Here is a 72,089-nt window from a genome sequence, read left to right as displayed (position 1 = left end):
GAGTGGGTTGCCATTTCCTTCTCCAATGCGTGAAAGTGAAAAGGGAAAGTGAAGTCGCTCAGTCGTGCCCAACTTCGTGACCCCATGGACTGTAGCCCACCAGGCTCCTCCGTCCATGGGATTTTCCAGGCAAGAGTACTGGAGTGGGGTGCCATTGCCTTCTCCATGGATGGGCCTAGAGATTATCAAACTAAGTGAAGTAAGTTAAGACAGAGAAAGACAAATATCATACCATATTGCTTACATACAGAATCTAAAAAACATGATACAAATAAACTTATCTACAAAACAAAAACAGTCACACACACAGAGAACAGACTTGTGTTTGGGAGTCTGGGGTCAGCATGTGCAAGCCACGATCTATTGAATGGACAGACAGCGAGGCTCCACTGCAGCACAGGGGCCTATATTTAATATCCTGGAGAGACCGCAATGGAAAAGAGTATAAAGAGGAATGTACACAGACGTGCAACAGCCGCTTGGCTGTACAGCAGAAATTAACACAACATTGCAAGGCAACTGTACTTCAATAAAATAGCTTGGGGCCCACTGTCTCATTCTTGCCTCAAAGGAAGGAAACACTGTTCTCATATCTGCTCAAGATGCTAAGAAACTCACTGAGACACACAGCTAGGACTCAAGGCCAGTCCTGACACGAGGCTTCTTTCTGCATCTCCAGGCTGCCCTGCGGTCCCTCAGCCCCTCTAACGCACTGACCCTGAGTTCCTCTGTATTTTAAAAGAAGACTTTCGGCAACTGTGAACATGCTTTGGCTCACAAGCAGAAGCATCCTCTTCTGCAGATAGAACTGACGACCCTTCTAAGACAATATCATTGCTATTAAAATGCGGAGACCATTTTGGATCACTCAAGATCAGAGGAAATATATGTATGCTTTTAGTGGAAGTAATTCAGATCTCAAGTTTCTGATGATTTCTAATAAACGGGAAAAAGAAAACAGAGAACCCATTAGAAGACACTTAAGAGGATTTCAGGCCTTGGGATCTCGCTTTGGAAATGACAGGAAATCTAGTTTGTGCCCGGGTGAGACCAGCTCGCCTGCTGTGAGTCAGGAGTAATGTCCTAATGGCTTAAGTGGCCCCTGGGTGGAGCAGGCAGGGCCACCCCGGAAATGGGGCAGGAGCCCAGCGACCTGAAGCGCACACGTACCACGTCTATTTCATCTAAAGTCGCTCCTGCTTTGATTTGGCTTTAGTCAATTACTTTTCCCTTTTAAAAACTCAGTAAGTCTAAAGAAGCTTACGTGATTTTAGGTTTATCAAAACAGAGTATTGAGTTTGAAAACACGGGCAGAAGCTGAATAGACTCTACGTGCTTTAGCCTGTTATCTTTTACACGTTTTGTTAAATCCCACGCGACCAGCACCCCGGCTCTAATGCAGTTACGTCTAACTCGACTCAAGGTTTATACAAATGCTGAATGTTCACTAGCATAGGCCAGTCCCAATCTTTTGTTAAGTTTATCTAAAAATACGGGCTTCCCTGGGGCTCAGTGGTAAATAATCTGCCTGCCCTGCAGAAGATCCAGGTTCAAATTCTGGGCCAGGAAGGTCCTTGGAAAAGGGAATAGCAACCCACTCCAGTGTTCTTGCCTGGAGAATCCCATGGACAGAGGAGCCTGGCGGGCTATACAATTTAGCGACTGACCAACAACAGCTATCTAAAGATATACGTAATCTAATTACTGTGGATGGAAAAATAACAGATTTCAAAAGCACAGAGTGACCTCTCATTTGTAAAATGCGGCTGGAAGATTTGATAATTTGTAAGATTCCTTCTCTCTACAACTAAGCTTTAGTCATCAGAAAGTCAGGGAAATCAGCCTTTAAATTTATATAAATACTTAAGTTAGTTAATAATTATTTCATAGGCTTTAAACACATAAGATTGAGGTTATTTCTACAACATTACCACTTTTAAACAGAAGAGAAACAATGTACTTTCTATGGAAATAGTAACAACAATGTAACTAACACTTTAATAACCTGGCTAACTTTGCAAGTTTAACCTTGGAACTCAGTGATGGAAGAACTGAAGGCCTGCCCGCAGGAACTCTGCTAGGCAGATGGCTCACGTAGAGTACACAATGGCACCTCTCTACAGCCTTCCCCAAACAGACATCATTTTTACATGGTCTATCATTAGATAGACCTCATTTTCTGATGTGCTATGATTCATTTCTGGGGAAAGGAAAGGTATACTCATAATAACCTATAAATGGAGACTTACTATGTGCTAAGTGGCTTCCCAGGTGACGCAGTGGTAGAGAACCTGCCGGCCATGCAGGAGACTCAGATTTGAAGGAAATGGCAGCCCGTTCCAATATTTGCATCTAGGAAATCCCATGGACAGAGGAGCCTGGCAGGCTACAGTCTGTGGGGTCACAAAGAGTCAGACGCGACTGAGTGACTGAGCGGGCACACGTGGGGTAAATAACGAGCATGCGTTGCTGCCTTTAACCCTCACGGCAAGGCGCGTGTGCACACTCGCGGCTCGGGCCTGTCTGACTCTTTGCAACCCAGAGTGTAACTCACAGGCCCCTCTGTCCGTGGACTTCTCCAGGCAAGAATACTGGAGCAGACTGCCATTTCATTCTCCAGGGTATCTTTTCGACCCAGGGATGGAACCCACGGCTCCTGCATCAATAGGCGGATTCTTTACCTCTGAGCCATCAGGGAAGCCCACAGCCAGGCAGGTGCATCTTAATATTGATTGTACAGAGATAGAGTGAGGCACACAGATGCTGGCCTAAGGTCACTAGTCTGTGAATAGCAGACCTGGATTTGAACCCCGGCATTCTAGGTCCTCAGCACGTGCTCAATACCACACAAAGGCCTCAGTGCAATTAGAGGTCACTTTAAAAAAATAAAACCATCATCTAGACACAGCCAAGTCCTAGGAAAGATGTAACGAAAGTTTGCTTGTTATCTGGATCATCCACAGCCCTGATGTCCAGTGTGGCAGAAACGAGCCATGTGGGCGACGGGGTGCTAACCTCGGTCCCTCTAAGGTGCGACGAACCCAAAACACCAGACTTAATGATGGTACAAAAAAAAGAAAGTAAAATACCATGTTTGTAAATATATAGTGACTACCTACTGACATGATATTATAGGTGAGACCAATATAGTGTTAAAATTAATTCCCTCTATCTTTATTGCATTTAATATTTGCAGGAAAAGGTGATATTACAGAATATGTGATTTGGTGGCTCACATTATATTCCTGTTGGACAGGGCTGATCTAGGGTCTCACTTATAAGGCATTTTACAATGAGCTGCCTCTTGGATTTTTTATCAGAGTTGAGCCAAATACAAGTGCTCAGAGGGAAGGCATTCTTGCTACAGGCCAACTTAATGCACGTGGGAGGGCCTCAGGAATGTTAGCTGTGTATCTTCTTAAAATTCATAGCTCTTCTCTCAAAATTAATTAATCACAAAAAGTTGTTTCTCACAGTCAATGAAGCAGAAGTAGATGTTTTCCTGGAATTCCCTTGCGTTCGCCATGATCCAAAAAGTGTAAGATAATCACAGTTGTGTGTAAAGTGATCTGACTCTCCCACCAGGGATCGAAGCTGCACTCCCCTGCATTGGAAGCACTGAGTTTCAGCCACTGGACTCCCAGGGAAGCCCCGGTCATCACACTTTAAAAGCCGTTCTGCATTGTGATATAAGCCTGGGCTCATCCTCTTGCTTTCCTGCAGGCTTCCAGGGCTCTTGATGGGAGAGGCAGGTAGAGCTTCCTTGTCTTGAGAGGGCGCCCTTCGGAAGTGGTAGTGGGGACGCTTGTCTGCAGACAGAATCGTCCCCTGGAGGCCGAGTTTCACTGTGAGGGTGGCTTGTCCCTTCACTGAGGAAACCCCGGTCGGTGCTGCTGCTGGCTCACGAGAATGCGTGCTAGCTCTTGGGGCGGAGAGGTTGGAGCTTTTCTGCATCGTGGCCTAAATGTGCTTCTTATCTACTGGGGATTTATGCACGTCATTTTCAGGCTTACCGTATTTCCCCTCACAGTTCGAGTCTGGGAGTAGTATAGTGATCCACACTCTCAGTCTTTCAAAGTACACTATTTGCTTAATATGTTTTTTCCAGGCCAGACTAGTTTCATTTAGTGAGCTAATTCCCACATATACCTTATAGAAAAGTTGGACTGTGAGAGGTAAATATGAAACATAACAACCTATGGCAAAAACAATAAAATAGTCCTGACAAGCAGCTAACCGCTGTGCTCACTTCCACAGCCGTCTTTTTGCAAGGCTCGGATGAGAAGGCCCCTTGTCTCATCGCCAGACGCTCTGCCATGGAAATCCAACCCCATGGCTCTGCCAGTGGACTGAAAGCAGGCTGCGTGGCACAGAACTGCAACCCCCTCTGGATGGTATGGGCACATGACTGGTACTTTAAAGCATGTGGTATCTGAGAAATGATGGGACTTTCTTAGCATCTTAGGAGACAAAAGAATGAGATTTAGATGTAGACCCAATTAATCACCTGCAGAGCCCCCGTCCCCAAAGCCCAAGCTCACCTGCGTCACCACACAAGCACAGCCTCAGTGGAAGCCCAGCGCCGTCAGGGGCCCGGAGGTGGGTCCCGGGAGGGGGAACGAAGGGAGGGTGTGCGGTGAAAGGGAATCCGCTCCCTGGGGAAGACCGCCCCGAGCCAGGCTTAGGACCCCGGTGGGAGTCAGGACGCTTATGCTCTGACACCAGCTTGGCAGCCCACGATCACGGCGTCGTGCGTGAGTGTGGCGGAGCCAGCTGCACAGTTATGCTGCCGGTGCATCGGGGGGCCGGGATTCCGGGCCTGAGTGCCGCCGCCTCTGCTCGCTCCTGAATCCCCGTCGAGCGTCACGCTCCTCACTGCTAAGACGAGAGCCTTCACCTTGTCCCCGAGCCCTGCTCTCTCCCTCCGAGTCACCCAGCTCGCATCCAGCCCCAACAGAACAGCATTCCTGAGGCCCAGAGGCCGGGGGCAGAGGCCGGGGGCAGAGACCAGCTGGGGACACGGAGCCCCCACACGTTGGGCGTGAAGGTAACCGTGGAGGAAGGGACTCTCCTCACAACAAGCACATACAGCCAGGAGGCTCCAGAGCCTGGCCAGCCCGCTGGAGTCCTGTTAGCTGACCCTGTGCCCATTCACACAAGTGACTATCTTTCTCCCACGCTCGTCCTCTGACAGGCAAGTTGGGAACCAACACGGTCCTCAGCCCTGCACGCATGTTAGGACCACCCAGGAGCTTTTAGACACAGCAACTTCCACCTGCAGAGACCCGCGTGCAGGGAAGCCTGGGAGTCAGTATTTTTAAGGCTCCCCAGGTAACCCTTCCGAGCAGCCGAGGCTGAGAACGCTGGCTCCAAGGAAAGGCTTAAAATCATGGAGCTGAAGCCTCCCACGTGTGAGCTGAATTCTGCAACTTTCTAGCAGTGTGAACGTCACCACTCAACTGGCTTATCTGTTAGGGACACAAGAAAAAGATAAAATATTAATGGTAAAAACACCTGCCCCACTGACTTTATGGGTCTATTATGAAAATCAATGTGGAAATATAAGGAAAGGGCCTGGTAAAAATACGATTGCATGCAATTTCTATTTTTGCTTCAGGACGACCCGGATAAGTAAACCTCAAAGCCATGGGCAAGGCACGGAATCGATGGGGAGCGAGAACGATCAAGAATCGGAAAGAGAGGGGTCGTGTCCTTGGGTGTCAGCTACAGTCTGCGGAGTGGCATCTCCATTCTTGACGGTGAAGCCGGCGATCCGTGGTCTAAGCCCCTTCACGCTGAGTGTGCTCAGTCCTGTCCGACTGGTATCCCGCGACCCCAGGGGCTGTATCCTGCGACCCCAGGGGCTGTATCCTGCGACCCCAGGGCCTGTATCCCGCCATGCTCCTCTGTCCACGGAATTCTCCGGGCAGGAATACTGGGGTGGATTGCCAGGCCCTTCTCTTGGATTAGGACAGTGAGCAACCAGCCCATGATTTTCATGTTGGACTTGACACAGGAAGTCCCGAGACAGTGATTTAGCAGATTTAATCCAGCTGAGAGTTGAAATGGGGACTCTGGGGCATGTGAGTCAGGCACCACGCCAGGAGGAGGACTCCGTGTCCTTGCCCTAAACAAGCTCACCTCGCAGTCTGGAAGATGACCACACGAGATGATGCGGTCACTAATGGAGCAGGGAGGAAGCTGTCCTACTAAGACAAGGTGCCTGGGCCAGGGTCTCCCAGGCTCGGCACCCCGGCCTGTGCCTGGGGCGACAGTGCACTCGCTGCTGGTGTGACAAGCCCCCAGGAGTCGGATGTGAGGGCGCACAGCCAGCCCCGCCACAGGGTCACCCTTGGGCCAGACAATCCCACGCGCCCCGCTCTGGAAAGGACAGTGATGTCACTCTCACAGAATGTGTACACAGTGTCTGTGCACAGCCCTCTAGCTTTCACTGCAGCAGTGCTTGATATATAAAAAAGCATGATTCTCAGAGAGCCCGAGGAGATCCAAAACACTGCCAGCGCAGGCGGAGGGTGGGCGCCTGCAGCCAGGGCGCAGCACAGAGCCCTGAGCAGACAGGTGGACACGCACGGCTGGACGTGGGCCCAGCCCGGCACAAGACTGAGCCACAGGCACCCTGCACTCAAGTCGTGGAATGAAGCTTATGTTTGTAGTTCAAACAATACAAAGCAGCTCTGCATTGGTGTGTCACAAGAAAACCTGCTCTCCCCGAATTGGGTGTATTGACTAATACCCAACAAAGTATTCTGCCTGACTGATTCTTCTTCTATTAGCCTCAAGCCTGTAAGCAAATCAAGAAGAACTTTCAGGGCAGGAGAACCCGTGAGGAACACAGGTGTGGATCAGCAGGGAGGAGGGCAGAGCGTCTTCTTTGCTCTGAATGTCAGCTACAAGGAGCACTTTCCTGTGTTATGTATCCCGACGTCGCTCACAAGTCCTGCACGTGGGAAAGACCCTAAGTCACAAGAGGCAAGATGAAGGAAGTGGAGCTGATGCTTATTGCTGAGCAGGGTTCCCAGAAGCGGCGGGGGCAGTGCAGGACCCCACACAGGAGGGAGGGTGTCCTGGGTGCTGGGTCCATCCCCTGACCTAGCCCTGAGGGCAGGGAGGAGCCTGGGTCAGGGCCCCAGCGAGGGTGGGAGAGACCTGCTGTCTGCCAGGAGCTCGGTGGAGAGTGGGAGACCTCAGGGCGCTCTCCTGGAGCCCAGGAGTCACAGAAGTGAGGGGGCTTCCTCTCCCCCAGAGCGTTGGAGCAACGAGCTCACACAGAGCGGGTGTGGACCCCACTCATCCACGATGTGCTGGACCTGGGCATCAGCATGTCTTCCGTTAGACCCACCGAGATAGTGCTTAAGAGGGCAGAGCCTTCCAGGGAGGGCACACGGCATGCCTACGAGAAGTGGGTCTACAGTGTGTCCACTAGGACCCTCTCCTGGGGAGAAAGCCCAGGAGGCAAGCCAGCCTCTGGCAGGAGCTGGACACCACCCTCCTCCAGGCTTGTCAGGAGACAGACGGGTTTTCAAACACAGAAGCAAAAAGGTGGCAGGGGTGCTGTAGGGAGGAGACCCATGGAAGGAACCAGGCTTCCTGGGCAGCTGCTGAGGGTGGGCTCACAGGAGGGCATGAGGGGGAGAAGGCAGCTTGCACGGGGTCCCCTCAGGGGCAGAGGATGGGCTGCTTGAAATGTGGGCTGTGGGCTGAAGGTGCAGACAGTCACATCCTATCAGCTAGCTCCAGGTTTCAGTCCGAAGCATCAGGTTAGTAGCAAACCTCCAGCCACAGGTGAAGACACGGTTAGGAGACCAGTGCGCTGGCTCACAAGGGACCCTGGCAACTGGCCCCTTCAGGCCATCCGACCAAGCTTGGAAAGCCCGTGTCCTCACAAAGGGACCTGCTGCCTCTGAGTCTGGGCAGGCTCCAGGATAGGAAACCCACTGCATACTGAGAATGGTTTCATCTCAGCAAGAATTCGGAAGGAGTCAGCGAGGACCCAGATCATATGAACTTGAGCTCAGTGAACCATGATTCCAAAGTCAGATCTTCCCTCCCACACTTCACACGGTGTTGAGGTCAAGCAGCCAAGACTGGACTGACTGTAAGATCTGAACTAAGGATGGAGGCTGGTTTTCCTTTTAATGTACAAATGAAGGGATTCCCACTTAGAGAGTAGTCATTTCATGCTACAAATGAGACCAAAATATGCTTGTTTTAATTATGCTTATCTTTATGTCTTTTCATTAGACAGGGTAGCGGTGCCTAACTTACAGGGAAATAAAGATGGACCTATTATTCATCAAGTAAACCTGATGGTCACTGCAGAAGAAATTGATTATTAAGTATTGGTTGAAAAGAGAACCACACGTACAACACTGTAGGGTATTATGGGACGGGCATCTCTGTGCTTTTATGTTCTAAGACTACATCACATCCGTCCCTGCACACCTACATTTACAGTCCCAGCTCTCGAGCGGCTGAGCCCCAGGAACAGAAGCGATCACTGCCTGTGAACCATGTCAGTCACATGCCATGAAAATGAGGTGCCTCCTTAGGCAGTGATCTCCCCATTGTGCTAGGAATTCAAGTGGAGACTGGATCCGCAGACGAACACACAGTCAGAGGCGCTGTGGTACTAACCGTGCTGAGTCTGGGCAGCAGTGACACCTGAGCTCAGAGGAGGGCGACCGCAGGCTGGGCAGGGCCCAGCAGCACTGCTCTGAAGCCTGAGTGTGAACCAGGGGAGCAGGTTCCACGACGCACTGTCGGGACGGAGGGGACTGGAGTCACACCTCGTGGGAAGCCAGGCTCACAGCTTCCACCCTTGAGTTCGAAGTCCCCTGAGCAGTGCGCTCTCTGCCGGGCACCGTCCATCTGACAAAGCAGGTGTAGCAAGACCACAGGCATCACGAGCACTCTGCCATCCGACCGCCGCATGAGGCTCGCCCGGGGCCCCGACGCTTCCTGCTAGAGGGAAGGAGGCCAGCCAGGAGGGAGTATCGTCGGAGAGACGGATCCAGACAGACTTCCCCCCTCAGAGCCAGTTCATTTCAAAAGATGGCAACCCCCGGGCACAGCAGCAAGAAATTCAAGAGCAGAGTTACCTGGGAGGGTAAACACAGAAAATCTCGTTCTGGCTTCCCAGCAGGTGCCTGTAACTGAGCCACGATAAGTCAAAAGGAACCATGAGTGGCCAAGACACTTCGACATAAAAGTCACCTGAAATGCAAGTAAACTCTGTTGCTGCTCCTGAAACAAGCTATTTAAGAGGCAAGAGGAAACATGCCTTTTAAAACAGATGGAAGAAAAAGAGTTACTCAGGAGAAGAGACCAGTTCTCCACAAAGACTGCTTCTGCTGCTTACTGAACTGCCATTATTCCCATTTAGATGATTCTTTTTAAAATATTAAGAGTAAGGATATGGTTCATTACAAATATCTCCATTTGAAGGTTTATTTTTTACGAAACTAAAACATTAGAGCTTTGTGATTAAAACTGAAGTTCTTTTTTGCGCGTGGATGGTATGCGATTTTTTTCCTTTGTATTGATATTTCTGCAGCAACGTATTTTTTTTTTTCTGGAGATGCTCTCTCACTAAGGTCATCAACTCCAGGAGAGGAGGGAGGGAAGGTGGGTGGAGAGAGAGGCTGGTGGCTAGTTAGTGATGAGGTGAGGGGACCAGCGGGGGCAGGGAGGGTGTGGCTGGACCGCCCAGCTGCCCCCAAGCTCCAGGGCGGGCCTGGCATTCCTTAAGAAACCCGCAATCCGGGGGCACAAGGAGCAAGCCTCAGCTCGTCCTGGGTGGGCCTTACGAGGTCAGCGCGCTGGCCTGCCTGGCCCAGTGCGTGTGGGCTCTTAGCCTCGTGAGCTTCCTTGGACCTCAACCGCCAGCCCTGATGCAAAGGAGAAGAGCGACCCTTGCCGTGGAAGGGTGGCACCCACACTGGGGCCAAGCTGCCCCTTTCAGGCTGCCTCCCCTGCCCCAGTCTGGAGGACCCTCTAAAGGCAGCTGGGATCTCCTGCAACGTGGATATGCCGGCTGCCCGTCAGGTCCCTGCAAGCCGTGCTGGGCACATGAGTTCCATGGGTTTTCTCTGCTTCTGTTTCCCACGGGCCTCCCAGCGAAGCCCCCACAACCTAGAAACGCCTGAGTCATTTTCCCTCTGGGCTCAAGGCAGGAGCGTCTCGAACCTTTCCTCTGCATGACCCTATCCACAAGGTGGCACAGCCAGGGCATCTTGTGTGGGGCACAAGTGGCCGGGGTGGCCAGACGGCGGGTGTAACCCGGGACCGTGCCAGGCCTGCCGGACCACGTGTCCCCCTGCAACGGGCAGACCGCATGCTGCTGTCCGCGGAGAAGCTCCTCCACAAAGGCAGGCTTTTCTGTACGTGGGTCAAGGCATTCCCATCAATGTCCCCCCAGAGACAGCGCTTATAATTCATCGCATTTCCCGTCTCCCCACCCTCCCCTCCCACCTCGCAGCAGCAGCCGTGTTTGCTGCTCAGCGCTCCAGGGAGGGTTTCAGGAATTCTCAAGGAAGAACAAATGGACCCTTTTGCACAGAGTGAAATTCTGTCCTCCTCCTCCTCCTCCCTGGCGCCATCTGAGCACTTTCCCAGGAGGAAGAAGGGCCAGAAGGATGGAAGGAACGCCTTCAGGAGTCATCCGAGGTCAGACGCGGGCCCTGGGCTTTAGCAAAGCAAAGCTGCTCTCAGAAATCACGGCCAAGGCTAATGCCATGGAGCCCTAACCCTCTTTTCCTTCCTACATTTTCAAGCCTTACATTTAAGCCTTTCCTCCATGTTGGCCTGACTTTGCACATAGGGTGAGACGGGCGTCGGATTTTATTCTTTTGCACTGGGGCATCCGGTTTTCCGCACACCATTTATCGGAGGGACCGTCTTTCCCGATTGCACATTCTTCTCGCCCCTGTTGAAAACCCATTGACAGTATATATGTGGGTGGGTTATTCCTGGACCTCATTCTGTCCCACGGGAATTACATCAGGGCCACACTCTTTAGATGACTAGAACTTCGCAACATAGTTCTGAATCAGGGAGGGTGGGGCCCTTCCTCAAGACTGCTTTGGTCGTCTGGGGGATCTTTTGGCTGAATGTGAGTTTTAGGGCTGGTTTCTCTATTTCTGTAGAACATGACTTTGGGATTGTGAAAGAGGTTGTATTCAACCTTCAGCTCGTTTTGCATGGTGTGGACATTTTAACAACACTCAGCAGCGAAACAGCAGGCAAGTGAGATGGCATCAGCCCGCATCTCTGCTCAGCAAGGGGAGCTATCGGGAAACAAGGATCACCTACCAAGGAGGAGAAAATGTTTGCAAGATATTCCCGATGAAGTGGCCACATCCAAAGTATACAAGGAAAGCCTACAACTCAACAGGAAAGAAAAAAAGCTAAAGACTCCAACCGAAAGATGGGCAAATGGGGACTTCCCTGACGGTCCAGTGCTTAGGAATCCTCCTTCCAATGCAGGAGACACAAGTTTGGTCCCTGGTCAGGGGACTGAGATCCTACATGCTCTGGGGCAACTGAGCCAACTAAGACCCCAACCAAGACCCGATAAAACAGAAACGAAGCAAAAAGGAAAAACAGGCAAATGTGTCGAAGAGACATTTCTCCAAAAAAACACCCAGAGGGCCAGCAGGCACATGCAGAAGTGCCCAGACTCACTAATCCTCAGGGAAACGCAAGTTAAGGCCACAGCGAGACACCACTGCACACCTGTCAGAATGGCTGCTATTAAAGAAAACCAGCTTGTGCATTCTGGCACCAGCGCACTGTTGGTGCAGCCGTTGTGGAAAACAGGATGGAGGCGCCTCAAACAGGAATAGGACCACCGTGGAACCCAGCAATCCCACTTCTGAGTATTTATCCAAAAGAATTGAAGTCGTGATCTCAAAGAGATCTCTGTTATGCTTGTTGCAACACTATTCACAGCATCCAGGAACTGGAAATAGAATAAATGTCCATAAACGGGCGAATGAATAAAAAAATATGGTATTTACAGACAATGAAAGATTAATGACAATACAGAAGAGCCAGCAGGCCGTCACGCCAAGCGAAATGTCAGACACAGGGAAACAAGTACTGAATGGTTCTGCTCACACAGAATGACTAAAACAGTCAGGCCTTTAGGCATCGTGAGCAGGATGATGGTTGCTGGGACTGGGGAACGAGGTGCTGTTGAAGCATCAAAGCTACTCCATTTTGTAAGTTTCCGGGAAAAGAGCCTTTGGAAATCCCCTGACCTCACCCCACCACCTGCGAACCAATCAGAACCCTTGGCCAGCCCGGGAAATTCGAATCAAGCCCAGGAAAGGAGAACCAATCAGAACTCAACACCTAACCCTTCACCAGAAGGTGACCAATCAGACCCGGATACTTCTGTTTTTCGAATTTTTCCCGAGATAATAACCTATATAAGCAATGTAACCCAGAGCTCAGGGCTCCTCCCTATAGCTGCTGCGTCGGTATCGGTGGGAGCCCCAGCTCGAGCTTGGTAATAAAAACTCTCTCGCTTTTGCATCGGATATCGGCTCCCTGGTGGTCACTGGGAGATGTCGCGACTTGGGCATAACACTGTGTCCATGAGTTCTATTTATAGAAGATAAACAGGCCTCAGGGATCTGCTGGACAGCCTTGTTCCTGTAGTTGTTCTGGAGTTAACGACTCTACACCACGCACTAAACATTTAAGAGGGTAATCCAATGTGCTTTTACCAGAATCAAAAGCAAACAAACCAGAAGACCTGTTCCTTCCCCTCCCCGCAAACCCCATATCCATCATTTATTCCCCTTTCTACTTTCTCACATTCACTCCAGGGCCCATGTCCACACACCTTCGGTTCCTGGGGGGAGGCTCTGAGAAGAGGGCTTGGGAACTCTGGATGAACTCTGCAAGGGACTAAGTGAAACAAACACCCACAAAACAACTTCAGCACGCTCAGTCTCCCGAGTATCCCGTCAGCTCATTGGTAGCGATGGGTTCTGAGGACTATTATTACATTGATCTTTGATTAAGTCCAGTTTCTAATTCTGATCTGAAATATAAGGGGACATTCAACTTCCAAAGCGACTAGCGCGTGCGCACACACACACACACACACGTGCACACACACGCGCACACACACGCACACACACATGCACACGCAGTTCTGAGTAACTCTTTATACTAAGTGTGTGCGCGTGTGTAACGTTGATTCAGCCGTGTCCAACTCTGCAACCCCGTGGACTGTAGGCTCCCCCGTCCCTGGGACTCCCCAGGCAAGAAAGCTGGAGTAGGCTGCCATTTCCTCCCCCAGCGGATCTTCCCAACCCAGGGATAGAACCTGCATCTTTCATGTCTCTTCCACTGGCAGGTGGGAGAAGGAAATGGCAGCCCACTCCAGTGTTCCTGCCTGGAGAATCCCAGGGATGGGGGAGCCTAGCGGGCTGCCGTCTATGGGGTCGCACAGAGTCGGACACGACTGAAGCGACTTAGCAGCAGCAGCAGCAGCCCTGGCAGGTGGTTCTTTAGCCCTAGCGCCACCTGGAAAGCCCTTGTGTGTACTGATGACCAAACACAGTGGGAGCAGCCAGGGAAAGTCAGATCTTTCCCTCAAAGATCAGATCTCTTTCTGAGGAGACAAGACAGAATTTTATATACATATCTATATATAAAACAGAGAAATCCTATGTGATAAACAATCAGATGTGAAATCATTCCATGCAGCTAAAGAACAAGCGTTCCTTCTGGAATGGGGTCTGTCAGGAAAGCCTCATGAAGGAGCTCTGATTTGATTTAAAGAATGCTTCTGCAGTAACAATTTCCCAGCTGGAATTAAGATACAGACCCTGCCAGGATAAAGTTTGTAGACTTTCATTTAAAGACTTCTAAAACAAAGGAGTCAAAATTCTTAATGCGATGAGTATTCCTCTGTGTTTTAGAAATAAACACTTTGGATTCTGCCATCGATAATAAAAATCCTCGTTCTGGCAGGGGGTGTCAATTAAGGCCGTCATCATCAGGGAGGTGTGAGCTCTGCGGGTTCTAGCATCTTAACGCTGAGACCCGCGGGGCGGCCCGGCACTGCCGTTCATAGCACCGCGGCTTGTAGGGTGCAGCGCCTCTTCTCCGGCCGTAAGAACCCCGAGCCTACTCAAAGGGGCATGACGTGGTCACTAGGCTCGTCTCAAAGGACCCGACACAGTGCACCTGGCCCAGAAGCGCCGCTAGGGATGTGCGGGTGTCCCCCCGCCCCAGGCAGGCCACAGATGCGGCCACAGGCTCCCGGGAGCGCCCCTGCCCACTGCGGCCGCTCCCCGGGCTCAGGTCAGGGCTGTGGGCCTGGGGCGCAGCGGAGCCCGGATCTGCGGGCCAGGCGGGCTTGCGCCCTGGGGGAGGAGGAGGCGGGGTGGGCTGGTGCAAGGTGCAGGACCCTTGCATTCAAGAAGGGGCCCCAGGGAAGCCGCCGGGCTGCACCCACTGCAGGGCTCGGCGCAAGTAAACAGTGTACAGCGCAATCATCAATGAAACTGAAAACTCCAAGCATCCGAACAGTTAATCATCTGCTTCTCTTCAGCTCCGTTTGATGCTGACTCATCCACTCTTTAAAACGAAGTGTGAGAGTCCCCCATACACACTGACTGACTGGAGGAGAGCTTCATTCAAGGTTTTTCTCCTGGAACATCCAATCGCATCACAGTCTCCTTCCAGCCATCGCAACCCTTCTCTGGCCAGACTTTGGCTCTGGATGCTCCTCTACCAGCTTGCTAATGTAGTGCATCCTTTTAATTAAGCTTAAAGCAAAGGGAAAAATCAAGATTGTTTGGTATGTCAGTGACTTTGGAGAGATTCCCAAGCCGTTTAACCTGGCCTAAAGTCAGTTTATTGTTTTGAAACACTAGAATGATCAGCATGGTTTTACATCAGACACAACATAAAAGGAAATTAAATTCACTCAGAAATTCAAATCATTTTACATAAACACTTCTTCTTTGTGTATAATAATTATTTGCAAGTCATTGAGAGTAAAACTGATATGGTGGGTTTCAAACATGCGAACAATACATGAAATAGTCAAAATACACAGTCTTAAGTTTATGTGAGTAGAAATGTTTAGTTTCTGATTGCCTCTGGACTTTGTATTTTTTATTCTAGAATATTTGACATGACCCTGTAATCTAAACGTCCCTAACTTCCTTGTTTCATAAGGAATTACTTATGCAGAGCAGTATAATACTTCTAATAGTCAGCTCCCAGTATAATCAGTTTTCGATAACACAAAGTTCTCCATAAGCCAGTCCTGTGGAATCTAAGGACACAGGACGTTACGCAGGCCTCTCTCTGCATCCTCAGTGGGTACGTACCTCTCCCGGGTACGTACACGGTGGCATCTCCCAGGGTGAACAGTGCGCCATAAACAAAGCGCATCTTTCCAAAACAATGAGGTGGGCAGTCTGTCCTCAGTAAGGTGACGAGTTAAAAGAATCTTATCAACTCTTCCTTCGGGGTTCTAAGCTCAGGTGGTAGGTGGGGAGAGCTCTGGGTGTTCTCCCGTAGGGAGTCGATGTTCTACAAGCTGCCTTTATTCACAAAGAGCCCAGAGCAGTGGATGCTACATCTGCGGGTGTCAGGAGAACGCAGGGCAGGGACCATCAGCCCCAGGTCAGGCCTCTGCTCCAGGACTGACGGCAGAGCCCAGCTGCCCCTGGAAGAAGTGGTCACAGCGGCAGGACCTGGCTGGGCACCGATCCCATCTTCCCATGCTGATTAAAGCCACAGGGAAAACCTGCGTCTACCTGAGCCCACAGCCCCACCCGCCCTCTGCAGGCCAGCTCCGACGCCTCTCTTCCCTGACTCCACACGCCCCTTTTCTGCCCTCTGCGTTTCATCTCACTTGACTCTCCCCTCTTCTCTGTTTCCGAGTCTCTGCCCGCCCATGTCTCTGCCTTTTTTCCTTCCTCTATGTCTCATTTTCTCTCTATATAAGGAAACTTTATTCGAAACAGACAAGTTGAAGGCTCCTTTTGAACTCTGATCCGTCCCATTTCACATATGTGGGTAGACACATCTATTTTCTCATCACCTAACTCACACTTCTGAACCCTATTCTGTGCTAAGCTCTGCTCCCAACACCCAGGTGTATCAGAGAATGAAGCACAACTGAAGGGCTGGTGAGGGTAGCTATTCTAGAAGGTTTCTTTCAACTGAATTATGGGAATATCATGTAAATCCCCCATACTGCCCAGACTTTCAGGTTTGTGACTAGGATCAAACAAAAGCTTTCACACATGCATCATGGTCCCGGCACTGAACTAGACCACGCTGACACAAAAATAAAGGAAAATGGTGTGACATCTCATAAAAGTCAGGCTCACAACAAGTCCTCTGTCTACCCCAGATTCCTATTCATAACGAGTTAAAACTGCTTCCATCAATTGTCCTTAACGAACATTAACAATGGCACATTTCATAACTACTGCAGAAAACACATGCACAAATGCAGGGAAATAAACTGATGCACCAATATTGTCACAAATACAAAACAATGAAACTAATTCTGTGAACAGGCACTCAGCCAGACCTGAGGGTGAACTTCTAGGCAGATCGAATGAGTGAGTGAATCATGAGCTGATTAGTCAGGACATGTCGTCTAAATATTCAGACTGTTTTGCACAAATTGGTAAAACAAGTGCTCAGACTCGGGCTTGGTTTGTTCCTTCACGTGAGTCTGTTTGTCTATAAAAGGTGAGCTCTGGCAACGTGGGACCCTCTTCCTTTGAGAAGGGGAGGGGCTGCTAGACTTCAGACTCCAGACTCCAGAGACGTCAGCGCTCACTGCCCGTCCCGCAATGAGCGTGCTGCTGTCTGTCTGCTCGAAGCGAACAAGGCGTGCCCTCCTACCCAGGGCAGACAGACAGCGCTGTGTGCTCACACAGCAGGAATCCAACACAAAGGGGAAACCTCATCAAATACCTGTAACTCGTGGAGAATGTAAATGGGCTCTTTTGTCTCATCCAACACTTTGCAGAAACCCAAATGATTAATCAGATTACAGACACTCCACTATGCAGTCATCATCGGACATGTGAACAAGGTCCTTGAGAGAAGGGCCAGTTGACTGCTTTACGAGCAGGACTCTGAATGCGGAAGTAAGAGCGCTGTGATGGGGGGCTGCTTCTGAGTGCCCCTCCATCAAAATCGGCCTCAAGTCCCTTTTGGGACAGGACATGTCTTTGTTTTCATTCAATAAATTATTCAACTTGCATTCACTCAGCATCTACTATGAGCCAGAGAGGAAGCAGTCAGTTTCCATCTGTAATTTTAGTTTAAAAATGATTTAAAAAAAAAAAAAAGGAAAACTAAGACCATCATCACGGTAGCAGAGGGTGTGAAACTCACATTTGACGAATATAATCTTATTTTACTCTCCCAGGACCCTTGATGGCCATGATGTCTTTATGTAACGCTCCGTTTTGTAGGTGGAGACGTTAAGTGGTTTGTCAGGAGTGTGGACGGAGGAAGCGAGAGTGGCAGGGGTGTGCCTGCTCCGCTCACTGGGCAAAGCCGGTAGCTCACGCTCCCCACTGGGGCACCTTCTTCCTTCACTCCTTGTCACGGCCAGTTCTTCCTTCACATCCTCAAATTACCCAGCGCCACCTTCAGCACAGATTAGGGCCTCAGGAACTTCCCATCTACTGACTTTTGTTTACCAAAAGGTGTTAAGAAGCACCATAGTCGAAATTTGAAAATCAAGTGCCCCTATTTCTGAAGGAAGACTCCCTTTAGTGAGGCTGGCGCCAGGAGGGGGGATCCCATCCCCGCAGTGTGGTCAGCAGGCTCACAGATTCTTTTCAGCCGAAAGAACACCTGGGTGGTGTCCGGACTGAATCAGCACAGTTCTCCGCAATTCTCACTGGGCTGGCCAAGCATCCTATAGGTACCACCTCACACCAGTCAGAATAGCCATCATCAAAAAAAATCTGCAAACAATAAATGCTGGAGAGGATGTGGAGAAAAGAGAACCCTCCTACACTGTGGGTGGGAATGTAAATTGCTGCAGCCACTATGGAGAACAATATGGGTGCTTCTCAAAAAACTGAAAACAGAATCATGTGACCCAGGAATCCCACTCCTGGGCATATACATGGAGAAAGCAGTAATTCAAAAAGACACATGCACCCCAGTGTTCACGGCAGCACTATTTACAAGAGCCAGAACCTGGGAGCAACCTGCATGTCCATCAACAGGGGAGTGAGCAAAAGGAAGACGCGGTGCCTATGTCCAGTGGGATATAACTCAGCCATGAGAAAGAATAAAACTGTCCAGAGAGGTGGCTGGACCTAGAGACTGTCACACAGAGTGAAGTAAGTCAGAAAGAGAAAACAAATATCACGCGATATTGCTCACAAATGTAGAATCTAGGAAAAATGGTACAGATAAAACCTACTTGCAAAGCAGAAAACAGAGACTCAGATGTACAGAACAGAGGTACAGACGCCAAGAAGGGTGCCCATAGGAAAGAAGGGCTGGGAGGGATGGGGGGCGGGGACTGACCTGTGTACACCTCTGATGCTTTGTATGAAACAGACAATTAATGGGAACCTGCTGTATAACTCAGGGAGCACTGCTCAATGTCCTGCGGGTTCCTAAACCAGAAGGAAATCTAAGGAAGAAGACATACACGCATACGTGTGGCCGATGCACTTTGTTGCACAGTAGAAACACAATACTGTAAAAAACTATACAGCAATAAAAATTTTGAAAAAACAACAAAAATTATAAAATCTTGAATGAAGATAAAACGAACCAAAACAAAACCCAGCTTGTCAGGAAAATGACCACAGCGCAAGGCTGGGTGAGTAAAAAACACCATCGTCAACTGAAACAATATTTGCCACTTTCCTTCCCAGGAGGACAGAGTGGGAGACCAGATCTGCCTCTCAAGAGTCGCCCCCAAACCCTGCTGCCCACAGAAGAGCCGCTGCACAATGAACCACGCCAGGGACCCCCGCTCACACACGCTTGCTACACGCAGTTATAACAGGCTTTCTTCTTTATACTTCTGATTCGCAGGGTCTCTCGAAGACTCTTTTGTTCAAGAACAGAACTTTGAGTTAGAATTACACGGAAGCAGAAAGCAATACAGATACCAAGAGGTAAACCAAGAGCTCGCGGCCATACTGGATTTAAAACCTACTAACAACACGTGCTGTCTGCACGCAAGCAGTCTCATCCCCAAACGAGAATCTGCGGAGCACCTTGCACGTGTGTGGGGTGCCTGAAAACCCATACGGTAGGGCTGACACACTTAAGGCATAACGCACTTTCTCGAGGAGACACACTCCAGCTTTGGGTGGGAAATGAACACGTTCACTAACATGTCCCCTGAGAAGTTAGGTGTCCCCGGGATCAGCCGGCGAGCAGTACAGACAGCCCCAGGAAGGGAAGGACAGGTCCCAAGCATGAAGCAGGTCAGCGCAGGAGGGCCCTCGCCTGAACTTTGGAAAGAGGGTGGTGCCTTGAACCTCAGCCTCCTGGCCCGCACCCAGCGCCGTATCTATGCTTTGGCTCTGAGGATCTTCCCCATCCTCGTCACTTGCACCTAACAGAAAGCACTCGCTGCTGGTTTTCTTCTCCGCCTTCATCTTGTGATCCATTCTCCCCACTCCTGCTGAAGTGCCACAGAGCCAGTTCGCTCTCTGCACCTGCACCGCGGGCCATCTGTCGGTCTATGTCACTGGGAACTCAGACCTGCTTTGGAGATGAGACGGGCTCAGTTACGAAGGCTGTGCAGCTGCACAGCACACCCCTGCCCCATCTGAAAAACCACCACCATTTCAGCGGAGCCCAGCAGTGATGGGCAAGGACGCTGCAAGTTCTGGGTAAACACTGCAGGCAGAGGGTGTCACCCTGGGCACACTTCACCTACGTGGACCGCACAGGTTCGGCTTCTCCCATGTCAGATGGTGAAAGTGGACTCCTCAAACCAGCTTTTGGTGAAAATACACAGAAACAAAGTTCCATGCCTAAATGGCTGTTTCCCCTGAGTAAGTTTAATTCAGCACAGCCACACTGTTCAGTGGGCTCCCCTGCTGGCTCAGACAGTAAAGAATCTGCCTGAAATGTGAGAGACTTGCGTTTGATCCCCGGGTGGGGAAGATCCCCTGGAGAAGGGGATGGTTACCCACTTCAGTGTGAGACAGTAAAGAGTCCACCTGCAATACGGGAGACCCAGGTTCAGTCCCTGGGTCAGGAAAATCCGCAAAGAAATGGCAACCCACCCCTGCATTCTTGCCTACAGAAGTCCACGGAGAGAGGAGCTTAGTGGGATACAGTCCCTGGCGTCACAAAGCAGTCGGACCTGACTGAATGACTAATACCTTCACACACTATTTAAATTGCTAAACCAAATTTTTGGTCTTAGAATTACACAGCACAGAATCTCAGGAGCAGATGTGTCACTGAGACTGCTCCAGCCTAAGGTCACTTCTGCAGACAGAGCTGGTCCAGGCATCCAGTGGGTTTCTCCGTGATGACCCAGCATGAGAAACGCCAGCATTCACGGGCCTGGCATGAGTGCGCCCCACTTAACTTCCAGGCTACTCCTTCTCAGGATCAGAATGATGACACTTCTGAGCCTAGACAGAAAGGTCAGAGGCTCCCCTGCTGGGGAACACTCTCTCAGCGCGCACGACTCCCGGGGTTCTGAGCCCCTAACTCCTCCTCTGTCCATCCCAGACCCTGCTCTGGTGGAGGAGAAATTCAGGAAAAGGAAGGGCTCTTCCTTTCTGGGAGCTCAGTTCCACTTCCCTCCCAGCACGAGTATCGATCGCTATGAATAAGCGTTAGGAGTTTGGGTTTTCGAGGGTCCTCTCAACAGCTTGAATTCAAGTGGCAGATACACAACTATTTATTTTTTAAGAGGTATCAAATGGTCCGAACGGGAACACACTTATCCGGAATAAGTAGATGCAGGGAAATAAAGTGTGTGGATGGCTAAGGTTTTCAATAGGAGTCTGTACACCTGGCTCATGAAATTTTTCTTCAGGGAGTTTAGAGGCATGCTTTTCATAGGAAACCTCCTGGTGATTCAGGGGAACGTCGGGGCACACCGGCTCAGCCACAGGAAACCTCCTGGTGATTCAGGGGAACGTCGGGGCACACCGGCTCAGCCACATGTCCTAAGCACCTCGCGCTCTTCCCTCCCTGCAGTGGCAACACACTCGTCACGAAGTTCAAGGCACAGAACGCAGTAACGCAGAGCAGAGTGAGGGGGCTGCCACTCCTGGCAGAAATAGCTCTACACTGGATCAGGGCAGGAACCTGGGACTTGCGAGGCCCCCACAAAAGATGAGATAGTGACCACTCTGAGAGCAATAAGTTGGCTTAAAGCTCAACATTCAGAACACTAAGATCATGGCATCCGGTCCCATCACTTCATGGCAAATAGATGAGGAAACTGTGGAAACAGTGGCTGAGTTTATTTTGGGGGGCTCCAAAATCACTGCAGATGGTGACTGCAGCCATGAAATTAAAAGACACTTACTCCTTGGAAGGAGAGTTATGACCAACCTAGAAAGAAAGAGAGAAAGTGAAGTCGCTCAGTCATGTCCGACTCTTTGCGACCCCATGGACTGTAGCCTACCAGCCTCCTCAGTCCATGGGATTTTCCAGGCAAGAATACTGGAGTGGGTTGCCATTTCCTTCTCCAGGGGATCTTCCCTGACCCAGGGATTGAACCCGGGTCTCCCACATCGTAGGCAGACGCTTTACCGTCTGAGCCACCAGGGAAGCCCCAACCTAGATGGCACATTGAAAAGCAGAGACATCACTTTGCCAACAAAGATGATCCGTCTAGTCAAGGCTATGGTTTTTCCTGTCGTTACGTATGGATGTGAGAGTTGGACTGTAAAGACAGATGAGTGCCGAAGAATTGATGCTTTTGAACTGTGGTGTTGGAGAAGACTCTTGAGAGTCCCTTGGATTGCAAGGAGATCCAAGCAGTCCATTCTGAAGGAGACCAGTCCTGGGTGTTCACTGGAAGGACTGATGTTGAAGCTGAAACTCCAATACTTTGGCCACCTGATGGGAAGAGCTGACTCATTTGAAAAGACCCTGATGCTGGGAAAGATTGAAGGCAGGAGGAGAAGGGGACGACAGAGGATGAGATGGTTCAATGGCATCACCAACTCAATGGGCGTGGGTTTGGGTGGACTCTGGGAGTTGCTGATGGACAGGGAGGCCTGGCATGGTGGGGTTTGTGGGGTCGCAAAGAGTCAGACACGACTGAGCTGAACTGAGAGCAATAAAGACTGCTGTGCTCCAGGTCTCCCCACCAGCCTCTCGTCCGCCAGCAGGCTTGCTGAGCACCAGCCATATTCAATGTTCTGGTAGGAAGATGGGCTTGAAGGGCAGCGTTCAGAGCCTCACAGGGGAGGCTGACCTGTGACTTAAATAGCTGTCCATACAGGAGAGGAAGTGGGAAGCCTACCAAGATCAAGGCTGTAAAGTTTTGTGGGAGAGGGCTGGATTTCCTCTGGGAGAAACAGGAAGGACTTGAGGAAAGGGAGCCTGAGAATCAGCCTTTGATGGGTGGACACAGTGCGCCCGCATGGAGACCAGGGACAAACAGAACCGCTGAAAAGGGCTAGGGAAGAGTCAAGCTCCTCGCCGCCCTGAAGACACGCAGCTAACGAGGACAGGACCTGGCTGGAAGGCAGGCTTGAGAATGGGCGGGGTAATGATGGCCTCAGATGGCAGCTGAGTGAGTGGGTTTAATCCTGGAGGAAACAGGAAGCCCCTGGTGCTTTGTGAGCATGAAAATACCAAAGCTGAACTTTGGAATAATTCGTCTAAAAACGGAACGTAGCTGCATTTACAGGCGTGCGTGAGAGCACGTGTGGGGGTGGGCGAGCGGCCTCGGAGGGGACTGCGAGTCCAGGAGGAAGATAATGACAGTCTACTCCGCGAGAGCGGTGCAAGGAATGGAAGGGAAGAAACAGTTGGGAGAGCTATTTCCGAGACAGAATTGGCAGGAAGTAGCCACTGATTGGCTGCCAGAGTAATTATCCCGGAGAATAGCGCTGGCCTTGCCACTCCACCACACAAAACCCTCCAGTAATTCCCCCATTATCTGCAGAACAAAGTCAGCATCTCAGCACACCAAGACTCTTGGGAGGCATGGCCCTCTGGGACCACCCCCCCTGGCTTCGGGTCTGTCCTCTGCGTCCCCCCACACCCTTCTCCCAGCAAGAAGCAGCCTCCCAGTCGTCTGTCGGCAAAGCCACGTGTGTCTTTCCCAGGCGATCTCCTCACCTTATTTCCCTGCCTGAATTGTCTCCTCTCCTATAATTATCTGCTGAGGTTTCCTTTCCTTTCGAGGGTCTCCAATACTACCATCTTCACGTTATCCCACTCTACCCCTGTTGACACAGTCCCCCTCTTCTTTGAGAAAATCATAACATGCAATTTGTGGTTCCTAACCATTTGTTCCAAACTTTACATCACACTGGAGTCATCTATAAGCTTGTATTTTATTCCCTATTGGTTATAAAATTCCTAAGAACAGACAGGAGTGGAGTTTTTTTTTTTTTTTCCTTACAACCGCAACATCTAATCGAATACAGAGGTGGTTAAAGAGAGGGGTGAGAGAATGATTGTCTGAACAGCTTTCAGATGGAAGGGAGCTTCCAGGCGAAGTCCTCTACCAAGAGCCGAGAGTGAGCGAATAAAAAATAGAAAACAGAAGGAACCTCCTACAAAGGCCTGCGGGCTGCGGGCGCACTATGCCCCTGGGTTAAACGCTGAGGCCCTGCCGCTCGTCTCGCGGCCCTGCTCACCTCTGCGTCGCCGCCACACCCCGGTCTGATCTGAACAGGACCAGAGGGATCCGGTTTCAAGCCTGCAGATGACGGATGAGGACCTTATGACTTTGATCAAAAGGAGGCTGCTGGTAAATCCTGGCCGACGGAGCGTGAGCCCACAGACGTGCGGCACACGTCTCACACACGCTTGTGTCCACCCTGTGCGTCGGCGCTGATGCGGCCAGACAGGGATGGGCCCGCAGCCCAGATCAGGTAGCTGCCCTGCCTCTTCTAATAAAGCTTCTCCAATCCGCTGATGTAACAGAAAGGGGGCAGAGGACGCGAGAGCTCAGGGCCGCGGGCCTCAGGCGGGTCTGGGGGAGGCGGCGGGAACCGCGCAGGGCAAGGCTGAGCACCGTGCGCGCTCAGACAAGGCCGGCCTCCAGCCCCTCCCTCCCCGGCGGGTCTGACCCTGGTCAGGGGAGCAGGGGCCCACAGGGAGGCCTAGCGAGCCCCGTGCCCGCACCTCCGAGAAGCTCAGTCCGAGTAAACACGCTGCGTGCCTACTGTGCTTCGAACCTGCGATCTCCCTTAAGACACTCGCTGTTCAGGATTTGAGAACAGGCATACTCCACTCAAGGCGCCGACGGTCTGCCCTGGGATTGCTGGGCCAGTCAGCCCAGCAAAAACCCTGAACACCAGTGACCGCGTGTGCAGCGGCTTCAAGCCATTACTGGGGTGTGCCCACTGCACTGCCTCACCGTCCTGAGGTCCCGCAGTGAGTCCACGCCTCAGCCCGGGACGCGCGTGAGCCGCGGGGCTGGGACACGAGTACTGAGGTTCCAACGGGGTGTGTGAGACAACGCTGCTCGGGTGAAGCTCAGGCTTGGGGCTGGCAGCGGTGGGAGCGCAGCTCCGGACCACGGGGTGAGATGGAGTTTGCGGAAGGCGCGGAGCTACGGGCCTCCGCGCGGTGCGTGCGCCTCCTCCCTTCTCTCTGCCCCCGCTTAGCTTCGGTCCACGCTGCTTGCATTTCCACCGCTTCTTGCTTGGGTTTCTGACCTAGCTGGGTCCTCTCTTTGACCAACAAAGGACAGACCACAATTCTCCCTGCACAAGAATACAGCGCTTCGGAGGTTTTCTAAGGTTGCTTTTCCCTGGATGGGGCACGGCAACCCCCTCCAGGATTCCTGCCTGGAGAACCTCATGGACAGAGGAGCCTGGCGGGTCACAGTCCACGGGGTCGCACAGAGCTGGACGCGACTGAGCGGCAGGGCACAGGCAGCTTTTCGGATAGTTTTATCCCACTGGCGTTCTTCCTATTTTTAGGTCCTGTAGAGACGGAGACACTCTGTATCCAGCTACAGAAGGCCGGACGGGACCATGTTCGTTGCACCTTGGTGTGCAAGGAACACCACTGCACGTGGCTGTCTCACCTGCACCCGGGGTCGGGGGGAGCCCATCAGGAGAGGCAGGACCCTGAGAAATAACGAGAGGTTCTGGTCAGAAAGGGGGTGAGGGGAAGAGGACCAAGGTGGGGAAGGGCAGGAGAAAGGAGCGCATCTCCTCCCCACACGGCCGGTGAGCTGCCGGTTGCCGCCTTGTTGGAAAAGAACGGACGAAGCGGAGAAAACACACGCTGTGGGTGACCTGGGCGTGGAGAGAAGCGAAATCAAAAGCATGGAATCACATGAAGTCTGCTGCTGCTGCTGCTGCTGAGTCACTTCAGTCGTGTCCGACTCTGTGCGGCCCCATAGACGGCAGCCCACTGTCCCTGTGATTCTCCAGGCAAGAACACTGGAGTGGGTTGCCATCTCCTTCTCCAATGAATGAAAGTGAAAAGTGAAAGGGAAGTCGCTCAGTCGTGTCTAATTCTTCAGGACCCCATGGACTGCAGCCCGCCAGGCTCCTCTGTCCATGGGGTTTTCCAGGCAAGAGTGCTGGAGTGGGCGCCATCGCCTGCTCCGCACATGAACTCAATGCCTGAGAAATTGCTCACACTTTCCTTTTCAGAAGGAGCACATGTGAGCGATAAGACACAGGCTCTACACCCACAGCCACTGAGGCATCAGTGACGAGCAGGGAAGGAAGTAGCTGCGTGTTGTTTGGTTCTGTTATTTCAGTGTCCCCGGCTCTGTAGCGGCTTGTTCAGAATAATAATGATAATAAGCCAATAACATCTAGCACATCTTATGAAAATTTCAGTTGGTCTAAAAATAAAACTTTGGAAGCAGAGAAGGATCTGAGGTCCACAGGCCCTGGGAAGGAGCTCCCTGAACACTCCTGCCTACACCCCTCGGTGGGGGCAGGGACTCCGAGATGGGCCCTCTGGAGGGCCTGCAGCTGGCTGGGCAGCTGTCTGCCCCATTTCAGCAGGGCCTGAGAGCAGATGACAGACTGGACATTCCGAAGGCTTCAGAGAAGCATGGTGTTGGTTCATAAAGTAGTTTGAAATAACTATTTTTTGAAAAATTTCGCAAGAGTATAAGAGGAAGGCTGAACATCTTTCCTCCGAGAGCCCATGTAGGAAGAAACTCTATTCGACCTCCTGCTGGAGCTCTGAGAACCTCTGGAACAAGGAGGATGGGCTCACAGGAGAGAGTCAAAGGGTGGGCTCCCGGTTCCTCACTGTCCTCTGCCGCAGGAACGGGAGGGAGAACGCTGTGTGTTTCCTCACTCTAAGAGTAAGTCATGCTCAAACTTGATCTCAGCATAGAGGAGCAGGGATTACTAATTCGAAAGACATAGTGAACCCTGAATTGCATGGCTTCATAATTTTTATGGACATGTTTGGGGCACACACCTTACTCTGTTAAAGGACTCATTATAATTTATCTGTAACATACCTTTCTCTATGGAAAAAAGAAAAAATCCTCGCTCAAACATAGAGATTTCCAGAGCAAAGAAGAAATAACTATTCTCGTTATTCTGTTAGATGTCTTTTAACTATTTTATAAGACACCTCGTGGAATTATTTTTGAATGTCATAAGACTTTAGTTAATCATTTAGTAGAAGTGATAAACCTCTAGGTAGTCATATATTTAGATTTATTCTGTAAATAAGTGCTGAGTCTACTTAAAATTAGGATTGTTGGCCCAAACAATTTCTGAATTATAGATATGGAGAATCTTCAATTACATTCATGTTTAATAAAAAGCTTTCATGTGGGGGGTTATTTTCTTAAACAATATGGTATTTATGCTTAATATAGAAAAACCCGAACCCTTTAATTCGCATATTATTTTCCCTTTTCCAATCATAGAGATAATAACAGTACCTGTAATCCCATAGATTCTCGTGGACTTCACATAAAATCCTTAAGTAAACCATTCAGCGCTGTGCATTTGTTAGTCTGAGCTAAGATTACTGTTGTTAGAGTGCTTTCCTAGTATTTTTGTCGGTTTCTCACATGATACTGAACTGTTTCAAAGGTGTTTTTAAAGGTGTCTTTGCAGTGGGCCTTCTGAAGTGTTGGATTTGTTACAATATTGCTCCTGTTTTATGCTTTGGATCTTAGTTTCCCGACCAGGGATCGAACCGGCACCTCCTGCACTGGAAGGCAAGGTCTTAACCCCTGGGTTGCCAGGGAAGTCCCAGCACTGAACGGCTCACCTTCTAAAAGCCTGGGCTCGCTAGTCGGCCCTGTTTACAGCGTCCACTGTGGCTTAGAGCTGGAAGCAGCCGAAGCGGGATCCTGAGCATTTCTGTACTGTGTGTGGGCGCCCACCCCGCCTTTGGCTCCATCCCCCTCTCCTCTGCCTCTGGAGTGAGAAGCACGTCCCAGCGCTCAGAGAGCAGTTCTGCATATGGTGTTCTGCGCTCTGGATAGAGCAGGTTTTGTATTAAATGAAACACATCTTCATTTAAAATTTCCCAAAGGAGCCTCCTTGGTAACAGCGACCTGGAAAGGCTCCTGTGACTCCGGGGGAAGCCCACGGTTCAGCAGGCGCAGGGAGAGCTGTCTAGCATCACCCGTGGGCTGAGTCCCCGCCCCGTTTCCTCCCCCACGATGGACTTACGGCTCTTCTTGACCTCACTGGGGTATTTTGAGGACAACATTTAGCCCACTTTTTTAAACTGCTGGACGTGCCACTGGCTACTGTGGTGGAAACCGGGTGCTTCTCTGCGCCCACAGGATCCTGTTTGTCACTCTGGGTGCTTCAGGCTACTGGAAGTAGGACATGCATTGGATAATGGATGCTAGCTGCTGAAAACGTGCTGTTATTAACCTGTGTGTACTCGGCCTATTACTACTATCTAAACAGTGCTTCTTGAAAAGAGGGCAAGACAGAGAGCCAGCGGGGCTGTTTCCTGCAGCAAGGAGCCCGCGATGCTGACCCAGGCGCTTTATTCGCCTGCACCATGGCAGGTGGAGAGGACCCGCCACACCAGGGTCACGTGCAGAGCAGCAGAGCAGGGGTGAGGAGTCTGCACACCCGCGGGTGCGTGAGCCCCACCAGGACGACGCGCCGTGTGCCGTCACCGTAATGGGATCCTCGCCAAAGTCACAGAGAAGCGGGATAAGAGCTGAAGAGGAAGCTGGTTGTCAGCCACAGGCCTGAGCTCTGCACGCAGTCCAGTGACTTCTCCATGTGACCGAGAAACCTCTGGATGGATTCCGTGTCAGTTCCGCCGACCGGAGGCATGCTGGGTGAGATTATCAATCTAGTGGCACCTCCACTAAACCATCCAGCTGTTCGCCTTGGGCTTGCTTCCTGCTCTCCCCTACATATGACCCCAGGTAAGGAGGAGGAGGCACTGTCCTTGAGCAGGGTCACGGTCCACAGCCTGAAGCCCCCACACACAGTGACAGCTCTGCCCAGGAGGCCCTGCCCAGGAGGGGCAAATACAGAGACGTATAGTATTGGTACCAAAGGGAGCTGAGACTTGATAAAGTTCAACCTTCCATTTTAAGAAAGGATCCCAAGACATAGGCAGCTTCTCTGGTGGCTCAGCGGTAAAAAAAAAAAAAATCCACCTGCCAATGCAGGAGATGGAGTTCAATCCCCAGGTCAGGGAGACCGCCTGGAGGAGGAAATGGTAACCCACTGCAGTATTCTTGCCTGGGAAATCCCACAGACAGAGGAGCCTGGCTTGCTACAGTTCGTGGGGTCACAAAAAGTCAGACACGACTTAGCGACTGAGTACGCACACAAGACAGGGAGCGTGGAAAGGGCTCGCTCAAAGTCACCCCTGAATTATAGGGGGAGCTGGACCAGGATGAGGTGGCCTTTGTGTGAGCACCATCCCAGCCAAGTCAGCTAGGGATGGAAAGTCTCACTGAGAAAGTAAAAAGGAACATTTTTTTTAAAAAAAGACAAAGATGACTAAGGATGACCAAAATGAATAACACTGGGTGGAAATTCCCTCTGAGGAGTAAATGGGAAAGGGACTTTTCTGAGTGTCACTGGTCATCTTTAATGCGCTGGAGAATTAGTCAGAAACAAGCATGACGAGTGCAGTCTGGCTGACATCACCCAGCTAGACCAGTGCTTCTAGCCCTGGGAGAGCCCCGAGCATCCGTTAAGGGTCCGTCAGTGGTCCTCCCTCAGTTGCCTGGACACCCAGGGGCAGGAGCACGTCGGATGCTGCTGCGCAGCCAGTGGGCACGTCCCCATCCGGGAGAAAGGGGTGAGGGCTTGGGGGGCAGGTGAGGAGCTGGGTTGAGCAGGGAGAGGACTGTGGACGTGTGGTGCTGAAGCTTGTGTGTTTTTGTAAAATATACACGGAGGCCTATTGTTCTAGTGCTGATCGCCCAGTCAGCACCCCTCACATTTAGGGGTACCTCCGAAGCTAAAACAAATGACTCCCTCCGCATATGAGTTTGGAAGCTGTAAAGCACCAAGGATAGACTATCACTGGTAAAAACAATGCCTTGGACACATTCTGCCTCCGACCCCTGGATGCTGACAGCCGTGAATATCTATCACAGGCCGAGTATATTTTCTAACTCTTTCCAAATTTAACAGACACGAAAGGCTACATATTAAAAATGAGAAGTCACATCTAATTTCACAAACCTCATCATTCTTCCCATCCAGCTGACCCCACTGATCAGACACTGTTTTGATCATTAACTAGATGAACAGGTGGCTCAGCCCAGTTGTAAACAGGTGTGTTAACTCGGCCCTGGGGAACACACATAACACTTCTTGGCTTGCACTGTGGGTGTGGGTCTCTTAGGGAAAAGGGTTGTTTTTGAGCTAACAAAATCACAGTAATGGCAAATTAACTGAAGAACATTTGGGCGGTGAAACTGCCTCCATTCTTGTTCTCAGGACTATGGAAAGAATTGCAAATAATAGTGAAAGATCCATAACACAAAGTTCGTGGAAAATTCCAAGTGTTAATTCAGTACCAAGTGTCCCGTGCTCAGCAGAGCACAAGTCACAAACGGGCCTGAAATTTATCTGAGCGGATCTACTAAGGCTTCCACAAGCATCTGGGATTTCCAGCACTTCTCACTTCTATGCAATCTCAGAGTTCCCTTTGGAAGTACAGACATGCAGCTTTCTGAGGTCTGAGCTACTTGAATTTCCAGACCTGAGAGGGTACACAACCCTAATTCTAATCTAACTTTCTTTTTACATGAGTTTTAAAATTCTGGACAGACAGGCACGTTGGTCAGACCTGCCTCCCTGGGAACGTGGCGAGGCACCCGAGGGTCTGAAGGCATGGGCAGGTTCTGACCCGAATTCTCTCCTCTCCTCTCTCCAGGTCTCTCCAGCCGAGCGGCGAGCCTGTGGGTGCCCACGTGGCCGCCCTGCCCAGCTCCCCATGTCCGGGCTGACTGCTGACGTCACAGACCCGAGTCAGAAGGCGCTGCCATGGGAGGCTGCCCCCCTGCGATCTGCGCTCACCAGGCCTGCCTCAAGGGTTCTGTGCCCGGTCTCTGGGATCGACAGCTCTAAAACGTCCAGAAACGGCAAGACAGACACCTGACATGTACCAACACCCTTTCCTCAAAACAAAAATCTATTTCCTGTTTTGCACGTTCTCATGCAAGCCAAGAGTCACTCAGCTGCAACTGTGAATCACGAGGGGGCAGCGGACGAGGAGCCTGGCAGGCTACAGTCACGGGGTCGCAAAGAGTCGAACACAACCGGGTGACTGACGCCCACACACCACTATAAAAATATTAATACAGACCACGGCAAGTTAGGGCCAGCCACCTAGAGCCCTCCCACACTTAGCGTTCAGATCCATAAGAAGGGGATAAACTCAAATCTCATATTCAATTACACAGAGAAATATGGTAATACAGTCCCATGCAGTTGCGAGCTAATTTTCAGAATGATCACCTGGATCCCTGAAGTATTAATCATCTAAGAAATGGACATCAATGATTATCTTCCTCTTCTTATTAAGTAAGAAAAATGGCTTAATCTAATTTAAAACGTATTCAAGAAAAAGTAGACACAGAAGAATTGTGATTACTAAGTATATATCTACATATAGTATATAAATATAAAATATTATGTATGCTATACATAATATAACATTTTACATGTATAGTATAACATATACATAATTGCTATATGTTTACACATGTAAGAATTAAAGATTTTTTTAAAAAAATAAGATTCTGTTCACCTGTACATATTCAAATATAAAAATAAATTTATATAAATTTGCAGTTTTATATAATTATATTTATAAATATATACTATAGATATATATTATACATTAATATATACTTACTTTGTATGTACATAAATATATATGATTTTCTATATGCAATCCTGACTCACTGTGGGTTAGAAATTTGTCTCAGTGCTACCTCTTCTGGGTCTGTACACAGTAGGTGCTCAATGCATGCAGGATGTATGAATTGCTCATTAATGTGCTAAAAGTGAAGGGGGGAGCAGAGTTTCAGGAGCTCTCTGTTTAGGTTTCACCACTGACTTTGATGTTTTTTCTTCCAGGGAAGACTGTGAAGGAGCCCCTGGACTGCCCGTCCTCGTTACTGACTCTAACTAGACTGTTAAGAAACTTTAAAAACACGGAATCCGAACATAATTCTTAAGTATGCGAGTAGGGCTTGAGAGGAGAGAACAAAAAAGAGAATCTCTATCCTAGCAGCTGGAATTCCCATGGAGGGAGACACACTCCCCTGACCTTGAACCCTGAGCCAGCGTCTGTCCTGGACACAGCGGCCTGGGTGCCAGCCCATGGCCCACGCTCACTTGGAAGCCTCTCCCTGGTCATCTCTTGGTCATCCTTCCCTGCCTCTCTGGGCTCTGGGCAGAGAAGAAGCTCTGCAAAGAGCTCACGGGAGGGGCAGGGCTTCACTCATCACGTGGCGCTTGTTCACATCACACTGGCCACAGGGACAGTAACGCAAGGGCCACATCTATTCTTCCGATAAGATGCTCACAGCCCTAAAAACAGCCAGTGAAGAAAGATGCTTCCCCTTCAAAAAGGAAAGAAAGAGAAAAGAAAGAAATGAAAACCAGTTACTCTTAAACAGCACAGCGCTATTCCGGGAACTGGCACCATGTTTTTGCCAAAGTCCACAACATGAGGTCAGATTTTTGAATCCAGAAAATGCAAATAAATTGCGACCTATCACAGTGGCCACTGAGGAATTAGTGTGTGAGGCAGGCCGGACTCGTGTGCTCAAAGTGCAGGGATCTCTGCTTTCACACAGGCCAGCAAGCGTGTCTGCAGAGAAGGCTTGCAAGGAGGAAGCCACAGCCAGCTGCCTCGAGCACTCACCCCAGGACAGCTCCGTCCTCCCATGCTCAGCCTCATCACCAGTCCCCCCTCTTGCCTGCAACTGGTGATGAGTCCGACCCAGACAACAAACAGCTGGAAGCATGCCAGAGGACCATACATCCGTGGTCTACCATGCCCTCTTTAATCAACTTCCTAATTAAAAAATGCCATGCTGGCATGAGGTACAAAGGGAGTAGGCTTGGGATCTCTCACGAAATAGCATCCCTTAATCCTGAGGTTGTGGAAAATCTGTGTTCTTACAGATGTTTATGAGTTTTCCTGGTGCAGAGATAGAATCAATTTGCTTGCGCCTGGCCCTCAAGACGTATTAAATTTATCCTGAAGGAAACTGGCTTCTGAAAAGCTCTTGCCCGGATGCATTAGGCAGGTGGGAGTTTCAGTGGACCGGAGGGTCCACTGGCAGATGCAGCATTGATTTCTGAACGCTCACCATCGAGCAGACAGCTCCAGAGCAGACTTGATTTGATGGCTCTCTATGGGGTGCCCTGCAGACTCGGTTATTTCCACAACCAGTCTGGCTAGCATTGTTTCATGGCGACCACGCTCTGTGTTCTCAGCTTCTGTTCAGATGGCACGAGTGGGTCCGGGTACCAGGGAGGGGAGGGGGCCAGATTTAAAGCCAGTCTCTAAGGAGCGACCATCTCTTTCAGGGTCCAGTGATAGGGGAGGCCCTGTGATCGAGGGGGTAATTCTGACTCGTAAGAAACCATTCTGTTGACTGCCATTAAAATACACTGAGTCCAGGCATGAAGATACTACTCAAAACAGTGTCTGAGCTAGAAATCCCCCGATAAAAATCTCTGTACACACAGCTATATCTAAAATAGAAAACCAACAGAGACCTAACGTACAGCACAGGGAACTCTGCTCAATAATCAGTAACAACTTAAATGGGGAAATAATTTGAAAAATAACAGATACATGCACACGTGTAACGAATCACACCTGAAACTAACCCAGCATTGTTAATCAACTAAACTCTGATAGAAAATGAAAAAATTTTTAAAGCTGTGTCAGTGTGCTAAAAAGACCCCTCACCCCGTAAATGCTTAATCCATGAGTTGCTTGATTTAGCAACCCAAGTCCAATATCCCACACCTGAAAGCATCTCAAGCAAATGTGCAACCATCTTGGGATAATTGTCTTTAAAGCCATTTTATTGCACCGTCTAAGCAGCCAGACTTCAGTAAACACGCAGCCAATATGTAACATTGTCATAAACTTCCTTTCAACTGTATTAATGAGCACCGAAATGCACCCAAAAGAGGCCTACATGGCATACACATAAATCCAATGGCTCAAATACGGTCAGCCTGCTCACATTTCCACACTGGCATTTTAAAAACACATATATCCACGCACTTATCAGAACCTTTGAAGAGGTTAATTGCTGTACCGCTGGGACATCATAGCACAGAATTGTAAACAAACAGGTCAATAACTTTTCAAAAGGGAAGATACTGGTGCCCCACTTTATTCCCCATCACCAGGAGCCCACTGAGGAATGCCCCCCCACCCCGGACACAGAGACCACTCTTCCTCTTGGAATCAAAGGTGCCTGATTTCAGATGAATATTTTGGCTCACTGAACTTGAGAAATTTACTATAAAAGGCTGCTTTTCTTTCCAAAGTTGATCGGCAACCTTAGAGCTAAACTGAAAAGAGAGAAATGCTCTTGGAAAGCACATTTTTCGGTTCGGCACACAGCACCACATTCCCAGCCCTGGGACCTCCCGTTGTCTTTGAAGGCTAGCCCTTTCCAAGCCCACAGAGACAGCATGCCCAAGAACCAGTGTGGCAGAGAGTGGCATAAAGTAACTCTGTCAAGTGAAACTAATATGACATAATTTTGGCCCTTAAAAAAGAGCTAGACTCTCCCCTGAAAGGCAGCCAGGCACAAAGAGACCAGCGTGGTAGGTAACACTCCAGTGTTCCCGTCTGGATGAAAACAGACATGTTGAGGTTAAAAATTAAAAGCTGATATTTTGCCCCAAGAAAGTTACAACCCATCACAAATCTAAAAGGAATTATTTTAATCTTAGAAGGTTCAGCTCAACTCTAAAATAAAATATAGCAATGGAAAAATAAAAGAAATATCATTTTTGTCTAGATAAGAGTTCATTAATTTATTTTGAAATAATTTGGTATCTAATATTATTTGGGTTAAGTTTTTAAAAAGCCTCAATTCAAAACACCAGCAAATTCAAAATAAAATAGAAAAGTATTATATGTATACATACATATTCATTGACATAACAAAGGAAAAGTCACCTGTTTTACAAAAACAAGCTCAGTGTGAATAAGCAGAAACTTCAAGTGTGAGTGGAAAAATGATAGAAGCCTACTGTTAGAAGTGGCATATGAAGGGTTAACATGTTTTCCAATATATTATGTTTGAGGTTTAGATTCATTGAAGGTAGTTTTATTTTCTTTCCACCTTTTCTGGAAAGGCATTGTTTTGTTTTAAACAGAAGAAATGATCCTCCAAAAAGTTGCCTTTTTTTTTTGGTCAAATATTTGCTGTCATTGTCTAAAGCAAACAGCTGAAGTAAAGCAACTCTGTTAAAAAAAAAAAGCCTCAAAATAAAATTCTTAAGTGATTTGTAATATTCAAGAAACTATAAAAACAGTTAAATGATGATAATTTCTACTTAAGTTCTACCTTAAAAGCAGATGAAATAATTAGGTCAGTTAAAATGAAAACCTTACCTTTTAAGGAGAGTGGGGATTGTGCAAACAGGATAGAAGTATTTACCAGTGAATTCCCTGAGATGAAAGTAAATTGAACTAAACAGCAAAACACCCATATCGCAGCACTACAGTCACAGAATTATACAAGTGTGTGTCAGTGATGACAATAGGAGATCGGAAATTCCTGCAGGCTTTCTACTTATTTCTCAACTCGGAAGGCTGGTTGTAGAAACAGTCTCCATTTTTCTGAAAAGCACTGAACGTCTCAACTTGTGCTAATTTTCCTATCTCCTATCTGTAGATTCTACAGATCAACAGAAACTTCAGTTCGATTTGCAAAATCTCCAGTAAGTTGTTGGTTAAATTAGCTAAAATCTTCTTCCAGCTAGGAAAAATATATACCAGTCAAAACTAATTATGTCTGGGCTTTCACTGAAACAACATTTGCTAATTCTACTGGTCTGGGTACACTGCTTCAGAAAATATTAATTAAACACATTGAATAATGGCTGCTGTAAATTTCGGAAAACAATAATCTCTAAACAGTTCATGTTCGTTCCAGACGTATGCACAGGAAAATGGACGAAGCCGTTGCCCCCAGCCAGCAGCAGCCCCCGACCCTTTTGCTGGCCAGCTCGGGAGTTGAACTTTGCTGCACTTTGGGGAGCCGGCCGAGGCTCCGGACGCCACCGGGAGAGCTGGACGCGTTTACCTGGAGGGAGCGGCCAGGAGGGACCCGGAGAGCCCGCGGCCAACCCGGCGGTCCAGGCGCGCGCCCCCCGCGCCCGCATCCCGGGGCATTCCCGGGCTCCCCGGCCTCGCCGCCGGCTGCGGGCGCGGCCACCCCGCCTCCGTCTCGGGGACTCACCCAGCAGATCTCAGCGGCTGCAGCACTACCGGCTCCCCCGCTTCTGCGCGCCCCCCGACCGTCGCCGCGCGCCCCTGCTCTAGCGGCGCGCGCACGCGGGGCCGCGGCGCCCCGGCACGCGGATCATTCTGCCGCCTGGACGCAAGTGGCGGCGCTCTCGGCCGGGAAGCTCGCGGGCCTGGAGCCGGAGATGGAAACCAGTGAGCTGACCGCGCGGGGCGACGGGGCCGGGGCGGGGGCCGCCGAGCGCCATCCGCAGGGCCCGGGGCGCGGGGCCGCCGCCTCCTCTCCGGCCGCCTCCGCTAAGCTCGGCGCGGGCACCGCCCGCCCCCGGCCCCGGTCCGGGGGACCTGTCACCGGCCAGGTGCGCTTCACGCTGGGGCCGTGGCTCAACCCGGGGTTCTAGCCTGACTGTTGATTAAGCCTGCAGCACAGCCAGACGGGCTTGGGGTGCGCGCTGTGCGCTCCCTGCTCGGCGCCCACAGGCCCCTGGGTCTCCGGGGCGCAGTGCGCAGCATGTGCGGTGCCGTATTTCATGTAATAGACGAGAGCGGAATACCCGAGTCAGGCAGCAAACAGCCCCCCGGCGGGGGGCGGGGGGGCGTGTGTCTAAATATACCGCCCCCCCCCACACACACAGCACACACACACACACAGAGCACGCACACACACACTGATGGTAAAGACCCCCACACACACACAGCACACACACACGCTGATGGTAAAGAACCCACACACACACAACACACACAACACACACAGCACACACGTTGATGGTAAAGACCCCCCCACACACACACACAGCACACACACGCTGATGGTAAAGACCCACACACACACACACAGCACACACTGATGGTAAAGACCACACACACACACACACACACACAGCATACACACACACACTGATGTTATGGTCAAGACACGCTATGTCCAAAGAGACCTCAGAAAGTAGACTGAACCAACAGCATCTTCCACGGCCCTGCTTCTGAGCACCAAAAACAACACACCAAGAGGTGCCAAGCCTGCTCACCGCCCCCCCCCGCCCCCCCACACACACACTTCTTCAAGTGAGAGGACAGTGACCCAAGAGTTAACGCCAATGGACTCTTAAAATCTCTTTCGGGTTGCCAACCGCACTATGCTCTGTTTCAGGGTGAGCGTCTTCTCTCGTGTTCTTTTCAAACAAAAGACACAGAACTATTCTTCTAAGAAAGTTAAAATATTGTCAAGCTTTCAGCATGGCTGGAAGAAAACAAATGCCAGGAAAAGTTTTATCTGAGAAGGCAAGAGCAAATAAGGTTTCACAACGCAGAAGGGAGCATAGAGACATGGCTTCATTAGTGTCTTTCCGGTTAAAAAAAAAGTGCTGATTTTATAAATGGCTTCTTGGGTCTAGCAACAACTCTTCTACTCCAGGGGTAACAACATCACTGCCCTCTCCACAAGCGTCTCTCTTAGACACTCCCCACTCTGAAAGGCCATATGAAATCATAGCGGCTACTTAGCCCCTCCCACCCTCCCTGGACACTGGCCTCGAGTACACAGACTCCTGTTTGACAACAACTCCAGGCAGCCTGCACACATGCCCAGCACCCACAACCACATTATGCTGGAGAAGAAGCTCCACTGGAGAAAGGGTCCATTGTGGGTTCATCTGGACACCAAAACAGGCGATTTTAAAAACTGTTATCATTTGTCATCAAATAAGAGCTGCAGATGGCCAGGTAAGCAAGGAAGCAACTATGTGTCAGAGTCCCTAAGAAGCCAAGTGAAATAATTCTGAAGAGCTGCAAGTGGCCCCAAACAGACGCATCCTAGGCAGCCTTTAAGGAAGAAGAAAGAGGTACCTTTGGGTTGGACAGTCGGAGCCCTTCGGCACAGCCCGGCTCCGCAGCTTACTTCTCCACACGTGCAGGGCTGAGTCTGCCTTGGAGAGCCCGGGGCCCATGTTGACCCCACTCCCCTACACGAGGCCGCTCCATCGGGCCGTGCCGCGGCAGAGCGAGGGCACAGCCACTGCCAAGCAAGCAGTGCACGAGCTCCCCGGAACAGGCGCTGACTGTGGTTTCTGTGGGAGGAGGCTCAGAGGTCCCAAGTCGCCGAGAACACCTCCCTCTGGCTTTCAGAGGGGATTCCTCCCAGTCCTGAGCCTCCTGCCTGCCCTCTCGAGACCAGACATCCTGGTTAGCACAGGGGTTACGACTGCCTTCCCGTCCAGCCCTGCTGGAAGTCACCGTGGTCTGAGAGGCAGGCACCTTGCGAGAGACCGCCGGGTGCCATCCGGCTCATCAGCACAACGCCCCTCACGCTTCAGCTGAAACACTTCCTCCCCCTCCCAACGTTTCCAATAATCACCACGTGGGGAGCAGGGGTTGTTTTTAAAGAGATATATTTTAGGATAAATTTCCTAACCCAGCAGCCCAACACAGCAATGCTGGCCAGTGTCTCTCACATAGTAAATAAGCATTTACGCGCTCTTTCTAGTTTGTTTGATAATACCTGGCTTACATTTTCTCTGCCATCTCTGATTACTTATACAGATGCCCCAAGGACTCATTATGATGTCAAAGCTTAACACAGTTTCATTGTGAAAACAGGCATAGAAAAATCATTGTGTGTGCCTGAACAATGCCGGTGTGCGAGAGACAGAGCGAGAAGGGAGGGAAGCCGGAGAGACAGCTAGGGACAGAGCTAGAGACAGAGGGCAGGACGGGTGGGGAGAGGGGCTGGAGAGAGAGACGCGGAGGACACAAAGCCCCTTCCCGGTGAAGCCACCCTGCAGCGAAACACAGCCTAATGCGAGAAAAATGCATGTCTGCCACCTTAAGCTAACCTGACATTGAAAAATCCTACAATAAATTACTATAAAAGTATTTGCCATTATTCCTTGTACAAGTTATGGCTATTTTAGGCAGTGTTTTTCATTTGTGGGGTATTCCAATTAAAAAAATATATGTATATTATATCTGTCACACACAACATATGCATGTGATTTACCCTTTACAACTTCAAAATAAAATTTTTAAAATATTTTCTTCTTTAAGTTTGTGCTATCTTTTCTGTTTAGTTTGAACTGAGTGTAAATCAATGTCAGGTAAGGGTTATGAGAAAGATTGCACTATGATGAAACTTATTTGGTGAAAAATATGTGAATTATTTTCAAGTTTTTGTTCAAGTTTATCCTCTATTACCCTTTTCTGAGGCATGCTACGTGTTTTTTTTTTTCAAATAAAATTTTTAAAAAGGCATTTATGAGAAGATTTTTTTAAATCTTGAAAATAAGAAATGCATAATACTATTGCAATCAAATTATGATGTAAACAACTCGACTATTAGAATTTAGGAAAAGCAAAAATCTCTTTGTGGCTCTGCCAACGTTTGCTTCTTAGGCAGAGCTGTGGTGAGACCTTGCATCAGGGAAGACGTTACGGTAAAGTTCCAGGTGCTTTTGAAAGACTGGCCACTGATTGGAAACCATAGTCCTGGTCGTCAGGGACCATCTAGCCACACCACATTTCAGCATCGAGGCAGAGGAGTCATCATAGGAGAGTGTCTTTCTAGTCCCTCTTACCCCACTGCATGGGTTTCTTGATATAAAATTTCTAAGAGGAAATACAATTTTAAGTTGTCTGAAGTTAAAAATATAGCCACCAAATTGTTTAATGAGTAAAAGCATTTTAGAGGACATATTTCTACAAGCAATATCTTTCACTGAAATTAGATTGCCCCACAGGTAGAGCTGGAAATATAATTTATACATGTGACTTTGAAAGCATTTTTTAGACAACAAAATGAATTTTCCTCAGAGAAATGGTTGGATTATCTATCAGACATGTAAAGTATTTCTAAAAGCAAATCACCAAATAATCAGATTATTAACTCTAAGTTTTGAATTTTAAATATAGTTTTAACAAATAGAAAAACTTTAAAATGGTTTGAGGCCACAAAAGAGCCCATTTCATTCCTTTATCTATAGAAAGCTGGTGTATAAAAGAGTTGCAAAGCATCAGACAGTGAAATAATTGGGTGTATTCAGTAATGAATTATGAAATATAAACATTTCTGAGAGTGAAAAGAACAAATGTTAAGCGAAAAGTAAATTAGGTTGAAAATATGACAGGAACAATGAAAGTAATATACTGAAGTCCATTCTCTGAAAAATATTCATATTTTCCTAAAATCATGCTCATAAAATCCAAAGGAGATTATATACTCACACTCTTGTAGGAATTTTTGTACACCACACATACATGGTCACAGATTACTGGGCCTTCAACCTTGATTCCAGTATCTAACACAAATTTGTGAAATTGGCCTAAGTTCTGCTGGAGGATGCAAGTTTAACTCAAGAGAAGTTGAAATCTGCGTTTTATGTGTACTTCTGCCTTACTGTTCATCTTGGTAATTCTGGCTCATCTTTTCAAAAATGAAATGTTATCAATAATTATATAAGTTTTCCATTTGAAAAACAACGTGGTCACTGTTCACAGTTTTCCAGCTCACAACTGCATATATGCAAGCAATTTTGATGAAACCCTGTCTGTAATTTGAAAAGTAGGGTAAGAATTTTATGTGCAAAATAAGGGTCTGGAGATTGCCAATCTCTTCTGCCCCACTCCTCAGAACATCCTATTGTGACCATAAAGCCATCTCCCGCCTCCACCTCCATGAACAGTGTCATTAAGGTGATGAAACTGAGCCCTTTCTCCACTGCCAGCAAACTGGGAGGAAGTCAGTCCCAGCTGAACATAATTGCTATCAGCAGTGGACAGCTCCTGGTGCTGAAAGGAAAAGGGCCGGAGCTTTGCTCACAATAGCTCACTCAACAGCCTTTAAAAATCACAGCAAAACTGAATGAGGTGGCAAGTGCTCTGGCTGAATAGCACTGTCTGCAGAACAATGGCAGCCAACCCCAAATCCTACTATCATCACATTAATGAGATTAATCAGTGAATTAGCAGCAGTCAAGCGTCAGGGAGGCAAGGAAGAATCCAACCAAGATTGGTAATTAACTTTTTTTTTTTTGGTGGGGGGGAGTCAGAGAAAAAAAATAAACTTTGCTACCTCATAGGTTTCCCAGAAGTTGACAATTTTGCTTCACAAATCTGAAGACTGTATGTACTGATCAAGAGGCAACAGCGTAATCCTTCATGTTATAACATAAATCCGGGTATCATGTTACTGATGCTTCAAACACAGCCTTCTGAGAAAAGTGATGTCACTTTAAACAATCTTCATAAACTATCAGGCTTTTACTGTTTTGAATTCTCTAAATGTAAAATTGTTAAAAAGAATTTCTCTAATACTCAAGCTAAAATATAAAAAAATATGGCTGATTAAAGAAGGCAGGGTTATATAACAGCTACTATTGCTTCTGAGAAGTCTGTGATACTGTAGGGAGAGTTTTAAAAGTGCCACCAAGTAAAGAGCTATTATACAAACATATCAGTTCTGGTCTATCATATTTGATAAAGAAAATGTATTGCTATATACAACTTTATGGAGAATTTTGACCAATTGACCTATTGCTCTTGAGGTGATAGAATCATACACTTCCCTGTAGGTCAGTTAGAAAAAACAAACTTCCTTTTATTTTCCTAGAAGGAATCACTAGCATGTATTATATACAATCCACACTTTGGATTCAAAGTTCTTAAGAGGTGAAAACTTACAGGTATTAACATATGAGTGGTGCTGTTTTTTCAAAAAGGAGTGTTGTGCAAAAATCGTTTTTCTAATTTGTAAAATAATCCCATTTCTATCTGTTTATGTTTCATCTAGGGAAAACATGCCTTTATTTATCATTTAAAAAGCCACATGACTTTCATGAAGTTGAACAATTAGAAAGAAAGCCTCCTTTATGCCTGTAAGGGTGGTACTAGGGTGCTTTTGTCTATGAAGTTAGTTTTGTTCAGTAAAAAATACAAACACACCTAAAGTCTCCTATTATCACAAACAGTTTTACTCTAACTAAATAAGTAACTTAAAATTCTATAGATTTTTATCATTTTAGAGGTACAAGAAATTATCATGGTTAAATAAATACTAAATTCAAAATCAGAGCTCTATATTCTGAATAGCTAGCCATTATATGAATATTTTTATGTGTCTATATTTATGACTTTATTCTTATCTAGTTTGAAGATAAAATTTACAGCTTGAACTTTTAGTGTATTAATTTAAGTGGTGTTAAAGGCATATTTCTGTTAGGAATGAAACATTGTTTCATTACCATGAACTTGAAACATTTCACTTATAGTTCAAATGTTTTTATTTGAGTTTCTCAATTTGAATTATCTAAGTCAGCTTTCTTACCATTAGGACAATATAACATGACATCCAGAATACCTAATGCTTTAACAGCCTTTGTTTAAAAAAAAAAAAATGACTTGCTTTATTTGCAATGTAAAGTAATCCAGTAAAGTCTCTGGGAAGTTTTTGTTTCAATACCTGCATATCATCCAAGTACAGTTCATGCAGCAAGGTCTTTTTTATAAACAACATCACGGTCAGAGCATGCAACATAATGCCCATTTAGCTTCAAAAAGAGACTCTGTGGATTACAAGCTCCTAGCCAGGGAGCATGTCAGCTACCAGCCATGCTATAAAAATAACTTTAAAAAGGAGCAAACAATAGGCATTACAGCCCCAGCCCTTGAACTACGATAAAAACAGATCCTGTCCACTAAGTCCCCAGAATTAACCTAACGAAGACCACGTACCTCACGACATGACCACAGCCGCTCACAAGTGAGACAAGCTCAGGGCTGGTGACTGAGCTGGCTTGAAAGACAGAAAGCCAGCAAGCCCTAGTCCACCCCAAGTTTGAAAGGATGATGAGGAATATGCCTGCCACCGAGACGCAGAAAAGGCTGCTTTTTGTCTTCAGTGAATATTGATATCATAACCCATTGTCCAGGGAACCAAAAAAAAAAAAAATTAAAAGACACCCACCAACAACGAGTACAAAACCCAGGGGGGCTTGAAGAAGGCTGCGAGGAAAGCTCCCTTCCTGTTGAGGTTGCAGCAGCTTAGGGAACAAAAATGTCGCCCGGGCAGGAATGACAGACGCAGCGCGCCAGGCTCGCGGGCCTGAGGGACCCGCTTCCCTTCCACACACACCCCGGCGCACACTCCCACTCATCCTCTCGACATGCTTTTTTTTTCCACATTTTTTTCACGAGCTCCAAATCCCCGGCATATGACCTTCTGTTAAATAGATAAAAAAAAATTGCTTATCAGTCATGCAAATGAGCCTGAATTCATTTTCCACAACAGATGGCCTCATAGATAATGATGATGGAAGAGAGAAAATTGGATGTCTCTCAGAAGGTGGTCATGGCAACCGAGAGCAGAATAATATCAATAATAAGCTCCCTGCATAATAAGGTTGTCAGTCCCACAAATCAAAGTCTCCAGCTAAGTCAGGTACACCTCCCCAGCCAGTTACCAGGTAAAGCGACAGAAATGCGCGTGCTTCATTCACAGTGACCACAAAGGAGCTAGGATTTCAAGCGTTTCTGGGCAGGAGTCTGTGAGCGTGTGGGGCGTGAGTGTGTGTGCGCGCGCGTGTGTTGGGGTGTACTTGGATAATCAGGTGGCGATGCGACATAGCGTTCCTTTCCTTTCGCGTCTGTGCTGCGGCCCCGCGGACCCGCTCGCAGGAAGGCCCTCGCCCTGGCCGCGCGGGCAGCGCTGCGGGGTTGCAGCCCGCCCCGCCCCCGCCCCGGCGGCTGCGCGGCTGCAGGAGGCTGAAGCAGCCTGCCTCGGGCGGCCACCCTGGCTCCCAGGGGACGTCCTGCAAAATGAATCAGCAGCCGTCCTGAGCAGGCTGATTAAAATGAAAATGGCCAGGCACATGTCTGGGCGGAACTGGAGCTCAGCTCCGCTGCCTGTCTGGCAAGCATGCTCAATATAGCTCTTGCTAATAATGGCTTACTGCCTTTCGGGTTTTTTTTTTAAAAAAAGGTATCGCCCTCTCGCCGCCTCAACCGACTGGTGTTGGAGTGTGTGTGTGCGCTTGCATGTGTGTGTGCTTGTGTGTGTGTGAGCTTGTGTGTGTGTGTGTGCTTGTGTGTGTGCTTGTGTGTGTGCTTGTGTGTGTGTGAGCTTGTGTATGTGTGCTTGTGTGTGTGCTTGTGTGTGTGTGAGCTTGTCTGTGTGTGCTTGTGTGTGTGTGCCTGTGTGTGCACGTGCTTGTGTGTGCACACGCTTCTGTGTGTGCTTGTGTGTGTGTGCACATGCTTATGTGTGTGTGTGCTTGTGTGTATGTGTGTGTGTGTGTGTGTGTGGTCGGGGGAGGTGGCAATGAATTGTTCGATTCTTTATATCTCTGCTGCTCGCTCACAGACTGCCTGCCTGGCGACACCAGGACCGTGAAGCCGCACTTACCTCTGTCTTTCTTCTGGGTAGAGAGGCAGCGATAAGTCTCGGGGTAAAACAGCCAGTTAGAAACTCAAGCTGCCTAAGAGACCAAGACAACATTTTTTCACACCTAGATACGATCATTTCTAGCCAAATCCTGGGCAACAGACCTTGAGAGATCTCTGATGCTGCCTCCCAGGCTCACAGTTGGACGCTCTGAAATGCAGCCTCCAAAGAAACCTATTTCTGTTTCAAGCATTTGCAACCAGCCTGTTTCTGTATCCTATAGATATTATGCAACAGAAAGCACCAAAAATAGAAAAATGAAAGGTGATGAACGGATGCAATCATCTAACAAAATTCAGTCAATCTCTGACTTCTGAAAAATTTTCTTGGGTATAGCTTTAAGATTGCCCTCAGATAAACCATACTTTTCAATATCTCTGTCAAATTTTCCAGGTTTTTTTTAAAAAAGGCATTCTGGAAATTAGATCATTATCATCTCTCAGCAAAAATGCCTTAAAAATTAGAAGGAAGGACATTCTGCTCCGCTTTTCCTGTCCATTTCAGTCCGCCTGACTGACAGGCTCTCAGCTTGCTGTCTGAATGTGCCCTGTTAGATTTTGGTTTCTTTTGGCAACAGATGCATGACTGCCTTGTGCAATGAGCTGCACACACATACATGCTTCTGTTCACATACACACACGCCTCTTGCCTCCAGTGGCTCCTGTCTCGGGGATGTGCTCCATGCCCCCGCCCCGCTCTGCTGCTGCGGCTGTGATTCAGAAATCAATAGAGCTGCCCTAATGGAGACTCCACTCGGCGAGCAGCTGCAGCCTCCCTCCCTCTCCCTCCTCCCTCTCACACCCAGAGAACTAATGACGTCTGTGCAGCTTTTTCAGCTGATTGGGCACCGCATCGGATGTTCCATGGAGCAAAGAATAGGCATCATTTACAGTCGGTGGAAAAAAATGGGAGCATGTATTCTCCTGTGTCTAAGACCCTGATCCCGAGCCCCCCAGACACCCAGCCGTGCTGATAAAGGACGGTGCTGCAGGTTGTGTGGTCGCGATGGAGTCAGGCGGACTCCACACCCATTGCAGACCTGTAACCACACACAATGGGAACGGTTTCCATTTTTCAAAGGACAAAGGCTTCCTCGGAATAAGAGGCAGAATAAAATTTAGAGGAAAAAAAATGGATATTTAGGTTAAATAGTGAGTTCCAGGACTCTATTTAAGGGTTTGAATATATGTGACTATTTAAAAATACTTCCAAATACACATTTAAAAATAAAGAGCAAATGAAAAGTGTATACATGTGCACAAATACATACACACATACGTGGTTATCCCCTGTGACTTTCTCTGCCTTGTCTTAGCCGTGTTAGCAGTGAGTTCAGGTTTTATCCTCAAATATCTCATCTTACAGTAAGTAGAAAAGAAGTCTCTGACGACACTAAGCCATGGTATTTTAAACCACAAAGTTACATATGGGAATGTACGTCTTACATGTGTGCATGTCTATAAAGATGCACTGTCTATTAAATACTGGGCTCCTGCCCACATGCAGAAACATGCACAAACACACACAGACACACACAAACACACGCACACGCCCACACATGCGCACACACACGCACACACAAACACGCATGTACACACAGACACAACCCTGCTTCACAAGCTGTGGGATCTAACCTGCAGGTGCATTTCACTGAAAGGAGAGGAGCGCAGCACCTGGGTCCCCACCTCACGGGGGGGTTGCTGGGCCCTGCAGCAGGCACATGCCTGCCCTCGCCACGCGGCCAGCACATGGACCCGCCCCACACAGGATCCGGCTCCAGCCACGCATTCGTCCTCTTTCCAGCCGCCCTCTGAGACTGAGCCTGCAGCACTCAGAGGGCTAGGAGGAGGGAGAATGAGAGACTCGTGAAGCCTCGGAACTCACAGCAGCGCAGCGCTGCAGTCGGCGTCTTGCAGTTACCCTGCAGATGCACCTAATAAATCGTGATTTATGGAAGAATGGAGTCCGGGCCTCTGCAGAATGGCACAGTGGAGTGACACCCTCCAGGACACGCCTGGGATTGGGAGCACTTCAAAGACTGCTGTGAAGAGAAGTCTCTCTGTAGTTTGTAATTAAACCTTAAAATGAAACATTTTTTGATTCCAAATATCCATCAAATTCTTAAACTATATACTTTATGCTAATACTAATATACTTTATGCTGCCCTTAGAATTTCATTGTACAGATTGTATAGATCAAAGCTTTTATTAGAAAATTCATAGCTTATCTCCATAATTAATTAATTAGTAAGAGAATAGAAATTGAGTATGCAGCCCCTTCTAATGAGTACGTCCCTCAGTTTAACACACAGAAACTCCCAGGTACTCTTGTGTCCTGAATTATGAAACACACAGAATACACCCTTGGTTGATTTTCGGCCATCAGAGGCATGTTCCGATCTCTCCAACAACAGATGGATCTCTCGTAGTATAAGGAGGACTCTCTCTTCCCTTCAGTTCTGGGCTTCTGGGCAGACACGGGCCTCTGGTCTCTACAGGGACCCTTTCATCCCTCACACGCTGTGCTTCACACTAAAGTCCAGGTGTGGGTCCAGCCCTCCACGTGGACCAGGAAGATGACCCGTCGGAGTGTTGGCTCAGGAAGCTCCTGATGTGTCCTAAAATACCTTCTTTGCTTTGCTTCAGAATTGTGTCTGCATCAGTGGCGGAGTGGCCTGATGCACAGAGGACTGTTGGACACGAGAAACAGCAGCAAATAAAATAGCCATTGCAGTGGGGAGGAAATGGGTAAAATCCAGAATCCAGATGTTTCTGTTTCCCAGTGTACACCATGCAAAATGTGGCACTCGACATAAGCTACTCCATCCAGCGCTAAACTTGCAGAGCCAGACAGGCGTGCGATACGGGCTATTTCACTCATGTATTTGACAATGATAAAAATGAGAAACCCATTTTCACTGCAAATAATTGACTTCAACTAGTCAAAACATCTGTAGAAGTCTTCATGAGTAAATGAGTAAAAGGAATAAGGTTTAGGTGATTAACTGAAAACAGAAGAATGGATAAATTCTAGGGGTCATTTAGCAAGGAGGAGCTGGCATGCCAAGTACGTTATGGGCAGAAGGAAGTTGGTTGTGTGATCTCATGTCTGTGCTGGATTTGAAAAGACTGGCCTTGAGCTCAGAGGGGCTCACGGAAGTGCTTTTGCGTCTGTCTTGGACTGACTGTCCCATTGCATGCTAATCGATATCGGGGGAGTCTGGAGAAATAAAGCATTCATATTCAGGTTTTTAGAGAACCTATGATTTTATAGATCTGGCCTGATTTTATAGAACTGGTCATTTTTTGGCAGAACGTATAGATATAAATTGTATCAAATGTAATTCTGAGCTCTAAAAGACCATTGAGAATTTAAGGTTTGGATGATTAAAGCCAGCAAACTAGGATAATCTATAAAATATATTTATCACATCCCTAGGTTTATAATTGTAAGAACGTGATCTACATTTTTACCAAAACAAGAAAAATTCAATTCATCTTTGGTAGTCCAATAAATCCAGACACCCAAGTCTTCTGACAAGTCTTCCCAGATGCCCCTCTGGATGCCTGCTCTCTTGTCTCTGAACAAAATCTGACGTCTGGAGTCTTTCCATCACATACTCCTGTCCTTGCATCATCTGTTTAATGTCTCTGCAACCATTCGAGTTATATGAGGGGAAGGGACGGATGCATCTTAGCTTGCGAGTCCATGTTACGGCGCTGGCACAAATCAGGTGCTATGAAAAGAGCCTCGGTTCCTTTTCCAGTTCGCTCTTGGGCCTCATCACTGAACTTGACACTGTGTCTTTGCAGACACATGTCAGACCTTCCTGTACTAAGAGCTGACGTTTTCTTCGCTGTCCTGGGCACGGTATTAAGTGTCATGCATATCCAGAACAGTTTCAATACTGAAAGTCACTTGGAAAGAAGGATCTAGAAAGCACACGGCTCCAGAGAAATAGCAGAGACTGACCCACAGAGCAGGGCAGCGTGGCTGCCAGTATCTCTGTCACGCACAGTGCAGGGAGCTTGCTCACTCTGTCTGAGTCTCCAGCATCTGAACCTTCTTCCTGTACCCAGGACCACCCCAAGGCTTCAGTTTCCTTAGTTCAAAAGGTAGGGACGTCTCTCACTAGGATTTTAGAATTATTAGGCGCTTATTTTTCTGACTTTCCTTATAGCTAAGATGTGGTCACATGAGCCACGTGGCAACATGCTTCACCATTGTGACATGACTGCCCTAGATGGTGAATTGCAGGGTGGTTACAAAGAAGCACGACCCTCAAAGGTCATTCCAGGGTGACAACGGCAGTTGTATCACCTCTAATCCCTGGAGGAAGAACAGACTGTCTTGTGCTCGTGGTGGGAACAGCCCTGTCCTGTGCAGACTTGGGGACTGTTCTTACTGAGCTAGCCTGGAAGTCTGATACTGCGATGTCCTAGTGGCTGTGTCTTTTCAGCTTTGGCGGCCAGCATGTTTACTTGTGACTACGTACACGGAGTGATGCACGTACTGATACCCAGGATGCGGCAGACAAGTCAAAACAGGAGAAACGGCAGGAATTAAAGTTGCTTATTTCACTTGGGCGAGAGAATCTGGCGAGTCAGGAATGTGCCTGTCATGGCACCTGAGGGCAAAGTGATTAAGCCATCCGCCGTGGTCACAAGTGATGACCTGCTGAGCCAAAGAAGAAGCTTCTGTTGGATTCACAGAACTGAGAACTTTGATATCTGTGACGAGATGTCCGATATGAGGCCCTCCATGAAGATTCCACGTCCTCATCTGGTCCTAGAAATGAGTGGACAGCTCGAATGAAGGATATCTTTGGAGAAAGACCTTGCAGTAACATCATAAAAACAAGCGATCTTTCTTAGATGACCCTGCAGCTGTTTGTCAGGGTATGTCATACAGGGAGAGGGGCTGCTGTCACTGGACCCAGGACAAATTCCTGGGAACATAGAATATCATGCGGTCCACTGGATAAGTGAGGACTCATGACACATTAGCTCCGGGGACCCTACTCCCTGCCTTGCCTTCCAGATTTCTAAGGGAAGACGTGAAGAAGACATTCAATGATTTGGGAATCTCCACGTTCCATCCCTAACAAACGGGCTCAACACAGTACATCCAAGGCATCGCAGCCTTGCTGGAGAAATCTCACCTGCAGCCCTGAAAGACAGCCTGGGGAGGCTCCCCCTGCCCTTTTGTCCACTGACTCAGCCGGTGCGAGAGGAGCCCCCAGAGGCTGGTGATGACGAACAGGAACACTTTTAGTCAAGCGGTGTCGCTCCAGATGGACTTCACTAAAGCAAGTCAACATCCAGGGAAAAAGGTTTTATCCCCACAAGAGAGGGCCCAGGTGGTTTTCCCCATTGTGTAGCGGGAGCAGTAGTATGTTGCATGGTCCTGTCTCGGGTTAAGTTAATTCCACAGCCTTGCAGAAAACAGGCTCATCTTCCCACACAGGACATGGGGCAACGACAGCATGCTGGAAGGGCTCAAGGGGAGGGCTGATCGCCTCTAAATTCTAGGCAAGGAATAGTCTCACCAGGGGCCTGGAGGCTAATTCAGTAAAAAGGTGGGGACCTGCTCTGTAGGAAGCGGTGGGGGCTGACCATCTGGGCGTGTCTGGGTTTTGTCTACAGACCGGGACAAGATGCTGTGCTCTGGGCTCTGGGCTCCCTGTCTTGCGCCTCCGTCTCACTGGGAGGACAGGACGAGGTGGGGAACGCCACTGGCTGAGGACCTTGATCCTGATTATCAGGGAGCCCAGGACGCCGCCGTGCAGAAGTGGGGAGGCAAAAGCAGTGGCGAGGGGGCATTCCTGGGCACCTTTGAATGATGCCAGGCTCAGCAACAGCAGCTCCAGGAAGACCAGGACCGCCCCATGCAGACTGATGCTCAGGCTCCGGTCTCGCAGCGGAGACTCCTGGGACTCCCGGGACTCCCGGGAGAGGGGCCCGGCCCCACAGGGGTGTGCCTGGAGACAAAGCGAAGGAGCGGGCAGGCGGGGGGTGAGTGTCCGTGGGGGCCTGGGAAGAAAGGAGCACCACATCTACCCACGCGTCCATCCATCACCCCGAATCCTGGGCCAGCGCCCTCTCCCTTTCCCGCATCAGGACACCACTCAGCCTTCCACGTGGGGTGGCTCTTCTCCATCCGAGGCTCCGTGGCAGTCACGCTCTATCCAGGGTTTCTCTTCCGATTGCGTGAGAAAATCCCTCAGGGAAGGGCAGCCTTTGGTCCAGAGTCCACATCATATCAGGAATGAAGCTGGAAGCTAAGCTCGCGAACCCCCCTCTCCTGGCTCTTCTCCCCGCCTATGACAGCATCGAGAAGGGGGATATTTCGAAAGGAGAGACATGTTAACAACCTATCTCTGATGTATGATCTCCTTAATTTGTAGGAAGGGGACAGTTCCCACTTAATCTTTTAATGCACTCCACAGCAGGGGTTCTGCTTCCCAATTAGAGTGAAGATGCCTTGTTTCTCTCTCCTGCTTTTCTCAAAACGTACGCAGAAGCCAGGCAAGCAGCATCAGGACCAGCCCCATGGCATTTCCCGGGAGCCCCACCTTGACCTCCGGAATCAGAATCTGCACTGGAACGTGATTCCCAGGTGGTTTGTGTGTAAAGTTCGAGGAAGATGGGCTTAGATCACATTTTCCAGTAGAAGTGCAACGTGAGCTTCAAATGCAACCGAAAGCTTTCTAGTTGCTACGAATAAACAGAAAGCAGAAACGGGGAAAATGAACTTTTATCACATAGTTTATTAAAGCTGATGTACCTGGAATGCTATTATGTCAAAATACAACCAGCATAAGACATATTTAAAAGATATTTTGCCTATTTTTGTGTTTCTATTTTTATTGAGATATAATTGACATAAAGCTCTGTACCAGTTTCAAGCACAATGTAATGGTTCAATGTTTGCACGTGCAGTGGAGGGGTCACCACAGTAAGCCCGTCACTGCAGCTGAGAGCTCCTCAGAGCCCCAGGAATCGCACGTGGAGCTGGCCCTTCCTCCAGGGCTCAGGAGCCATGGGTGCCTTGTGACTGCTGATCAGACTCCCAGCGAGGACCCACCACTTTCTTCTCCCGTCTCTGGGATGTCACAGGTCCAGTGGGAACCCCCGGTCCAGAGCATTCAGAGGAAGTCCTCGCAGAGGAGTGTGAGGTGACGATGGTGAAAACCGAAGGCCCAGCGCGTTTCCACACACAGCTGCCGACTGCGGCGGTGGTGGTTTAGTCACTGAGTCCTGCCCGACTCTCTCCACCACGTGGCCTGTAGCCCCCCAGCCTCCTCTGTCCATGAGATTCCCCAGGCAGGAATACTGGAGTGGGTGGCCATTTCCTTCACCAGGGTGTCAATAGTAATAGACAGTTAGCGGCTAACTGTGGACGAACGTCTGCTCAGCCGTGTTCAGGCCCTGAGAGACCTCCGGCTGCTTCTCTGACTTAACGTGGGCCTCGCTGTCACTCTGCAGGCCTCTAGCCCTTACTCTACTGCAGGGCTTGGCTATGCGTCGCAGAAGCCGGGCAGGGAGACTCAGCACAGCACGCTGGGGTTTGGGGGACCCCGCCCACCCTTCCCGATCCCGGTGAGCTCCGGTCTTCCTTGCCCTCTCCCTGCGGTGCCCCGGCCATGCCCACGTTTCAGGGCTTGAACTTTGTAGGACTCCACCTGCCATCTGCTCACTAGCCTTCCCAGAAGTCCAGCGTGGACAGCCGCGTGTGATCTGTTTCCTTATCTGCCTTTTCCAGCCTCGGTTTCCAAGCCTCTCCCTGAACCGACTATTGTTACTGCGGGTGACGTGAGGTTTATAGGAGGAGGGTCAGTGGGCTTTCCAGAGTCCCCTCTGAGCGCAGTGTCCAGGAGCAGGGCTGTTTTTCCTTGAACCTGTTTCACCCTCCCCAGGAAAGAATTCAAGGGCTGGAGCTGAATGCCACCCTGTTTCCTGGAGGCCACGAGAAAGGGAAATGGCTGGATGCACCCTGTCTAGATTGATTTAAAGGGGTTGCTCATTTTAAAGCTGATATTAACAAATATGATGAACGGATATTAAAACTCTGGAAAAAGTGAAAGTGAAGTTGCTTAGTCGTGTCTGACTCTCTGCAACCCCATGGATTGTAGCCTACACCAGGCTCGCTATCCATGGGATTTTCCGGGCGCGAGTACTGGGGTGGGTTGCCATTTCCTTCACCAAATTAGAAGTAAAAAGGCCACATTAGGGACGGTCACTGTCACTGTTTAGGAAACTGGAGCCTAGCGTAGTGGGGAGTGGCTCGCTCTCCATGATGGGGTGGGAGGTGGGGCAGTGAGGCCGAGAGCGTGGAGGTTCCACAATTTGACACCAGCGTGAGCTTCTGATAAGACAGAGCCGCTCACTGGAAACGACATGCTATTTCAAAGACATTTAAGAATATTCGGTTAACAAGAAATTAAACATTTGTCTATTTGTGAGCCTATATGGCTCAAACTAGGACGTGAACTCAGACGAAACATCGTCTGCCAAGGATCTCCAAAAAACGAGATCTCCAAAGATCTGCAAACTGGCTCCAAAAGACGGATCTCAAAGACGAGGTCACACGTGTCAATCAAGGCCATCAGACAGGTGCTCGCCAGCACAGACCCGAGCACAGAGGGTCATCCGGTCACTTGCCGAGGAGGGGGTCCCTGGCCCCTGGGTCGTGGAGGAGACCAGAGCAGCTGAAGCGAAGGCAGTAGCGGCTAAAAAGGGCCAGCAGAGCCGAGCGGGGCGCAGACGGGCTGGGAAGCAGCTGTGGCCGGGGACGCGCACGGGCCTCAGGGTCCCAGGGGTCGGCCGGCACTGCCTCCAGCAGGAACCAGCGCCTGTGCCAGAAACCTGCACTAGAAGGCACGCTCAGGAGGTGCTCCTCCGTGGGGCTCGCCCTCCACCACCCTCTGCTCTGCAGGAAGGGCTGCTAGGGGGCTGGGGCCGGCCCGCGGCATGGGGCAGGGGGAGACAGCAGGGGGCCCAAAAGGGGCAGGTGGGGTGCAGAGCTTGGATGGCACAGAGGCTCCAGGGAAGGAGAGCAGACAGCCGGCCTGGCCTCACGACTCAGGGGATTCAGAGAGAGAGAGGGGTGCACAGGGACAGACAGGGCAGTGCGCGTGCTTGAAGCATCATAGATTCATTTTCTATTTTACTTTTCAAGTTATTCGCTTATCGTCATTAATCAGAGAATGCAGATAAACAATCGAAGTAAAGAAACACGAGGTACAATCCTACCAAAGCGGCTTTAACGCCATCGCATCATGCTGCCCATGCAGCTTTAATGCCGTCAGCATCATGCTGTCCATGCAGCTTTAACGCCGTCGCATCACGCTGTCCATGCCCGCAGATTTTTAAACATTGCATCCTAATCATACAACGATGAAATACGTTCAGCTGACTCTTCATATTTTGAGAATCCCTATTTTATCCTTTAATTTTTAGCTTTTAGTTACCAAACATTAAGAGAACTGAACCATCATGTATTTATCCAACAATATTTGAAAAAAAATGGAGATTGAAGAATCAAACAACTTTTAAACTAAAAGAATCTTATAATATTAATGTTTCACTTACCTTTACAGTTGAGGAGATGGAGGCCCCAGTAAATTAAGAGTGTTACCTCTTCTAGGCACTTTTCAATAATTGAGATGCTAACCAGTACATCAAACATCTTTGCTATATACAAGCAACCTAGATATCACAAGGGAGGCAAAACAGTGTGAAAAATGTGTCCCCTTTTGGCCAGGATTTTATATTTTTGTGTTTGAATTTATGGTAGTGGTTCCAGCTAATTTATGTGCTGGGACAAAAGGAGAAAAGAAGAAATTTTACCTTGATATACTATTTCATGTGAGTTACACCTGTATCTGTAAACATAGTTATATCTTAAGAATATATATAGCTATATTATTATATATAAACTACACACATTGTTTAATAGTTCAGTTCAGTAGCTCAGTCGTGTCCGACTCTTTGTGACCCCATGGACTGCAGCATGCCAGGCTTCCCTGTCCATCACCAGCTCCCAGAGTTTACTCAAACTCATGTCCATTGAGTTGGTGATGCAGTCCAACCATCTCATCCTCTGTTGTCCCCTTCTCCTCCTGTCTTCAATCCTTCCCAACATGAGGGCCTTTTCAAATGAGTCAGTTCTTTGCATCAGGTGGCCAAAGGATTGGAGTTTCAGCTTCAGCATCAGTCCTTCCAATGAATATTCAGGACTGATTTCTTTTAGGATGGACTGGATGGATCTCCTTGCAGTCCAAGGGACTCTCAAGAGTCTTCTCCAGCACCACAGTCTAAAATAGACTATAAAATGGTATATGTCAAAAGCCCAAGAGAATCTGTAACTCTTAGAACTGTAAGAGAGTGAAGCCTGGATCCTGAGGGCGAGATCTTCACCGTGGGAGTCTCCGCGTGGCCCCTTGCTGTCCTGGCCGCCTGCCCCTTAGCTCTGGGTCCCTGGACGCCCACACTCCGGGCCTCGCCTGCACAGTGAGGCCAGTAGCAGCACCTGCTTCACAGGGCTGCTCTGAGGATTCGACTCCATTCATGCAAAGTGTAGAAAGCATTTGGACAGGAGCTACTGGCTCGTAGCGCGTGTTTCATTGATGCTGCAGAATATTATCGCTATCATTGTTAATATAAGTAAAGACAGTGATTTCCTTTGGGAAGGAATTGGGGGGAATGAGAAAGAAAGGGAATGGGACTCTGGGGGGAAGCAAAGAGACCTTCACTTGTAGCCAATATTCTATGTATTTTAAAACTTGAAACCAAAGGGTGGCATGACTACATCAGGCAATCTTGGTTGACGTACACTTGGTGTCAGAGTATTCCTTCACTTTTCCACACGTCTGAAATTGATCATAATTTAAAATATGGATAACTCTCTCCAGCATTGCCTAGTACCAATTTCTTTCCATCGTTATCCCCTCCAAACGTAACAATATTAATACACAAGGGATTTTTGTTGTTATTTTGTCTTTTAACCTTTCAAAAATCTAAGCTACAGATACAGTAAAATGACACAAAAGAGATGGAACCTCCTGAATTATTACAAGGAAAACACTGTTGACCCCCACCCAAGTCACAGCCCAGGACTTGGCTGGTGCCCCAAAGCCGAGGAAGCCTCTCGGCGCTCTGTTCTGATGCCAGTCACCTCTGTCCTCCCCATGTTCAAGCTTGTGCTGTGGAGCCCCCTCAACTTGCCTGACCTCACCCGTGGTAGAGTCCAGCGTATCCCTCTGTCCCCTGCTGCAAGAGATGCAGGCTGGATCCCTGGGTCGAGAAGATCCCCTGGAGGAAGGCATGACAACCCACTCCAGGATTCTTGCCTGGGGCATCCCACGGACAGAGGAGCATGGCGGGCTGCAGCCACGGGGCCACAGGGAGCTGGGCGTGCCTGAGCACTGTCCCCTGCATCCTGCCAACCGCCTCTGCCGGGCAGGTCTTGAGCAGATCGGGGCCCGTGCCCGTGGTGGCCCTGATGGGAAGCTCCTCAAGTCTGGCTGTGTTTTCGTGATGTTACCAGGGGATGATGCTAGATCCAGGGATTCAGTGAAGTCTGCAGAATGCCAGCGTTCTAATTCTACAATGCGTTTCTGCTTTCCTAGAATATTTTCATAAGGAGAAGCTCACACTCGCCTACTGTCTGGTCTCGCAATAGGCTTCGTGGACGAGAGGCACAGTAAGGGTTAGATGTTATCCTTTTATTTACTGTTGTCAAAATAATTAATTTGCTCCCTATCATCCCCCAAAGGGGACCAGTTAGGTTTCCTAAAATTTCTTGCTAATAAGCAGATTTAAACATACCTTAACAGGCTTCTACAGACTGTAATCACCATCTTCACTGAAGCTCAGCCAGTTCACCTTCAGCCAGTGGGAGCCCTTCAAGCTGAATCTCGAGTCTTCTGGACGTGGCTCACGTTGCCTTTGAGCGCTCTCTGTTGCAGGTCGAGATGCTCCAGATCCACTCCGCACCTTTGCTGCTTCATTTTTCTTAGAAACTTTGGTTTCTTCTGTGGGGAGGTAGTTCTGGGACAGCACGTAGGTGCTAAGGACGATCTCTGCCATCAGACTGGTAATGTTTGCAGGCTTTTTCAGGGCCTGGATACTAAAGCAGTTCTGAAAAAGAAAAGGAGAAGGGACAAAAAATCCTTTCCAGAGTAAAAACCACCCCTGACGTTGACACCTGTGGCTCGTCATGCAGGTGGCCGACCCACACCACATGACATCCTGATACAATTCACGCTCGGAAAGAGAGGGATTGGAAGTACCTGTTTTTAAATGAATAGATTTTAGAATCCTAATTTTGATTCTAATTCCTCTTAATTAACTCAGTGTTTTTTTCTTTCACCCCTGGGTTCTCAATTTTCAAAGAAAATGAAGAGGAAAGTGGACTTCCTGTACACAAAGAATTTAAGCTTTCTCGAGGCCCTCGACAAGTTTCACGAAGGTCTGCCGACCCTCTCCCTCCTGTCAACTTTTAGGTCATTTCTCTGGTTTAACCCTTTCCATGGGCCACTCTTGGCTCAGCTGGTGAAGAATCCGCCTGCAATGTAGGAGACCCTGGTTCAATTCCTGGGTCGGGAAGTTCCCCTGGAGAAGGGATAGGTTACCCACCCAGTATTCCTGGGGCTCCCTGGTGGCTCAGCTGGTAAAGAAGCCTCCTGCAGTGTAGGAGAGCTCGGCTCAGTCCCTGGGTCGGGAAGATCCCCTGAAGGAGGATGGCACCCACTCCAGTATTCTTACCTGGGGAATCCCCATGGACAGAGGAGCCTGGCGGGCTACAGTCCATGGGCTCGCATAGAGTCAGACACGACTGAGCAACTAAGCCCAGCACACAGGCCGCCCTGGACTAGAACAATTTCACAGCCACCTGATTTTCTCCACAGGGTAGGGGTGCTTCATCTCTGATCCTTAACAAACCCGAGAGTCATCTATTACACAATGTAAGCGTTCAAATATACACTGAATTGGAGACAATTCTCACCCTACACAGTGTCACACTACCATTAGAAAACCAAGGATGTTTGAGGAAGTGTAGTAAGCTGACTAGAAGATCTGATAGTGTGGCTTCAGACGCACACACACAGAAAATGGTGCTTAAAACACCGAGGACGCACAGACACTCAACAGACACTCGACAGCTGTGAAGCAAGAGGGGGTGTTTTCTCAGGGTCATGAGATTTGAGTGGAGATTAAGGAAAAATGCATTACTCTTCTGAACACAACAGTAACACTTCGGCTCCTCTACTGTCCACTGGGTCCCATTTAAATAATTATCTCCAGTGGGCCCACTTCGAAAATTCAGTTCAGTCACTCAGTCGTGTCCGACTCTTTGTGACCCCATGGACTGCAGCACGCCAGGCCTCCCTGTCCATCACCAACTCCCGGAAAATACTCAAACTCATGTCCATCAAGTCGGTGATGCCATCCAACCATCTCATCCTCTGTCATCCCCTTCTCCTCCTTTGAAAACGAGACACAAACATCTTATAAATATAAAACCAAATTAGAACACCAAAGAAATGATTTAAAGAAAACAAAGGTTAAAAAACCCTCATCTTAACAAGCCTACTATTAGTCTTGAAAATATGGCTATTTTGCTGGTTTTGATCTGTGGTAAATTATTATTTGAGGGCATATTTGACCAACTATGGGGAAGGTAAATAAATACTCATAACATGTCAAAAGTAGATCGGCAGAAAGACTGAGAAATAAAGCATTGAGCTTCCGTACCCAAGTTTAACTATTGAACACATTCTGTCCCACTCCAAAATGATAAACATACGATTAAACACAAAGATCCTCTCGTAGTTTCATGATTTCTTGTATCATTTGCGTCACCATACACACACCAAATCTTGTTTTCATTATTCTTTTTGGTCGTTTTGATCAATTTCACAGAAAGAAAGTGCGTCCAGGCAGAATTCACCTACAACCACAGGATAGCCTATATTTTAGTAGATTTGTTCTCTTTGTCTAAAATATTCTATTGAGATTTAGGCCTTATATTTTTGTAGTTGAAGTATACTTTGATTCTGTTCCAGATATACTAAGTACTTATTTTTCCCCAACTCTTAAACTTTAGGACATACAGCAATGAAGAGAAATTTGTTTCTCCAATTTTTTTTTTCACTTTCTCAGTAACTTCCACCACGTTCTTTATCTTGCGTAACTTCTAAACTAAATTTTGGAGTTACGAAGCATGAATATTAAAACTTTTTCTTGTGTGTTACGTTCACAGTAGCTGCACTGAAGTCTTGAAAATCATGGCGACACGTCCACGATGATGGAGCCTCCTGCCTGGCAAGGGGCCTCCTGCACAATCGCTCTCCTGCCCTGTGGGCGCTCCCTGTTTCTCAGACTTGGAGCTCACACCGTCCGGGACCAGCAGCGTTTCTTGAGGGTTTTCACTGGGCCCCCCATCTGATTTTTCAACTATACGGTGTCCTTTCTACTAGTCAGTTCCTTCAAAGAAAACCTGCCTTCTAGGCGTCCACGGCTTTCCGTACAGAGTGAGGAAAGAGAAAGCAGCAGGCCTGCCGCCTTGCCTTCTTGCCTACGGTTTGACTCCTGGTCCTCAGTGGACGCCCACTCCCCAGCCTGTGTCCTTGTCTGCGCTGTGGAAGGTGGCCCAGGGGGGACCCGACAGACTGCCTCTCCCCATGGTCTCAGCGCACTCGGGGACCCAAGCAGGGCAAGTAGAGCAGAGTGCTTGCCTCGCAGCCGGGCACTTGTGGGCGGGCGTTGTCGGGGGGCAAAGCTTACCTCGAAACTGGGCACTTGTGGGTGGGCGTTGTCGGGGGCAAAGCTTGCCTCACAGCTGCGCACTTGTGGATGGGCGTTGTCGGGGGCAAAGCTTGCCCTCGCAGCCGGGCACTTGTGGACGGGCGTTGTCGGGGGCAAAGCTTGCCCTCGCAGCCGGGCACTTGTGGGGCGTTGTCGGGGGCAAAGCTTGCCCTCGCAGCCGGGCACTTGTGGACGGGCATTGTCGGGGTCAAAGCTTGCCCTCGCAGCCGGGCACTTGTGGACGGGCGTTGTCGGGGGCAAAGTTGTCAGGAACCACTTCTTTCAATAAAGGTTGCAGTCATGAGCATCGGGGTCGACATCCTAGACAGAAGTGTCCCCTCTCTCGCATCTCTCTGCATCTCGGCAACTTAGAAGGACACTTCTGAAACCATCTCTCTACACTGGATGAGTATATACTCAGTGAAATACTCAAACATATTGTGACTGTGTAAACATTATTCAGTCAATCTTGTCCTAGAGAAATGTTTGTGAAAGCAACAGAATCTGTGTGGAGCTTGTTTTAGAGGAAGTGATCAGCCAGTGAGCGACTTCTACCCCATTTCGTTTTCCAGGCTGTTGCTCATTAATAGCCTGTATTTGTCTATTTCAATAATAGTAATAATGCTAAAGATGATTGCCTATCAAGACAGTTTCCCTACCGCTTGTATTTCCATGACATTCCTAGGTCTGCAAGGGTTATTGCTTGATTTCAACCAGAGTCCTGAAAAGGGCACAGCTCAATACTGCGATAATAATGTTGCCCTGTGACTGCTGTCGCAACAGGGGCCATAAGATGGAATCTAGGCCCTGCCGGAGAGAAGAAAGCGCTTCCCGACCCGCAGACATCTGTAGGGGGATAAAAGCGATCTGGCAGCGTGCTCACCCAGTCAGGGCTTCTACCAAACTTGACTGACAATATCGACTTGTGAGCCCCTCTGATGGACCAGATACTTAGATGAGACCTGGAAAAACAATAACAGCAACTGCTTACAGAACAGCCTTGCATGCTGCTCGGTAGGATGGGAGCTTTACGCGTATCCGTTGTCTCACTGCAAATGCCTCGTGTTGTGTGAGGTCGGTCGCATGACCACCCACAGACACAGCAGGAAGCTGTGAATGCAGCGTGCTCACTGGCTGATCACTTCCTCTAAAACAAGCTCCGCGTAGATTTTGTTGCTTCCATAAACATTTCTCTAGGACAAGATTGACTGAATAATGTTTACATGGTCACAATATTTTTGTGATTTTCACTGAGTATACTCTCATCCAGTGAAAAATCAGAACTCTATCAAAGCTTTCCTTTCGGAGAATGGCCTAGGCTTATTCATAAAGCAGTTCTCCAACAAATGAAATCTATTTTTTGTGGGTGGTCACATTTTCTTTTTGCATACACCATCATCATGGTCACGACCATTCTGCAGTTCACTTACTCTACGTGCGCGTGTGTGAACATGGAAACGCTTCCTCTCTCTCCTGTGGGGCATCACAGCGTGCTTGGACAGATTAACAATCACATGTGCGTCTAACGCGGGCAATTCCAAGTGCACTTCTGTCCCACGGGCTTTCTTAATATAGGACAAGCACTGTGTCCACGATGCCAGGCTCCATCGAAATGCGTCTTCTTAATGTCATTGCAAAGATAAACAGTTCTGCCGTGAGTGTCAGACTTCTTCACCAAGCTGACCAGGGCCTCCACAATCGTGCCCGATTCTGTGATTTAATCGGGTTCCTTCTTCAAAGCGTCTGATGGCAGTGAAACAAAGCTGGCCTCCTCCACCTGCATGTGCTTTGCCTTCAGCCGTCAGAGCCTGCGCCAGAGCAGCGGTTCCTGTGTGCTTCCGACAGGCACACGGAAACTTGGATTCAGGAGAGAAGAGCTGATTTTAAGAATATGTTCATGATCTCAGAGAAATGTTCCGTTTCACTGAGCAATCAGTAATCTCACATCTTTGGGCACAACCTTCATTTTCATCAAGATCATGCAGGATGAGGAAAGAAGGAGAATTGTCAGCAATCAGAGGGGACCTGGGAGACACGGGAACCTGGACAGTGGTTGGATGTTAGGACATTAAGCACTGAGAAAAATGGACAAGACCTGAATAAGGTCTGCAGCTGAGTCAACAGCACTGACCAGTGTTTTGATGGCTTGCGGTGTGGTCATCTCGACAATATTGACGCTTCCAACCCAAGAACACGGCATGTCTTCCCACTTGCTTGTGTAGACTCCCATTTCTTCCATCAGCGTCTTAATAGTTTTGGGAGCACAGGCCCTTCGCCTCCTTGGGCAGGTTTATTCCCAGGCATTTCACTCTCTTCGGTGCAGTGGTGAATGGCATCATCTCCCTAGTTTCTTCCTCTGGCAGTTCACGGTTAGTGTTTAGAAACGTGACAGATTCCGCATAGTTGTTCTGTGCCCTGCAATTTCACCAAATTCACCGATACGCAATCCCTAGCAAAATACCAATGGCATTTTCACAGAGCTAGAACAAATCGTTTTAGAGTTTCTCCGGAAACCTAAAAGACCCTGAAGAGCCAGAACAGTCATCTGGTCTCTTAGACGTCCCTGTTTGTAATGACCTTGACAGTTTTGAGAAGTGATCAGACATTCTGCAGAATGCCGCTCAGCTTGACTTAGCCTGATGTTTCCTTAAGGTCAGCCTACAGTAACACGTTTCTGGGAGGAGGGCCCAGAGATAAGGCTCCATCCTCATTACCCGAAACTAGGGTCTTCGCTGTCAACATGATTCGTGCCCGGTGGGGGTGAACTTGACCATCTGGCTGACTCTGTGCTTGTCCAGTTCTCTACTATAAGGTACACCCATGCCCCCTCACATCCTCTTTGGAAGGAAAGGACCGTGCTCAGCCCACTTATGCAGCGGAGGCTGTGCCCCACCTCCTGCGGCTGGATCGTCTGTGTCATTTCCTTGGAGTTCTCTTGCATGCGAGATTTGTTTGGCCCTCATGCGTTTATTTCTTGAACCCTCTGTTCATGGGAGTGCCCCTCTCCACTGGTCTATATTCGGGGTTTTAACCCGACACTGTGTCATCTGTCCTGCTGCTTAATTTTTTCACCCTCGGCCACTGGGAGCCTTTCAGGTTAATCCAGGTGTTCCTCTGTCGGGTCCCCATCATTGTGTTCTTTGAGTACGTTTCTTTTTTTCTGGAACCATGAGATTTTCCAAGCTCATCTTGTATATTCCCTGCCCTACTCCTGGAAGCCGTCATTTTCCTAGGGAGGCTTTCAGGAGAATAGTGTCAGAAGCCAAGGCCTGCCTCCTGGGTGAGTTCATTGCTACTGGGCAACACTTCTTCTAGACTCTCTCAGCTGACAATATAGGAAACGAGCGCTACGTTTACTAACTGAAAAGCACTGGGTCAGCCAACAAAGCTCGTCTGGGTTTTTCTGTAAGATCTCATGGAATACACCGACAGTTATGCATCCGTCTGTTTCTGTGCTAAACCAAACATGAGCCCATGCTGACGTCTGCAAGTCCAACTCATTACCGCCTGGTCCACTCTGGTCTCCTTCTGTTTCATTTTAGGACACATCTTCCGTCTTTTTAGCCACTTAGTTTTCTCTTATTAAAATAGTTACCTGTAGCAACTCACTTTTTCTCTTCCCATTTATACAGTTTTAGAATAAGATAAACATTTTTGTTTGAATTGTGTGCAAATAAAGGAGACTTGACTCCAAGTGAGCGTTTGAAAGACCCTCTTATGATTAAAAGCTTCAGATAAACATGTTTACCATTTCAGGAGGCTATTTGGAGAGCTTTGATGTCTGCCCAGCTGTCCTCAGCCAAGCTCTAAGTACGTGAAGCAGGTAGACAGCCCAGCTGCGACTCTCTTCCACCATGATGTGAGCTTCAGGGTAAATAATAAGCTGTTCTTTACTCTCAGAAACGCTATTAGATTTTCTATTTAAATGAGTTTATCACTCCTCAGGACTCCTTTAGATCATTTCTTCAGAACTTACATGAATGGATGTTTGATCAGTCTGCTGAGATTGGTCTGTCATCCGTGTCACAGCAAACATTACGGCGAGCATCATAGGCTGTCTTTTCTGTGAGTCTCCAGGTGGCCTTCATTACTCAGGTAGAATCCGCTAAACCACCTGAAAAGTATCTAAAGAGCTTTCAGATCACTGGTAGGTTACCTCCTGGAGACGTAGTCAGAGCTGACGTGTGAAGCCAGGAACATTTAGAACCACAGACCTGGAAGGCAAAGAGTAGGGGGTCCCAGGGTTGAAGGTGGGCCAAAGCCCACAGACTTAGGCTGCCTGGGAGATGCTCACTCTTGAGGATGAGTGGCAGTAGTCAGGCTCTCGTAGACAATGACATTTTCAGGTCAGTTCAGTTCAGTCACTCAGTCGTGTCCGACTCTTTGCGACCCTCTGGACTGCAACACGCTGGGCTTCCCTGTCCTTCACCAGCTCCCGGAGCTTGCTCAAACTCATGTCCCTTAGGTCGGTGATGCGATCCAACCATCTCATCCTCTGTTGTCACACGTTTTTGTTCAGGCCGGTCGTATGTTAAATGTTCAGCGCCGTTTCTCAATATACTTGGCCGGCGATGGTTCCTGATCTGGGGACCGTCGTCTGAGTGCTGGTCTCCGGCCTCCTGGGCTTGCTGGTTGTCTGCTGGAGCTGGGAGAAATGGCTCTTATGCCAGTGAATGCTGGGCGGGCTTCTTCCCTGTGCCAAGGGTGAGGGGGAAGCAGGGAAGGAGGACTGTGTATTTCAACGGTATCACAGCACCGGACCCTGTTAGACCAGGCTGACTGAAGGCTCCTCTGAAAGCCCACAGCAGTGATGGTAGAGGGGTCACGTGAAGGCCTAACCCCAAGGAGACATGACCAGTGAAGCGGAGCAGAAGGCGACGAGGTTTCAGAACAGGAAGGCATGTGGATGAAGGGCAGCTGTTCCCATACCCAGGGTCCCCGGCCCTCCGCAGGCAGCACGGGGGGGGGGGGGGGCGGGCAGAGCTGGGACCCGGAGACTGGCGGGAGTGGGCCGTGCACCTTGCAAGCCGCGGCCGAGGGGGCCGAGGCCCGAGGCGCCTCCCCGGAGTCTGCCTGAGTTGAGAAGCTGTCGTGTTCATGCAGCTTGTCTCCTCCCCGATGGCCACTCTCCAGCAAGTCAGAGACCTGGAGGCTTGTTTGGGGAGAGACTGAGCCCCAGGTCTCAGGGGCCGGCAGAGACCTGAGGCAGCCTGGAGGCCCGGAGGAGAACACTCATGGGAAGTGAGTCCCACAACTGCCTTCTCAGAAGTGAGGCAGATGGACTGGAACGCCGCAGGTAGAATTCCGTAGGCTCTTTCCTAAGGACACCGAGAGTCTCCAGAGAAAGACATGCTGAAGGCACCTCTGAACCTTCCCTAGAAGCCCCTCAGCCAGACCAGCCCATGCAAGGCTGGGCGACCACAAGCCTCTGCAGCCACACAGACCTTCAGATCAGCTTTCAAGGGCAAGGATTTCCAGACGTCTGCGAATAGCCTCCGATATGAAAAGCAGGTACAAAACCAAACACAAGGAAGGAGAAACTCAGAAACTTGTTGGACAAAAGTTACAGAAGAAAACTTCAAGAAATAATATTTTCAGGACAATAAGAGAAGATGATGCCTACCTAAAATAAGAATGAGAATTGGTATGAAAAGGAAGGGGATTCAAAGAGCCAGAAAGATCCCTTGCATATTAAAATTTGACAGCATGTGCAAAAATTCCAATAGGAGAGTTGGAAGAAAATCTTCTAAAACTTCCTAGAAAGTAGAACTGAAAAAAAAAAAGATGTAAAATAAAAGAAAAAAGGATAAGATGTTACAAGATTCATACGTGGAGTTCAGTGCCTGGCTAATAGGAGATTCAGAAAAAGAGAATGATGAAAGAGAAGTCTCGTATTCAAGAACTAAAATCACATATGCCCACACTTGAAGGGGCTTCCCTGGTGGCTTAGATGTTGAGGAATCTGCCTGCAATGCGGCAGACCTGGGTTCAACCCCTGAGTCAGGGAAGCTCCCCTGGAGAAGGGAATGGCTACCCACGCCAGTACCCTTGCCTGGAGAATCCCATGGACAGAGGAGCCTGGCGGCTACAGTCCAGGGGTCACAAAGAACTGGGCATGACTGAACAACTATCACGTTCACACACCCTTAAAGGGCACAGAATCACAGAGTAAGAAGCTGCCGTGAGGCCCTAAACCGGCGGCCAAAAGGAGCAACACAAAGACACCCGGCCCTGAACTCCAAACACACGGGAAAGGCGCGGGGGCGATCACAGACACCCCGGGAGCCTGACGCCCAGCAAGTTTTCTGCGGCAGCATAAGAGAAAACGCTTCCAAAATTCTGAAGAAAGGCGCCTTCCAGCCTGGAATTCTACCCAGTTAACCTAACACGCATAAGAATAGGAAACAATCGTAAACATGCCAAGTGCAGTCGGCCTCATTGATCATACGCCTCCGCCCATCCCCTGTCTTCCTTATTAACAAGGAAGTGCCCCCAAGTCGAACCCAGCACCTAGGAAGGTTTATGTCACGTGAACGTGCCGGTGACATGTATGCCGAAGTCTGCTGCAGAGAGGTTTCTCCTTCCTCTTTCAGATGAGAGGACACAGCTGGTGAGGAGAAGACTGGGTCCCTTCATCCCAGCGCACGGCCTTGAGGCTGGAAGCAGAGCAGAGGAGGTGTGATGGAGACACAGACCGGACTGGAGTCCTCGACGACTCGGCAGATGGCGCGCCAGACCTGAACGGCAAGCCTGTGTGCTTCTTGCTGTGTGACACCCGGAAATAACACCTCAACTCTTTGAGGGTATTTTCTGCTACAAGCAGTCAAATTCAACCCTGATCAAGTGCCAATGATTCGCCTCTTTCTACCCACTCTTTCTTATGAAGCTACTGCAGGATGGGCTCCGTCCGAACTGAAGTGGTGACCAGAGAAGTAGAAGGGCAAGGGATTTGACTGAGGAAGAGGACGAAGGATTTCACAACAGAAAAACAAATGGAGCTCCATGGATAACCCCAGGGCCTCAAGCCTGGAGGGAAGGTGGCCACGGTGGATCAGGAAGACCTGGACCCTGTAGGGGCATTCCAGGAGGAGGAGGGGAGGCAGGGCTTGCCTGACAGGGAGAGCGTCCTCTGTTGAGTGCTGGGACCAGAATCAGAAACTGGAACAAGCTGTGTAAACAAGCCGAGAAGAGAATGACTACGCTAATGTTTTAATAAACACAAGTGTGCAAGAAGGGCATGAAATCATTGTACCTGCAAACCTCAGTCGTGAATATTTTTTGTAACAATTATAAGGTAAACACTGGGTAATTTTTCTTCAACATTATGGTATAATGGTTTTGGAGTTTGGGTGGGGAGTGTTGGTGTGTTTAGACTGTGGATGAGAGAGCTAAGCCTCGTCTTCAGCAATGGAAAGGCCGTGCGTGCTGTCTCAGCCAGGAGCAAGCAAACAGAAAACAAAGCGCAACAGGACACAATTCAGGAACAGAGGGGCGCGTAGGACCACAGCCAAACAGAAGCAGAAATAGGCTTGTAAGGGGTGGCTTCTAAGGATGGAAGAGCTAATGAATATCATTTTCCTCACCTTGGAGAACTGCTTGATTTTTTAAATCTAAGAGAGTGTATAATTTTGATAAAATTAAAAAGACTAAATAACATGCTGAAGATGCCGAAATTGGGTTTATGTTAATAGCTTCATGTTCTGCCAAAATATGGGCTTTCTTCTCACCCACCTGGGTCAGTCTCTAATTTTCCATCTCTTTCCATTTAGCATATTTCTAGTCTAGCGTAGCATAGTTCTAGTCCAGAAAAATATCTACTTCTGCTTCATTGACTAAGCTAAAGCCTTTGACTGCGTGGATCACGACAAACTGTGGAAAATTCTTCCAGAGATGAAATACCAGACCACCTTACTTCCCCCCTGAGAAATCTGTATGCAGGTCAAGAAGCAACAGTTAGAACAGGACATGGAGCAACATTCTGGCTCCAAATCGAGAAAAGAGTATGTCAAGGCTGTATATTGTCACCCTGCTTATTTAACTTCCATGCAGAATGCATCATGAGAAACGCTGGACAGGATGAAGCACAAGCTGGAATCAAGATTGCTGGGAGAAATATCAATAACCTCAGATATGCAGATGACACCACCCTTATGGCAGAAAGTGAAGAGGAACTAAAAAGCCTCTTGATGAAAGTGAAAGAGGAGAGTGAAAAAGCTGGCTTAACATTCAACATTCAGAAAACGAAGGTCATGGCATCCAGTCCCATCACTTCATGGCAAATAGATGGGGGAACAGTGGAAACAGTGAGAGACTTTATTTTTTTGGGGTCCAAAATCAGTGCAGACGGTGACTGCAGCCATGAAATTAAAAGACTCTTGCTCCTTGGACGAAAAGCTATGGCCCACCAAGACAGCATATTAAGAAGCAGAGATATTACTTCACCGACAAAGGTCCATACAGTCAAAGCTCTGGTTTTTCCAGTGGTTGTGTATGAATGTGAGAGTTGGGCAACAAAGAAGGCTGAGTGCTGAAGAATTGATGCTCTTGAACTGTGGTTGGAGAAGACCCTTGAGAGTCCCTTGGACTGCAAGGAGATCCAACCAGTCCATTCTGAAGGAGACCATCCCTGAATATTCATTAGAAGGACTGATGCTAAAGGGGAAGCTCCAATCCTTTGGCCACCTGAAGCCCAGAACTGACTCATTGGAAAAGACCCTGATGCTGGGAAAGATTGAAGGCTGGAGGAGAAGGGGAGGACAGAGGATGAGATGGTTGGAGGGTATCACTGACTCAATGGACATGGGTTTGAGCAAGCTCTAGGAGTTGGTGATGGACAGGGAGGCCTGGTGTGCTGCAGCCCATGGGGTCACAAAGAGCTGGACACGACTGAGCGACTGAACTGAGCTGAGTCTAGCGATAAGCAATAAAAATGAAATAAAGGCACAGAGAGATAATATCAGATTTCAAAGTGTAAGTACTCTGAGCTAAAATGACTACAACCTTTGAAATATTAAAACTATGCACAATTAACACCTTTATGGACTTTCCTAGTGGCTCAGATGGTAAAGCGTCTGTCTACAATGCGGGAGACCCAGATTTGATCCCTGGGTTGGGAAGATCCCCTGGAGAAGGAAATGGCAAGCCACTCCAGGACTATTGCCTGGAAAATCCCATGGACAGAGGAGCCCCGTATGCTACAGTCCATGGGGTTGCAAAGAGTCGGACACGGCTGAGTGACTTCACTTTCACTTTGAACACCTTTATGAAAAATGGCCTCAGGACGCTCTGCCCATTTGTAGGAAAGAGTCCCACTGAGAGGCTTTTGTCTTTGTTGTTGTTCAGCCCTTTCAGCTGTGTCCCTCCTGCTCTCTGAGGCCCCATGAACTTGTAGCCCGCCAGGCTCCTCTGTCCATGGGATTTCCCAGGCAGGAATACTGGAGTGGGTTGCCATTTCCTTCTCCAGGGATCTTCCCAACCCAGGGAGCAAACTCATCTCTGGTGCTGGCCGGCAGATTGTCTACCAGTGAGCCAGCAGGGCAGCCCTGTTGAGATTCTCGTGACCACCACAAACCCTAAGTCCTGTTTCTGATTCAGAATACTGCCAGGGACCTCTATATTCCTCCAAAGGTCTCCTTTCTAAACATGTTTTATTAACTCTGTGTGTCTCGTGAGTACACGGGCAGGGATGTGCAGGAGACTTAGGGGCTGAGATCTTTCCCCGGCTCGTCCCGCGGGCAGCTGAATTGATCCCCTTGCCCTCCAAGGACCGGTGCCCCTGCTTCCACACAGCCTGTCAGCGGGGGTCAGTCTTTCAGAAGCCACCCACGTTTCTCCTCCTGCTTCCATGTGACTCCCCTCCTAAGGCTTCATTTGAGCTTTGCACGCAAAACACAGATCTCAGATTTGGTCGCTCACGTTATTTAAATCATTTTCTGTTGCTCTCGTTTCTATTAAACCGTAAATATCTTATGACTGCCTGCAAGCTAAACACGGGTCTGCTGTGAACCTGTTACGTAGAGAAAAACGACTTAGAAGTTTTGGACTCTCTCTTAGCTTCTTCAGGTCGGCATGGAAGCAGAGTGGTATTAAGCATGGTTCTTCTTTCCCAATGACTGGATATGCCATTGGAAACAACTATACAGAAATAAAGGAACTCCTTTAAACACTCCGACTAGTTTAAGAACATCATTTATAAACTTATTAATCCAAAGCTCTGCATGGCACGCATGCCCTCTTGCCCTTTTGCTGTCTAAAGCCACCGCCACGCCCTGAATTTGCAAGTGCGTCAGTGAACCCTTGGATGGCAGCTCTGACTCTACAGATGGCAAGCTGCTAGCACGTGAAAGACAAGTGGAAATGAACACGAGAAGTGACAGAAATCACACATTCACCTGGGCTACCCTGATGCACCTCCTCTTCCTCTAAGGATGCAACTTGGGTGAAGCCCACACACAGTGTGAGGGATGGATTTTCAGAAGATTTCAACTTGGGGAAGAGTTCCTATCTGATCTGGATTCCATGGCCAAGTTACCTGCTGGAAACCACCCTTCACCTTCCCTGCTCATTGAATCTTTTTAAACAGTCCCTTAAAGCAAAGCTAAAGGGACTTCCGTACATATTTACGCTTTCCAGGCGGCGACAGTGGTAAAGAACTTCCCTGTCAGTGCAGGAGACATGAGCGACCTGGGTTGGGAAGGTCTGCTGGAGAAGGGCATGGCAACCCACTCCAGTGTTCTTCCCTGGATAATCACATGGACAGAGGAGCCTAGAGGGCTACCGTCCACAGGGTCGCAAAGAGTCAGACACAACTGAAGTGACTCAGCATGCATGCAAATATATAGAGATGTATATCAGTTTAGTTCAGTCTCTCAGGCATGTCTGACTCTTTGAGACCCCAGGGACTGAAGCACACCAGGCCTCCCTGTCCATCACCAACTCCCGGAATTTATTCAAACTCACATCCATTGAGTCGGTGATGCCACCCAACCACCTCATCCTCTGTCGTCCCCTTCTCCTCCTACCTTCAGCCTTTCCCAGCATCAGGGTCTTTTCCAAAGAGTCAGTTCTGGGCTTCAGGTGGCCAAAGAATTGGATCTAGCATCAGTCCTTCCAATGAATATTCAGGACTGATTTTTAGGATGGACTGGTTGGATCTCCTTGCAGTCCAAGGGACTCTCAAGAGTCTTCTCCAACACCACAGTTCAAAAGCATCGATTCTTTGGTGCTCAGCCTCACATCCATACGTGACTACTGGAAAAACCATAGCTTTGACTAGTCAGACCTTTGTCGGCAAGTAATGTCTCCACTTCTTAATATGCTGTCTTGGTTGGCCATAGCTTTTCTTCCAAGGAGCAAGTGTCTTTTAATTTCATGGCTGCAGTCACCATCTGTAGTGATTTTGGAGTCCAAGAAAATGAAGTCTCTCACCGTTTCCATTGTTTCACCTTCTATTTGCCATGAAGTGATGGGACCAGATACCATGATCTTAGTTTCTAAAAGTTGAGTTTTAAGCCAGCTTTTTCACTCTCCTCTTTCACCTTCATCAAGAGGCTGTTTAGTTCCGCTTTGCTTTCTATCCAAAGGGTGGTGTCATCTGCATATCTGAGGTTATTAATATTTCTCCCAACAACTTTGATTCTAGCTTGTGCTTCATCCAGCCCGGCATTTCGCATGATGTCCTCTGCATAGAAGTTAAGTAAGCAGGTGATAATATACAGCCTTGACACACTTCTCTCCCGATTTGGAACAAATTCTGCTGTTCCATGTCCCGTTCTGACTGTTTCTTCTTGACCTGCATACAGATTTCTCACGAGGCAGGTAAGGTGGTCTGGTATTCCCATCTTCTGGAGAATTTTCCACAGTTTGTTGTCATCCACATAATCAAAGGCATAGTCAATAAAGCAGAAGTTGATGTTTTTCTGGAACTCTCTTGCTTTTTCTATGATCCAGTGGATGTTGGTCATTTGATCTCTGGTTCTCCTGCCTTTTGTAAATCCAGCCTGAACATCTGGAATTTCTTGGTTCACATACTGTGGAAGCCTAGCTTGGAGGATTTCGAGCATTACTTTGCTAGTGTGTGAAATGAGTGCAATTGTGCGGTAGTTTGAGCATTCTTTGGCACTGCCTTTCTTTGGTATTAGAATGAAGACCGACCTTTTCTAGTCCTGTGGCCACTGCCGAGTTTTCCAAATGTGCTGGCATATTGAGCACAGCACTTTCACAGCGTCATCTTTTAGGATTTGAAACAGCTCAACTGGAATTCCTTCACCTCCACTAGCTTTGTTCGTAGTGATGCTTTCTAAGGCCCACTTGACTTCACATTCCAGGATGTCTGGCTCTAGGTGAGTGATCACACCATCGTGGTTATCTGGGTCATGAAGATCTTTTTTGTACAGTTCCTCTGTGTATTCTTGCCACCTCTTCTTGATATCTTCTGCTTTTTTTTAGGTCCCTACCATTTCTGTCCTTTACCGAGCCCATCTTTGCATGATATGTTCCTTTGGTATCTCTAATTATGTTGAAGAGATCTCTAGTCTTTCCCATTCTGTTGTTTTCCTCTATTTCTTTGCATTGATCGCTGAGGAAGGCTTTCTTGTCTCTCCTTGCTATTCTTTGGAGCTCTGCATTCAGTTGGGTGTATCTTTCCTTTTCTGCTTTGCCTTTCGAGTCCTTTCTTTACTCAGCTATTTGTAAGGCCTCCTCGGACAGCCATTTTGCCTTTTTG

Source organism: Capricornis sumatraensis, chromosome 6 (assembly GCF_032405125.1).
Source record: "Capricornis sumatraensis isolate serow.1 chromosome 6, serow.2, whole genome shotgun sequence".
NCBI lineage: Eukaryota > Metazoa > Chordata > Mammalia > Artiodactyla > Bovidae > Capricornis > Capricornis sumatraensis.
The sequence above is the reverse complement of the archived record's forward strand: the minus strand, read 5'-3'. Positions refer to the sequence as shown.